Here is a 72,089-nt window from a genome sequence, read left to right on the forward strand (position 1 = left end):
GACGGAGAGGTATCTCGGGGCCCACTCGGTAATACAACATCACACACAAGCCTTGCAAGCAATGTGACTTAGTGTAAGTTGCGGGATCTTGTATTACGGAACGAGTAAAGAGACTTGCCGGTAAACGAGATTGAAATAGGTATGCGGATACTGACGATCGAATCTCGGGCAAGTAACATACCGAAGGACAAAGGGAATGACATACGGGATTATATGAATCCTTGGCACTGAGGTTCAAACGATAAGATCTTCGTAGAATATGTAGGATCCAATATGGGCATCCAGGTCCCGCTATTGGATATTGACCGAGGAGTCTCTCGGGTCATGTCTACATAGTTCTCGAACCCGCAGGGTCTGCACACTTAAGGTTCGACGTTGTTTTATGCGTATTTGAGTTATATGGTTGGTTACCGAATGTTGTTCGGAGTCCCGGATGAGATCACGGACGTCACGAGGGTTTCCAAAATGGTCCGGAAACGAAGATTGATATATAGGATGACCTCATTTGATTACCGGAAGGTTTTCGGAGTTACCGGGAATGTACCGGGAATGACGAATGGGTTCCGGGAGTTCACCGGGGGTGCAACCCACTCCGGGGAAGCCCATAGGCCTTAAGGGTGGCGCACCAGCCCTTAGAGGGCTGGTGGGACAGCCCAGAAGGGCCCTATGCGCATTGGAAGAAAAATCAAAGAGAAAAGAAAAAAAAGGAGGAGGTGGGAAAGGAAAGAAGGACTCCACCCACCAAACCAAGTAGGACTCGGTTTGGGGGGGAGTCCTTCCCCCCTTTTGGCTCGGCCGACCCCCTTGGGGCTCCTTGAGCCCCAAGGCAAGGTCCCCCCTCTCCCACCTATATATACGGAGGTTTTAGGGCTGATTTGAGACGACTTTTCCACGGCAGCCCAACCACATACCTCCACGGTTTTTCCTCTAGATCGCGTTTCTGCGGAGCTCGGGCGGAGCCCTGCTGAGACGAGATCATCACCAACCTCCGGAGCGTCATCACGCTGCCGGAGAACTCTTCTACCTCTCCGTCTCTCTTGCTGGATCAAGAAGACCGAGATCATCGTCGAGTTGTACGTGTGCTGAACGCGGAGGTGCCGTCCGTTCGGCACTAGATCGTGGGACTGATCGCGGGATAGTTCGCGGGGCGGATCGAGGGACGTGAGGACGTTCCACTACATCAACCGCGTTCACTAACGCTTCTTCTGTATGGTCTACAAGGGTACGTAGATCACTCATCCCCTCTCGTAGATGGACATCACCATGATAGGTCTTCGTGCGCGTAGGAAAATTTTTGTTTCCCATGCGACGTTCCCCAACACGTATCACCATCACATCTTTTGCTTTTACCTTTTTCTTAGTTCGATCCTTTTTGGTTTTATCTTTTTCTAGTAGAATAAAGCTCTTAGTATGTTCTTGGCTTGAGTTTTGCTTTGTGTCACCCCCGATGTAATCGAGTTCGTGAGTCATATAATAAAGAGTGTTTTAGTTAAGGGCCTTGCCTCATGCCATGATCTAAAGAAAAGAATAATAAAATAACAAAAGCATGAAAGATCATGTAATGATCCTATGGGAAGTGATGACTTCACTTATAAAAAGAATGTTGATTGAAATTTGTTGTGGGTGGACAAACATAGACCTTGGTCATTGTTGCAATTAATAGGAAGTAATAAAGAAGGAGAGGTTCACATATAAATATATCATCTTGGGCACCATCTATGATTGTGAACACTCACTAAACTATTACATCATTAGAAGTAGATGTTGGACAAGGAAGACAACATAATGAATTATGTTTGCTTGGTTCCGAAAAATGTTATATGACTAGAGATCCCTTAGCATGCGACGCTTGTTTCCACCTCACATCAGCCAAAACTTCCGCACTAAGTAGAGATACTACTTGTGCATCCATAAACCTTGAACCCAGTTTTGCCATGAGAGTCCACCATACCTACCTATGGATTGAATAAGATCCCTCAAGTAAGTTGTCATCGGTGCAAGCAATAAACATTCCTCCCTATATATGTATGATCTATTAGTGTGTGGAAAATAAGCTTTGTACGAACCTGTGATGAGGAAGACATAAAAGCGACAGACTACATAATAAAGTTCTTTGTCACAGGAGGCAATATAAAGTGACGTTCCTCCACACTAAGAGATCACACATCCAAATCTCAGAAGCGCATGACAACCTCTACTTCCCTCTGCGAAGGGCCTATCTTGTACCTTTACCTTTTATCCTTAAAAGAGTCATGGTGATCGACACCAAATCCTTATTTTGCCTTTATCTTGGCTAACGTCATGTGCTAGGGAAAGATCTATATTTATATGTCAACCTGAAAGTAAGTACTCATGAATTATTATTGTTGACATTACCCTTGAGGTAAGTAGTTGGAAGGCGAAACTATAAGCCCCTATCTTTCTCTGTGTCCAACTGAAACTTTGATCTCATAAGTACCACGTGAGTTTTAGCAATTGTAGAAGACGAAAGGATGATTGAGTATGTGGATTTGCTTTACAAGCTCTTATTTGACTCTTTTCGATGTTATGATAAATTGCAATTGCTTCAATGATTAAAGGCTATTGGTTGTTAATTCTCAATAAGGTTCTTGATCCATACTTTACTCTGTGAAGGAATTGTCACTTTAGCATAAGAGATTATATGATGATATTGCTATTCTAATTATGATCATGATGCCTGCATGTCCGTATTTTGTTTTATCGACACCTCTATCTCTAAACTTGTGGGCATATTTATTGATCTCGGCTTCCGCTTGAGGACAAGCGAGGTCTAAGCTTGGGGGAGTTGATACGTCCATTTTGCATCATGCTTTTATGTTGATATTTATCGCTTTATGGGTTGTTATTACACTTTACGGTACAATACTTATGCCTTTTCTCTCTTATTTTATAAGGTTTACATGAAGAGGGAGAATGCCGGCAGCTGGAATTCTGGTCTGAAAAGGGAGCAAGTTTGAGATACCTATTCTGCGCAACTCCATATGGAGGGTTTCGTTCCAGAAAAGATCAGAAGGAGGCTTTCGGGAGGAGTAGCCGCCGCCATGAGGCGGAACTTGAGCAGAACCAATCTAGAGCTCCGGCAGGGCCGTCCTACCGGAGAAATTTCCCTCCCGGAGGGGGAAATCGCCGCCATCGTCATCACCAACACTCCTCTCATCGGAGGGTACTCATCTCCATCAACATCTCCATCAGCACCATCTCATCTCCAAACCCTAGTTCATCTCTTGTAACCAATCTCCATCTCGCAACTCCGATTGGTACTTGTAAGGTTGCTAGTAGTGTTAATTACTCTTTGTAGTTGATGCTAGTTGGATTACTCGGTGGAAGATTATATGTTCAGATCTTTGATGCTATTCAATACCTCTCTGGTCATGAACATAATTATGCTTTGTGAGTAGTCACTTTTGTTCGTGAGGACATGGGATAAGTCTGGCTATAAGTAGTCATGTGAATTTGGTATTCGTTCGATATTTTAATGTGTTGTATGTTGTTTTTCCTCTAGTGGTGTTATGTAAACGTCGACTACATAACACTTCACCATTATTTGGGCCTAGAGGAAGGCATTAGGAAGTAATAAGTAGATGATGGGTTGCTAGAGTGACAGAAGCTTAAACCATAGTTTATGCGTTGCTTCGTAAGGGGCTGATTTGGATCCACTAGTTTAATGCTATGGTTAGACTTTGTCTTAATTCTTCTTTCATAGTTGCGGATGCTTGCGAGAGGGGTTAATCATAAGTGGGATGTTTGTGCAAGTAAGGGAAGCACCCAAGCACCGGTCCACCCACATATCAAACTATCAAAGTAGCGAACGTGAATCATATGAACATGATGAAAACTAGCTTGACAGAAATCCCCATGTGTCCTCGGGAGCGCTTTACTTCATATAAGAGTTTGTCCAGGACTGTCCCTTGCTACAAAAGGGATTGGGCCATCTTGCTGCACCTTTGTTACTATTGTTACTTGCTACTTGCTGCGAATTATCTTGTCACACAACTATCTGTTATCGATAATTTCAGTGCTTGCAGAGAATACCTTGCTGAAAACCACTTGTCAGCTCCTTCTGCTCCTCGTTGGGTTCGACACTCTTACTTATTGAAATAACTACGATAGATCCCCTACACTTGTGGGTCATCACAGGACCCCGACTAGGAGGGGGAGTCACCGCCGGTTGGACTAAGAGGAGAACGGTAATTCATCGGGTCTGTTGGCTGGTGGTAGGGATAGTGGGTGGTTGTGTCTAGGGGCAAGCAGGTAAATTTTGTGTGGTTTTTTTATACACCGGCCTCGCTCACTATCGCTAGCTATGCGAAAGAACGAAAGAAACACGTAGGGTGGTAGGTTGTTCGTGAATAGCTTATTTAGAAACTCTAGAAGGGTGCTGCAGAATAGTCTGACCCTATAAATAAACAAGTCTATTCTACTAACACTTTTGAACAGTGTGGTTAATGCAGGTGTATGACATTGTGATACAAAGAGTACCGCAATGCAAATTGAGGCAAACTCCTTGTCGTAGAAAAAGCAACACACTTTTCTGGTACTGTTTTTTACAACTTATTTTACCTTAAGTCGCAACATGGTGTGTGATACGCCATTGTAAAGCCATGGATTAGGCAGAACTTCTCCATGTTGAAGACTTTGCACGATTCCACACGATTTAAGAGCAGTTTCAAAAATGATGCGGCGTTCGATGAGTGGCATCACATGCATTTTCGAGTCTTCTTTCAGACCGCTTGTCATACAAATGCAAACGATACACCATTGGAAATACATCGGAAAGACGTAACTTATACATATAGAACACTCTCTCTAATTCCTTACGGTTCAAGGGCAATTTCAAATTTACCAAAATGCGAGAACTATTTTTCAAACTTACGTTCTTTTTGTTATGGTTTTCGCTGTAGTTTTTTACCCGTTTTCCAAAATGAGTTGTGTGATACTCCATTAGAAAGGTATGGAATGGGTGCAACTTTCATATATTGAACTATTTTTTATATTCCTCATGGTTTTAAATGATTTTTGAATATAGTGTGGTGCCCAGCAAGGGGTAGCAAGAGAATTTTCATTACGTTTTCAAAACAACTCATGAGAATGGTGAAAATGATAAGTCTTTAGAAATATATGGATGAGGTTCAAAATTTTCATGCAGAACACTCTCTCAAATTCCTTATGGTTTGAGAGCAGTTTTGAAATTACTGAAATGCGGACACTTTATTTTTCATGACACCAAAATTGACAAAGTGAACAACATCGGATAGAAAATCACACTACGTCAGACAGAAAACCACACTACATCACATGGACTACTGTACTGCATGGCTTGCTTTGTAAGACATATTTCTTTCTAAGATGACGAAGTGGAGTGCGCTTCACATCAGGTGTAAGTGAACTGCAAGCACCATCGAGAAGTGAATCACATTAATTTTTTATCGTTTCTGTAATATTTTTCTACATTTCACATTGGGAGTAAGTAAACTACGACACTACCAAAAGTGAACCACGACACTACTGAAAGCGAACCACATGAGTTTTTGTTATTTTTACAAAATGAAAAGAAATGCATAGTCCAATGGAGCGAACCTCTCTAACAAACAAACAAAAAGAACCGCATCAAGCAGAATAGCACACTCCTTGTGACTGAAAACTACACTGTAACAAAAGGACAAGCAAATTGCATGATTACTTTTATCCTTTTTAACTACTAAACGTATAAGGACTACATGATCGAGACTAGAGAACTACATTTTTTAAGTGTGTAAAAGTGAACTGTGGGCACAAACTAGTGAACTAAATCTAAAACAAATCAAACTTCTTGTGATGTATTTCATTTTTCCTATTTATACAAGTGAACCACATGACAACACTAGTTTTTTTACCCACGAACATCCTTGTTCGTCGAACCTAACTGCAGAGTCAAGAGTGCGCTACAATTACTTTTTTGTTACAATGAATTTCATATCTTTTAAGTTTTCGGTTGAGCGAACTATGTGAGTAAATAATATATTTTACAACCAAATCCAAGAAAGGGAACGAGGCATCGAGCAAAATCTAAAAACGCACTAAACTACAAGCAGCTACCACTGAAACTACATCTTGTTAAGTGAACCACAGTTGGAGAACTACACGGGCACATGCACTTTACAAACTTGCATATATACCTACAGGCACATCCAGAAACAAAAATTACTAAAGCATCCATCCACTAAACTGCAAAACCACAAATGAAAACCACACGATGCACTAAACGACACTAGGCAAGTTGCAGCCACATCGAGAATAACAGGAGATAGGATCTCCGCTCCACACTACAACACGAAGAGGGAATAGGGCGAAGGGTGAGGGAGCTTGGCGTGGAGGTGTATGAGCGGAACCACACTTCAGTTGGACCGCACGAGGCATCAAATGCCCATCCAAAATCCAACAAAATAGGTATACCTTCATGAACTACATGGGCGCCCTCGCCGCTGTTGAACATCAATGCACGCTCCTCGGATCGCTAGGATATTGTCGTATTGTTGAGGTGGAGCACAGGCACATGTCTAACCCTCACGTGCCGACACCCCGTGCTGCTGGAACTTGCATTAGATGTAAGGGGGCGAGGGGATCTATGCGACACATGAAGGAAGTGTTAGAAGGGAGATAGGATTGGTGGAATAGTTGTTGTATTGCATGAGCCTCGTGGGCATATATATAGGAGGACATGATCATCTTGGAGTACAAGTCAAGGCAGGAAGAAATCCTAGTCTATTTATGTTTCCTAAGCAACCACGATACTCAACGATAGCGATGCAGACGGTGAGACTAGAGAAGACTCCAAAGGTAAGCCGACGGACATCCCCCCACAGTCGGAACTGTCCATGCATCGCGGAAGTTGTGGCTAGAGTGGAAACCGATGAGGTTTTTGAAGCAAGGTGGTAGCCCTTTCTGTTGTTATCGAGGTAACCGACAGCATAGGGTGGTGTAGCCATGGTCGAGGGAGCCGTGCGTCGAGGTAGCCGTGTGAAGGACATCGTGGTCGATGTCGAGTCGACGTAGCCGGTGTCAAGGAAGTCGTCGGGAAGCCACGGGTGCAAGGAAGCGCTGAGTTAGTCATGGGCGTGGTGGTGTGTCGGGAAGGAGACGTAGTTGACGACGCGTCGCGCCAGGTTTGCCAAGCCTGGGGACACTTCATGGACGAAGGCACACATCGGTGTTGCCAACATCGGGCATGCATAGACGGATGAAGACGATGTTGACGATGCATCGCTCTAGTTTTGCCAGGCTCGGGAACACACCAAGGATGAAGCCACGCATCAAAGTTGTCACCACCGGGCATGCGTAGATGAGGGACCTGCACAAGTTGTATGCCATGTCGAGGAGTCAGAGGGGCCATAAGAGATGGAGACTCAACAAGGGTTGCGGTGCAAATCGGCAGGTGGCCGTTGTCGCCCGTGGTGGTCGGAGTAGATGAAGTGGTCGGGGTAGACGACGACGGTGCTAGCAATGAGCTGGTGCTGGAAGGATGATGAAGGGGGGGACGGGCAATTCGGCTAGGGTGGGCGAGCTACAGTGGTGCCGAAGACGAGGCGCAGCGTGGCTCGGGTGGAAGAGCCGCAACATTGCCGAATAGGAGCGGCAGCCACGGCGTGTCGGCGACGGTGAAGGCTAGTTAGGGGCGATGCTCGAAGTAGGCGAGGTAGAACCCGACAGTGTGACGAAGACCGACGCGGAAGGTGGCGTACCCACGCTAAGGGAGGCTGCACGGCGCATACCACGTAGAGTCGACGCGTGTGGACAGCGGAGTGGACCGCGAGCCGCAGTGCTATGTCCCGAAGGGGCGCCACAGCGACTACAGGTGGGTTGGGGCGACGATCGAAAGACCTTGAGGCGACGGCGTGGACCGCGTGTCGCGACACTATGGCCCATAGGGGTGATGCACGGGTCGGTTTAGTCACAAGGACGGACTTAGGTGGCTACGGGGACCGAGTGACACCACGCTACAACCCGAAGGGGCGGTGTAGTGGTAGATAATGTGTCAGGCCAGCCGCGGGAAGACCTCGGTGCAGCTACGTGGACCGCGTGCCGTGACGCTACGACCCGAAGAGGCGATGCAGCGGTGGTGCGCGGGTCGGTGCAGCCACATGGATGGCCTCGGGCGGCAGCGGGGATCGCGTGCCACCGCACTACATCCCTAAGGGGTAGTGTAGCGGTAGATCGCGGGTCAGGGCAGCCGCCGGGTTGGGGGCAGCCGCAGGAAGAACAACTGGCTAGAGGCAACGGACCGACGGGCGGCAACGTGGACCGCATGTCGCGCCCCGACCATCTTGAAGGGGCAACACGAAGGCGGCGATAGCTACACAGGTAGCCGTCAGGAGGATCTCGGGGCGGCAACATGGACCGCGTGCCACGATGCAATGGCCCAAAGGGGTGTGGCGGTAGCGGTGTGTAGGTCGGAGCACCCAGTGGGAGGACCTCGGGGCGGTGACACAACAATCCGAAGGGACGACACGATAGCATCCTGTAGCTCGATCGGCAGTAGGCGCATTCTCGGGGATGTGCTTGGCGAAGATAAACATGTGATCAGTGGATCAGACCGTCGATGGCGTTGTATGCACCACAGCAGGGATGACGTGCAAATCAGAGTCAATGACGACGTTGTTGGTAATGTCCCGGGCGATGACGACAAAGACGAGCCGACGGTGAAGACCATGCGGGCGAGCGGCCGGTAGCAATGCACGAAGGCGTCCCTTGGGTGACGCGTCGAGCCTTGTCGTGCGGTAGATGACAATGTGGTCGGGGAAGAGTCGATTCCAGTGTCGGAGTAGAGGCGCGAGGGTGGATGGTGGCCGCGGGTGACGCAAACCGATCTTAGATCGGAAAACCAAAAAAATTCGTCGATCAAAGGGCCAAGAAAAAGAGAGAAATATCTGAATCAAGAGATCGGGAAAAAACACTCTCTAGGACAGTCGGTCAACATGACCGATAGACAAAACCTAGGTATGGACGGCGCGGCCGCCGACGGCGGTCACAGAGGCGACGGTTAGGCCTAAGAACTAGCGGCAGATACCATGTTAGAAGGCAGAGAGGATTGATGGAATAGTTGTTATACTCATTGAACCTCATGGACATATATATAGACGTACATGGTCATCTTGGCGTACAAGGCAAGACAAAATCTTTGTTTCCAAAACAACCACGATACTCAACAGGAAGGATGGGGGGAAGAGGGGCTACCATGGTAAAAAGAAGAGGTAAAGAGAGGGACTCACCCTCCACTAATTGACGAGGGGCCATGGCAAGGTTACTCGAGGTGATAGAGGGATAGAAAAGGTTGTGGTAAAAATTTGGGCTCAAGGAGATTAGTAGAAAGGGTTAAAGAAGCAAGTTTGGTAAGTGAGGAGAAGGTGTTTGATGGGTGTTAGGGCTCGCAAATATATTCCAAATGCTATGAAACTTAACAGGATCACATGATAGGTCAAAATGGGCTTGTACCCCAAATTGGTGATTTGTTGGAGAAAGTTTCCAATGTACACTTGAAAAACCCTATAAATAGGCAGAAATAACTTTCTAAAGATAAACCCATGCAATTTAATTCCCACGAATGCACCACTTGGTGTGGTGACATTACTTGAGTATTATAGCGTGCCCAAAAGGTTTGGGATCAATTGGAGAAACTTCAGAATGTAAAGTTTCCCAATTCTAGAAATCAACAAAGAAGGTTTTGAGGGGTTTTGGACAAGTTAATCTATTCTCCTTGGTGCACCACTTGGCGTGGATGCATTATTGGAGCATAAAAACGTATCCACAAAATTTGAGCACAGTTGGAGACACTTGGCAATGTACAGTCGCTCAAATTTGGATCTGGACACATAGGGTTTTGGAATATTTAGCAGAGTCAAATCAACTTGGATTGAGATGAAACTTGGCAAGATCATAACATATATCATGTGATGAGAACATCAACACCATTGTTACACCCACAACCCCAACTGCTATACATACTGGACCAGTTATTAGAGCTCGTGCACGCCAATTGAATTACCACGTACTTTCGTTTCTTGGGAATACTTCTAATGTTCATGAACATATGATGCTGCCTAAGTTAGATACTTTTGTTGTGCTCATGAATGAAGGACCTACAACAGACAAGAAGGATATCCGTTGGAGCGGGATCAAGCACGGAGAAGAAGGTGCACGCGCGGGACAAAACAATGGAGCTTCCATTGGTGATTTTCGCACTTTAAAGCCATCATAAGGAGAGGATGAAGGCTTTGGACGAAATATTCAAGACGCCACTTTATAAATTTCGTCCATATGCTATTATAGGTGTTGCGCCACCTTATTTTTGGGCCAGGCCCATGTAATTTCGAAATACCATGATATAGGCTATTTTTAGAGTCCGTATGCGTGGGAAAACCGAGTTTGGGGCTGTTTTCCGACCCCTCCTCCAAGGGTCACGAAATTGCCTCTCTATTTCCTCGTGTATACCGCCCTTAGGGCACCGTTTAGACTTGGGTTTTGTTTAGATTACAAGTTCGCCATAGCTGCAACTTCGTGTTCTTCATTTGTGTTCCACGACCAGACAAAGGCGTCACAAAACCCCACCTTCATCCATAAAGATTTCCTCTTATATTTGCAATATCTTGGTTGCATCTTAGTTTCTTGCTTGTTCTTCGTTTGCATGCAGGAAACAGACCTTCGTGGTCAGGTTGATCATGCTCCAGCGTGGTCAATAACCTCTCGGAGTTGGTTACCGATTGCTAAGGCGCGACGTCCACACACGTTCGTAGTCTGACCGTCAAAGTCTACTCCACCAAAGCGATACCCATGATCTCATCTAAAGATAGGGACAACTTCTCCTCTATCAAGTGTGTCAGATTTCCAGGTTGCTCAGTGAGATTTTACCAGTTTTTCGTAGTTAGATCGCATCTATTCTTCATACCTATTGTCCACAAAAAAACCATAAAAATAAGGGTTAGATCATCATATGTGAACCAATCTGAGCCTTTGCATAGTCTTTTAAGTAGTTTGCTTAGTTGAATTTGCGGTTACATCATCGTGTTGAGTTGCTGGTCTTAGTGTCTAGTCCTTTAGAGTTTCGACTTCTGTTCACAGGTTGTCACGCCGCCACCGCACCGTCTTTCATTGCTGTCATATATCACCCCCACGCTACTATCATCGCTGCTGCCATATACCACTTCCACGCTACCATCATCGCTGCTGCCATATACCACCACCATGCCACCATTATCCTTGCTGCCATATACCACCACCATATATCCACCACAATCCTAATATGCATCCGTTTCATCTTAGGTTAATTTCAAGATCTGTTTGATTTTGGTTTCGCGTTTCCATACGTGAGTAGGTTTCGGAAAAAAAATTAGGCCAAAATTTTGAGGGGTGAAAAAAAATCCCTATTGTTTTGTTAGGCTTTTTAGAGAGTTTTGAGACACTCGCCATCATAGTGATTTTTGTCGCAATTTTTGGTCGTCGCAGTCCCGAATTGCTCCAGAAATAAAAAAGTTGTCAAATTTGTTTTCGTGCCAATCCTGTTTTTGGTCCTTGGGAAGAGTTTTGAGACACTCACCATTATAGTGATTTTGTGAAGAAGAAAAATGCAAAAAAAGAGCGCAAAAAAAAGAACAAAAAAACAGAGTGGCTCTTTCCTTGAATAGTACACGTCGTCGTGACTTTTGTTGGTGTTCTAGGCTCGCATCTCTAGTACGGTCTAGCCTAGGACCAGCACGGTACCGTCGTTGAGCGTCTTTTCAACTTTGCGTCTCTAAACTGACTATTGCCGATTCTTCTTGCTACCATATTATAAGCCTTCCCAGCTCCACATACATCTACATCGTGTGTTTGACACCACCTCGCAATTGCTCTATCCAAGCTTTGAGAGTTTTGACTACACCGGTTGCCGATCGCCACCTGCTGCTGGGTAAGAATTGGTAAGAAATTGAGATTTGCTTGACGGATTTGTGACACACCACCACCACCACCACTTCCTAGTAGTCTGTAGGTTCATTTTCTTCTGTGTTCCTATTGCTTCGAACCATGCCAGGATCACACGACGAGGAGATCGACTGGGAGACACTGACCAACCGGGAGCTCCATGATAAATTTCATCAAATGATATTGAACCAGGTACAGGATTTAGTGACCACCTTTGGAGAGGCCATGGACAAGCTCGAAGGTATGGAGAAGAAATTCGACACCAAGATGAACGCCAAGTTCAATGAGGTGCTTGCCCGTTTACCACCACCAGTTGTAGCTTATGTCCCTCTTCAACCACAACAACAACAACGCCTACGAGCGCGACGTGTGCCTGTCAGCCAAGTTCAGAAGTTTGGGGTTATTGCTCCTACTGCTACGCCTGCTGCTGCTGCTAATGTTGCTGCTCATCCTGCTGCTACTATCCAGGTTTCTGTGGCTGAGCAGAATGAGGATTATGATGGTGATTACGATGATGAGGGAGAGGTTTCTCTAGTTCAGCACCAGGAACAACAACCACCACGACAAGTCGCCGGTTGTCCATATGGATACAATCGCAACGGTAGGGATGACGACACCCTGAGGTACGGGATCATGACCATCTCCCTAAACTTAAATTGAATATACCTACTTTTGATGGTTGATATGTTCCTGGTATATATCTTACTTGGGAGTTAGAAACAGAGCAACATTTTACATGCTTGCAATTTCCTCAAGATAGACGTGTTGTTGTTGTTGTTTGTTCTTTCACTAGTTTTGCTTGTGTTTGGTGGTCTAAATATTGTCAAATACATCATGCTAATATTGCAACTACTTGGCCTGCTTTGAAAACTGCTATGCGCACTCGTTCGGTTCCACCATATTATCAACGTGAATTACTTAAAAACTTGCAGCGTTTAAGACAAGGAAAAAAGTCTGTAGAAGAATATTATCAGGAATTACGAACTAGCATGATTAGATGTGGTATTGTTGAGGACAATGAAGCTATGCTTGCATGTTTTATGGGTGGATTAAATAGAGATATTCAGACTATTCTAGAATATAAGGATTATAACACTATCACTCGTTTATTCCATCTTGCTTGCAAAGCTGAACATGAAGTGCAGGATCGACAGGCATTGGCGAGAACTACTTTTTCTGCAGGTCGCACTTCCTCATGGATGCCACGAACCACATCTACTTCCACACGTCCTCCTGCATCAACACCGCCTCCTTCAGCCGCCAAATCCACCAGAGATACTAGGAATCAGGCCTCTGCACCACCCTTCGCCAAGAGCACACCTTTCGGGCCCGCACAGAGCTCTTCTTCATCCATGGCAACCATAGGTCAAACACATGAGGTTATTTGTCGTCGTTGCAAGGGTGGAGGTCATTATGCGAGAGAGTGCCCATCCAAGCGCTTGATGATTATTACTGAGGATGGTGGATATGACTTCGCGAGTGATTATGAACAGGAGACCCTGGCTCTTATTGCAAGTGAAGAACGGGGTGTTGATGATACCGAACAAGAGACACAATACATGGCTGCTGACTACGCTGACAGGTATGAAAGCTTAGTTGCTCAACGTGTTTTAAGTGTGCAAGTAACACAGGCTGAGCAAAATCAGAGGCACAACTTGTTCCATACTAAGGGAGTGGTAAAGGAACGTTATGTTCGCGTAATCATTGATAGAGGGAGTTGCAACAACTTAGCTAGCATGGAGATGGTGGAGAAGCTGTCTCTCACCACCAGACCACATTCTCATCCTTATTATATCCAGTGGTTCAACAATAGTGTCAAGGTTAAGGTAACATGTATTGTTTGTGTGCATTTTAGCATTGCTACATATTCTGTTTTTGTTGATTGTGATGTGGTACCCATGCAAGCATGCTCCGTTTTACTTGGTAGACCATGGCAATTTGATAAAAAATTATGTACACCATGGTAGAACAAATCAGTATACTCTTGTTCATAAGGATCAAAATTTAGCTTTGCTTCCTATGTCTCCTAAACATATTATGAAAGATCACATTGCTAGAGCTAGTAAAGCAAAACAAGACCTACATAAGAGTGAAAATCAGATTGTAGCAAAGGAATTTGAGCAACACAATAAACCTATTAAATCATCATATAGTGTTGCCTCTGAAATAAAACTGAAGAGGGGTTGCTTACTTGCCACTAAATTTCATATTACTGATTTGGATATTACATCTGTTTGCTATGCTTTCGTATGCAAAGAGGTATTATTTTCATTCGAGGACATGCCACCCTCTTTGCCTCCTGCTGTCATTAATATTTTGCACGAGTTCACTAACGTCTTTTCACAAGATGTGCCACTGGGATTACCACCTATTAGAGGGATTGAGCATTAGATTGACTTAATTCCCGGTGCATCGCTACCCAACCGTGCACCATACCGTACCAATCCAAAGGAGACGAAGGATATTATGCGTCAAGTACAAGAGCTGCTCGACAAAGGTTATATACGTGAATCTCTTAGTCCTTGTGTTGTTCCTATTATTCTAGTGCCGAAAAAGGATGGTACATCGCGTATGTGTGTTGATTGTAGAGGCATTAATAATATTACTATTCGTTATCGTCATCCTATTCCTAGGCTAGATGATATGCTTGATGAATTAAGTGGCTCTATAATTTTCTCCAAGGTTGATTTGCGTAGTGGATACCATCAAATTCGCATGAAATGGGGAGATGAATGGAAAACGGCATTTAAAACTAAGTTTGTCCTATATGAGGGGTTAGTTATGCCTTCTGGATTGACTAATGCACCTAGCACTTTCATGAGATTAATGAATGAGGTTTTACGTGCTTTCATTGGACGATTTGTGGTAGTCTACTTTGATGATATACTGATTTATAGTAGATCTTTGGAGGAACACTTGGATCATCCGCGTGTTGTTTTTACTGCTCTACGTGATGCACGTTTGTTTGGTCACCTTGGGAAGTGCGCCTTTTGCACAGACTGAGTATCTTTTCTTGGCTATGTTGTTACTCCACAGGGAATTGAAGTTGATAAAGCCAAGATTGAAGCTATTGAGAGTTGTCCGCAGCCCAAAACAGTCACACAAGTGAGGAGTTTCCTTGGACTCGCCGGGTTTTATAGGCGTTTTGTGAGAGATTTCAGCACCATTGTTGCACCTCTCAATGAGCTTACAAAGAAGGATGTGCCTTATTATTGGGGTACCGCATAGGAAGAAGCCTTCACGGTTTTGAAAGATAATTTAACACATGCTCCTTTACTCCAACTTCCTGATTTTAATACGACTTTTGAGCTTGAATGTGATGCTAGTGGAATTGGATTAGGAGGTGTGTTACTACATGATGGTAAACGTGTTGCATACTTTTCTGAAAAATTAAGTGGGCCTAGTCTGAATTATTCTACTTATGATAAGGAATTATATGCTCTTGTTCGGACTTTGGAAACATGGCAACATTATTTATGGCCCAAAGAATTTGTCATATATTCTGATCATGAATCTTTGAAACATATTAAAAGTCAAGCAAAACTGAACCATAGACATGCTAAATGGGTTGAATTCATTGAGACTTTCCCATACATCATTGAACACAAGAAGGGTAAAGAAAATGTTATTGCTTATGCTTTGTCTCGTCATTATACTATGCTTTCACAACTTGACTTTAAAATATTTGGTTTGGAGACCATCAAATATCAATATGTACATGATGCTGATTTCAAAGATGTGTTGGAGAATTGTAAAGAAGGGAGAACATGGAACAAGTTCATCATTAATAATGGATTTGTGTTTCGTGCTAACAAGCTATGCATTCCAGCTAGCTCCGTTCGTCTTTTGTTGTTACAGGAGCCGCATGGAGGAGGATTGATGGGACACTTTGGCGTAAAGAAGATGGGGGACATACTTGCTACACATTTCTTTTGGCCAAGGATGCGACGGGATGTTGAGCGTTTTGTTGCTCGCTGCACAACATGTCAAAAAGCTAAGTCACGACTCAATCCTCATGGTTTATATATGCCTTTGCCTATACCTAGTGTTCTTTGGGAGGATATATCTATGGACTTTGTTTTAGGTTTACCTCGAACAAAGAAGGGGAGGGATAGCATATTTGTTGTCGTGGACAGATTTTCAAAAGTGACACACTTTATACCATGTCATAAAAGTGATGATGATGCTAATGTGGCTGATTTGTGTTTTCGTGAAATTATTCGCTTGCATGGTGTGCCAAATACGATTGTTTCATATCGTGATGCTAAATTTCTTAGCCACTTTTGGCGATGTTTATGGGCTAAGTTGGGGACAAAATTGCTTTTTAGTACTACATGTCACCCTCAAACTGATGGACAAACTGAAGTAGTTAATAGATCTTTGTCTACTATGCTTAGGGTTGTTTTGAATAACAATCTAAAATTGTTGGAAGAGTGCTTGCCTCATATTGAATTTGCTTATAATCGTTCGTTGCATTCTACTACAAAGATGTGTCCTTTTGAAGTTGTGTATGGTTTCCTACCTCGTGCATCTATTGATTTGTTACCTCTTCCATCTTCGGAGAAGGTTAATTTTGATGCTAAAGAACATGCGGATTTGATATTAAAGATGCATGAGTTAACTAAGGAAAACATTGAGCGCATGAATGCTAAATATAAACTTGTTAGAGATAAAGGGTGGAAAACATGTTGTCTTTGCACCTGAAGATCTTGTTTGGTTGCGTTTGCGCAAGGATAGGTTTCCTGATTTGCGCAAGCCAAAACTAATGCCGCGTGCTGATGGTCCTTTGAAAGTGTTAGAGAAAATAAATGATAATGCATATAGACTTGAGCTGCATGTAGATTTTGGGGTTAGTCCCACTTTTAACATTGTAGATTTGAAGCCATATTTGGGTGAGGAAGATGAGCTTCCGTCGAGGACGACTTCAGTTCAAGAAGGGGAGGATGATGAGGACATCAACACCATTGTTACACCCACAGCCCCAACTTCTATGCATATTGGACCAGTTACTAGAGCTCGTGCACGCCAATTGAATTACCACGTACTTTCGTTTCTTGGGAATACTTCTAATGTTCATGAACATATGATGTTGCCTAAGTTAGATACTTTTGTTGTGCTCATGAATGAAGGACCTAGAGTGGACAAGAAGGATATCCATTGGAGCGGGATCAAGCATGGAGAAGAAGGTGCACGCGCGGGAGAGAACAATGGAGCTTCCATTGGTGATTTTCGCACTTTAAAGCCACCATAAGGAGAGCATGAAGGCTTTGGACGAAATATTCAAGACGCCACTTTATAAATTTCATCCATAGGCTATTATAGGTGTTGCGCCACCTTATTTTAGGGCCAGGCCCATGTAATTACGAAATACCATAATATAGGCTATTTTTAGAGTCCGTATGTGTGGGGAAACCGAGTTTAGGGCTGTTTTCGGACCCCTCCTCCAAGGGTCACGAAATTGCCTCTCTATTTCCTCATATATACAGCCCTTAGGGCACCGTTTAGACTTGGGTTTTGTTTAGATTACAAGTTCTCCATAGCTGCAACTTCGTGTTCTTCGTTTGTGTTCCACGACCAGACAAAGGCGTCACAGAACCCCACCTTCATCAATAAAGCTGACCTCTTATATTCGCAATATCTTGATTGCATCTTAGATTCTTGCTTGTTCTTCGTTTGCGTGCAGGAAACAGACCTTCATGGTCAGGTTGATCATGCTCCGGCGTGGTCAATAACCTCTTAGAGTTGGTTTAGCGATTGCTAAGGCGCGACGTCCTCACACGTTCATAGTCGGGTCATCAAAGTTTAAGCAAGGATTCTATACTAGGATGAGTTTAAGCAAGGATTCTATACTACCCACATTCCCAGTGGGATGATGGCTATCAAGAAGCAGGAGTTTCAAGTGCTGAAGCAAGGAAGTGGCCCAGTTAAGGAGTACCTGCAAAAGTTCAACCTCTTATCAAGTTACGCACCTGATGAGGCAGCCAAGATAGAACGATGCATGGAAGGTCTTCATAAATTGCTGCAATAGCAACTTGTTGTCTATGACTGCTGAACCTTCTTCGACCTGGTGAACAAGGCCCTCATGCTTGAAGATAAGCTCCATGCCATGGAAGACACACGCAAGCGCAAGCTGATCAACATCAGTTGTTCTAGCAACTAGAAGACTTGCCCCTGGAAATCAGCCCCTACAAGGCCAAGCTATCAACCTCAACACCCTAGGACTCCTGCACCTGGATCGAGCTACGAGCCTCAGCCGTATGCCAACTCCAAGCCGGCATACAACCCTCCGGGCAACAACAATGGTGGCAAGACCAACAACTTCGGGCTTGAAGCCTACACTCCTGGACACGTCTCGAGGCAGTGCCCCAACAAGAAGCCCGATGCACCGTGCCGCAATGCACCAAACCAAGGACAAGGTCATGGAGCGCCAACCAGGAATCAAGCTCACCGCAACCCTCCCTACAACGACAAGGGTCGTGTGAATCACGTCTCCGCAGAGGAAGCCCAGGAGGACCCGGATGTCATACTGGGTACGTTCCTTGTCAACTCGAGTCCAGGAAAAGTTATGTTTGATTGTGGTGCTTAGCATTCTTTTGTCACCCAAAAGTTTGCCCTGGAGAGTGGCTTGAATCCTACACTCCTGAATGGTCACATGTCGGTACAAACCCCGGGTGTAGTATTGAGGACCAATCTAGGGTGTAGAGGAGTTGGTATCAACATCAACGGGGTATACTTCGTAGGAGCTCTCATCGTCCTTAAGTCGCAAGGCTTGGACGTGATCCTTGGTATGTATTGGTTAGCCAAGCACCAATGCATGTTGGACTGTGCTAAGAGGACTATTACGATGACCAGTGACCAAGGAGTCGAGGTCAAGTATGTTTCCAAGCCCGCCTGCGCTCAAGCCCCTCAGGTTAATTGTCTTTCGGGAATTGAGTTGGACCAGGTGCTAGTGGTATGTGAGTACCCACATGACTTTCCTAACGAACTTCCTGGGATGCCTCCTGACCAAGACATCAAGTTCATTATTGAACTAATGCGTGGATCAAGACCCATCTATAAGAAGCCCTATAGAATGGGGTTCGAGGAATTGGCTCAGTTGAAAAAACAACTGGTGGGGTAGCTGAAAAGGATCGAGATGGACCTAGAGGGGGTGAATAGGTACAAATCCAAATTTTAATAATACTTAGCAATTTTAGTAGAAGTGCGGAATATGAGTGTAGGCCTAATAATTGCTACGACAAGGAGTAAGCTATTTAGAGTGAAGTAAGACAAGCGGTAAACAATAATCAAATACAAGTACGTAATAAGGATTAACACAAGTAGAGAGTTAGGGTTAGGAATAACCGAAACTCCAAGAGAGGCAAGGATGTATCCCGATGTTCACTTCCTTGGAGGGAAGCTACGTCACTGTTAGAGCGGCGGATGTTACCACGAAGGCACACCAACGCCACGAAGGCTCACCCTATTCTCCCTTTGAGATAACTCCACGAAGGCGTTTCTCAACCACTAGTGGTAAGCCTTGAGGTGGCTTCCAAACCTTCACAAACTTTCCGGGCGAAATCACAATGGTTTGATTCCTCTCCGAAGACTCCTACCGCCTAGGAGTCTCCAACCTCCAAGAGTAACAAGATCACGGGGATTGCTCAAAACTTGCTCAAATCACAAATCACTTTGGTGGGAAGGAGGAGAGGGAGACGATCTATATTTTGATTGGAACGACACTCAAAAGGACTCACAAATGCTCTTGGGATCTAGGATTTGGTGTAGACAAGAGTGAGTGAGAGGAAAGGTGTTCTTGGATGTATTCTAGCTGTGTTGAACACTATTTCACGAGTTAGGAGAAGAGTATATATAGTGAGGAGTGAAATACAGCCGTTGGGGACACTTTAAGTCACACAGGGTCCGGACGTCCGACGGTTGTCGGAAGTCCGGGGGTCCGCGAGGGGTCGGACGTCCGACACGGGTCGGTCGTCCGAGGCCTGTAGATATGACTGAAAATACTGTGAATTGAACATCCACCGGACGTCCGAAAAGGACCAGAAATCCGAGTTATTCAACTCAACTTCTACTGGTGGGAGGTTCCGGATTTCCGAAGGGGAACGGACGTCCGGCCCTCGGACGTCCGGAGAGAGCCAGAAATCCGAGTTATAGAGCTTATGTTCTTCTGGTGTAGGGCTCCGGATTTCCGGGGCTGGTCGGAAGTCCGGACCTCGGATGTCCGGAGGGAGCCGGATTTCCGAGTTATATGACTCACAAACTTCTGATGAAGTGCTACGGATTTCCGAAGCCTGCCGGTCGTCCGGCCCTCGGATGTCCGGAGGGAGCCGGATTTCCGAGTTATATGACTCACAAACTTCTCGTGAAGGGCTACGGATTTCCGAAGCCTGCCGGTCGTCCGGCCCTCAGACGTCCGGAGGGAGCCGGATGTCCGAGGCAATAGACCTGTTTTGAGATAAGAACAGAGGGGAGAATATGTGATATTGGGTATGACAGTGAATATGTGGTACGAGCAAGTTCATCGCAAAACCTGTGATCCCCTCTTAATAGTGCGGGATCCCTATACTCAATATCAGTAAACTCAAAAGAATAGTCTACATCATCTTTTCTTAATCCCGACCCTTCTCGAAATATAAATCCCAATCTTCTCAGACAACCTTTGGCACATAATTCTGAATCTACTAAAGTACTTGCCATCCTGAGATACACTCAACAAATAGGATTAGTTTCCTATGTATGTGTTGTCATTAACACCAAAAGTCGTTTAGGGGCATAGCATGCACTTTCAATCTCCCCCTTTTTGGTAGTTGATGACAACATATACATAGGTCTCAAAAAGATTTAACATACATTATAGCCTAGGAGATATTTAGTACGGAGCTCCCCCTTAGTATATGCATGATAAAATATCGAAGCTCCAATGGATCAACATGTAAAGATAATAGATCATCATAGAAGTAGTGGAGCAAAACATAATAGTCTATGATGATATCATAGCAATCCATAGCAAATCACAATCATTCATAAGTAGCCATACATGAGTTTATCCATTACATTGAATCTCCAAAGACTAAAAACTACGATACATTACTCCCCCTTTGGCACCAAGTACCAAAAAGGGAGACACCAACAGCACCAACCACGCTCAGAGCTCATCAGCATCATCAGGCAAGCCACTGCCACCAGCCTCGTCAAAGAAATCAGCCCATTGAGGACCAGATGGGAAGCCAAAATCAGTAGGAGGAGCAGCACGAGGGGCCTCATCATCACTCACATCAAGATCGCCCGAGGCTCTCAGACGAGCCTTGAGGGCATTTTGGGAGGAGACTAAGCGAGAAACCACATCATGGGTTTGACCACACTGGAAAGAGACGGCCTTCATCAAAGCAGACTGTGCCTTGCCAAGGAATTTGGCAATGCGACCGAGAGGAGCGGAGCTAGATGAGGGTGTGGTTGACCGGGCAGCAGTGCGGCGAGTGGATGTGGAGGATGAGGGGGTTTTCTTGGGAGCATAGTTATCCGCCATGTGAGCGGGAATGACCCACTTGCGATGTGTGTGAGTGACAGCCACAGAGAAATCAGCAACATGATTAATAAGAGCCTGGATGAAGGGGGCATGAGGAAATGCTCGCTTGTACTGAAAGCTAGCAAGCCAAATCTCATGCCACAGAAAATGAGGCACATTAATTTTGCCCTTGGGGTGCTCGAACAAGTGAGACATGATGTCAATACAATAGCCACTACAAGAGACCTTATCACCCATCTTGGGATAGATGGTGCGGATGAGACACTGAAAAATGATGAAGTAAGGTGATCGCCAGATGGATACCTGGTTAAGGTCCTTCAGGCGTTCATCCGCATCAAGCTCACTTAGTGGTTTGAGAAGGTACCCACACACGTCAATGGACTTATGCGCATGGTTAGGATCATCCCTATGTATTTTGAAGCCGGAGTTGGGGAAACCAAGTGCGGCAACAAATGTATCATAAGTAGCTGTGAAGCGAACATCAGAGGTGATCCAGCTGACAGTGTGGTTTGGACCAAAGTAGCATGTGGCATAGAACTGGTGAATGGCAGCAGTATTAAAGTCGCGATGGAAGGCAAACGGGGCGGCAAGCCCCGATGCCTCAATAAGCTCAATGGCACCCGGATATTTCGTCGGGTGCGTGCGAATATGCTCAACATCAATATAGAGATGAACAGATAAACCCTTAGGAACTATGACTGTGGTAAAAATGTCCGCCTAGACGTGTGTGCGGAAACGTGAGTCCATAGAGTCACGTACGACAGCGTATGGATCAAGGTCGCGGCGGAAAGTGAGGTATGAAGCCGCGCCAAGTGTGGTGAAGTTCGTGATTGCACGACCTAAAGTGGCAGGAGGTTCTAGTGATATGCGACGAGCTTCACCTGCGGGCTGGGCAGGAGGTGGTGATGGCATGTAGGACGCCCTGCGAGTCCCGGGCTTTGGCTTGGACCTCCGATCGGCGTGCTGGTCAGCAAAGTCCTCGACGGCAAACTCCTCCTCGAAGTCGGGGTCATCACCATCAGACGACGAGGGGAGTTGTGGAGACGGAGAACACCGGGCAGTCCGTTTGAAGGGACGACGTGGCCCATCCGAATCCGACCCCGTGGTAGGAGGGGCGCGAGATGATGAGCCAGCCACGGTCTTCCGAGTGGCGTGCTTGGTCTTGTTCATGGAGCACAATATCCTACGCGGATGAAAATCCCAAGTAAGGAACGAGCATGGAGATTCATGGGAGAGAGAGAGAACCAAAACAACCGCGAAAGGAACGGAGGAGCAACCTGTAGACGGATCCCGTGAAGGAAGAGGAGGAAGAAGAGGAGGATCCGCGGAGGAGATCGGCCCGATCTCAGGTCTGGCGGCGCACGCGAGGGCTCCTCGAGCTGGCGGCGGCGGCGCTAGGGAGGAAAGGGGCGCTGAGGGTTAGGGCAAGAGCCCAGCCCCGCGCCCAGCTATTTATAGGCCCGAGGCGTCGGACGTCCGACAAGCATCGGACGTCCGGAGGTGATTGTGGCGTCGGACGACCGACACTGGTCGGACGACCGGAAGGAGATTTCCCGCCGGACGTCCGAGACATGTCGGACGTCCGAGGAGGAGGCAGAGGCTGATGCTGGATTTTGTTTGATGATTAGATGATGACTTGCATGGTTTCTCACAAAAAGTACGAACATAGTTGCCTACAAGCATAACATATACTACTTGGAGACAGAAATTGATTTATGCGTACTTTGTAAGCTTTTTAAAAAAACAGAAAATTAAGACTCACTCCCCCTAAATGCATGCCCACATCAAGACACAAACATAATGTGAGTGTGTGTATGTGTGCAAGGTTTCAAGATATGTTGTCAAGCTCCAAGATACCAAGTTCACGCCTAAGTTGACAGAACCTAGCTACGCTAAGTGGCTTAGTGAAAATGTCGGCTAACTGCATGTCGGTACCCACATGGGTAATATCAATGTCACCCTTTTGCACATGGTCTCTCAAGAAATGATACCTAATATCAATATGTTTTGTGCAAGGGTGATCAATGGGGTTCTCGGAGATCTTTATGGCACTTTCACTATCACAGAGAAGAGGAACGTGTCGATACGTGATACCATAATCCTTTAGTGTTTGCCTCATCCGTAGCAGTTGGGTTGCACAGCTTGCGGCTGCAATATATTCGGCCTCGGCCGTGGAGATAGAAACACAGTTCTGCTTTTTCGAGGACCAACTTACCAAGGAGCGCCCAAGAAACTGACATGCACCGGAAGTGGATTTCCGTCCAACTTTATCACCGGACCAATCCGCATCGGAATACCCAATAAGATGAAACTTAGCATCCTTAGGATACCATAAGCCTAACTTTGGGGTGTGAACAACGTATCTAAGAATATACTTAACCGCCGTGTGATGGCTTTCCCTAGGGGAAGCTTGAAATCTAGCACATATGCCTACACTTAACATGATGTCCGGTCTAGATGCGCAAAGATAAAGTAGCGAACCAATCATGGAGCAGTAAGTAGATGGGTCAAAAGGAATACCGTTTGTGTCTTCATTTAGAACTACATCGGTGGCCATGGGTGTCTTCATTGGTTTAGCATTTGTCATATAAATTTTTTCAAGAATGTCCTTGCGGTACTTAGTTTTAGACAAGAAAATCCCTTCTTGAAATTGTTGTATTTGAAAACCAAGAAAGAACTTCAAGTCCGTGTTGAGTGACATCTCAAAGGTCTTGGTCATGGAGGCCGCAAACTTTTTGCATAAATGGATGTTAGGAGAACCAAAAATGATGTCATCTACATAGATTTGGCATAAGATCAAATTACCATTTTCCCTCTTAGTAAAAAGAGTGGGATCGATCACCCCCACCACAAAGCCATCATCGAGTAGGAACTTCTTAAGATGATCGTACCAAGCACGGGGTGCTTGTTTGAGGCCATACAGAGTCGTGCGAAGTTTATATACATGGTCTTTGTGGTGAGGGTCAACAAACCCAGGTGGTTGTGATACATATACCTCTTCTTGTAGAGGACCGTTAAGAAAAGCACTTTTCACATCCATTTGATGCAAAGTAAAACCATTGAAAGCAGCATAGGCCAATAAAATGCGAATGGACTCAAGACGAGCAACAGGGGCGAAAGTTTCACCAAAGTCCAAACCTTCGACTTGGGAGTACCCCTGTGCTACTAACCTTGCCTTGTTGCGTAGGACAGTCCCATTTTCATCTTCCTTGTTCTTGAAAATCCATTTAGTTCCAATGACATTATGTTCCTCAGTTGGTCGTTCTACTAATGACCATACTTCGTTGCGTGTAAAACTGTTTAGCTCCTCTTGCATAGCAAGGAGCCAGTCATTGTCGCACAATGCATCCTGAACCCTGTGTGGCACAGTACTAAAGACAAACGAAAAGTGAGCACAAAAGTTTGTTAATTGTTTACGAGTCACTCTACCTTCCGACACACCGGTGAGGATTTGATCAATATCAACACGCTCGGCCACACGTGGCATGATGGAGGTCAAGGTTTCACGAGGTTCGACTTCGTTTCCATCATCAACGTCCTCAACATATGGATCATTTATGTGCGGAGGAAGATATTCCTCTTCGCGTTGCACTTGTTGAGGTTCATCATCAAACATACCCATACTTTGGTCTACCTCTTGAAGATCAACTTGTGCTTGAGTGTGATCAGGGTAGGAGACATGTTCTCCCACTTGATCCTCAACAACTGGCATGATGTGTGTGCTAGTATCTTGTGGAGGTACGGGCAGTGAACTGTCTTGAGGATGAGAAATACTCTCATCATCTTCATCATCATCATGAGGTCTTTGTTCCATGGGAAGAAGTGCACCTACACCCATGTTTAAGATATCTTGTGGGGAGTCTTCTTCACCTGCATCATTTAGATCAACTTGCTCCCCATGGGAGCGGTTAAATTCATCAAACGTCACGTCACAGGTTTCTATAACACATCCAGTGGATTTGTTGTAGACTCTGTAGGCGTGAGAGTTTGACCCATAGCCAACAAAAATCCCTTCAGTTGTTTTGGATTGAAATTTTCCTAACTGTTCCCGTTTGTTGAGGATGAAACACTTGCATCCAAACACACGAAAGTACTTAACATTTGGCTTGTTCCCAGTTAGGAGCTCATATGGAGTCTTCTCCAATATTGATCGAAGGAAGATCCGGTTTGATGCATGACATGCTGTGTTGACGGCCTCAGCCCAAAAACTATGTGGTGACTTGTATTCGTCTAACATGGACCTTGCCATTTCCACAAGTGTCCGGTTCTTCCTCTCTGCCACACCATTTTGTTGAGGGTGTAATGTGCGGAGTACTGATGTTCAATTCCCTCATCACTAAGAAATTCTTATAGGGTGTAGTTCTTGAACTCAGAGCCATTATCACTTCTTACTGCCTTTATGTCCTTGTCAAACTTCCGCTGGGCTTGTTTGGCAAAATCAATGAAGGTGATCTTCGTCTCGTCCTTGGACTTGAGAAAGAACACCCATGTATATCTTGAGTAATCATCAACAATGACTAGGCCATACTTTTTCCCTCCAAGACTTTCCCATGAAGGAGGCCCAAACAGATCCACATGAAGGAGCTCTAATGGCCTCAAAGTGGATACAATGTTCTTGGATGGATGTTGTTTCCCAGCTATGCATGCACTGCACACACGATCTTTCTTAAAAGATACATTTGTTAGTCCAAGGATGTGATTGTCGTTTAAGAGATTTTGAAGATTTTTCATGCCAACATGGGCGAGCCGGCGATGCCACAGCCATCCCATGTCAGCCTTGGCCATTAGACAAGTTGTATGGAAAGTGCTCTCTTTCGAGAAATCAACCGTGTAAAGGTTGCCATCCAACTCTCCAACAAAGGCCACTTCAAGAGTGTCTCTCTTAAAGACTTTCACATCCGTTAGTCCAAATAATGTGTCATAACCGACGGAAGCCAATTGGCGAACTGAAAGTAAATGATATTGAAGAGATTGGACAAGCATGACATTTGCAATAGACATGTCATTAGTGATTGCTACCTTGCCCAACCCAATTACCTGCCCTTTCAACCCTCCACCAAATACAATGCTCATGTATGGTCGAATGGCTTGCATGAAGTCATAGAGCAAGTTACTATCTCCGGTCATATGATTGGTGCATCCACTGTCGATCACCCATTTGGCTCCTCCGGAGAAAACAGCCTGTAAGAAATTAAGACTTGGTTTGAGGTACCCATTTTGTCATGGGGCCTTTCACATTAGTCACAAGAGTCTTAGGGACCCAAATAGCATAGAATCGGAATGCATTACGGGGACCAGCGAATTTAGCATAGACCTCTCCTTCCTTTGATTTGCGTAGTACATAGGATGGAGGCATGAATTTGGTTGTCTTGTTGTGAGTAGGCGAACCCCTAGTGGCCGATCCACTCACAACCTTACCTTTCTCCTTGTGTCCCTTTCGTACAAATATTTCTTTAAGCGGAGTGGTACACTTGAGAGGAGATGCACTTTTCTGGGCAGTGCTTGGGTTGAACCCAAGCCCTTCCTTGGCAAAGCTTCCATTGTGTCGACTTAAGATCTCATTGAGAGTCTTTTGTCCTTGTGCACATGTCATGAGACCTCTGTCTAACTATGCCTTTAGCGAACAGTTTTCCTCAAGGGTAGATGTCAGTTCACTACTAGAGTTAGTAGTGCGGGTATCAACATTAATGATAGGTGAGGAGTAGGCCTTAGCTATAATGTCAAGCTAAGTAACCTTAAGTGCCTCAAAGCTCTTTGTAAGAACAGTGAGTTTCTCTTCCTTGTCTTTGAGAGAAAAGGATAGACGCTCACAGTCCTTAGGAAGGGAAGCATGAGAGTTCACAAGTCGGTTTTTATCATTTAGTAACTCTTTGCACACAGATTCAGCCTTTTTCAGGATGGCAAGATCATTAGCATGTTTATCAAGGTTTTCACCTACTTTTGAGCATAGTGCATCATTTTGTGCTTCCTCATACAGGACTTTCTGCTCAAGGATTTCATTTATTTCCTTCTCCTCAGTGACGAGGGTTTCGAGTTCCTTGATGGTATTGGTGTGCTTACTCACCATTTCCATAAGTATGCGAAATATAGTGAGCTTCTTTCCTTTAAGAGAGCACATAAATTTGTTTATTTTAGCAAACATGGGATGATCTAAGTCATTATCCTCATAGTGATCTTCCGCATCAAGATACTCATCAGATGGAGTAGAAGCTAGACTGAAAGAGTTTCACCGTGGAGTTACCATAACCTTATCATGGGAGCTTTGGTCTTCCTCATCTCCCATGGCAGTCTTTGCCATCAAACACTTGTGAGCGTTGCCCTTGTAGTCCTTCATATAGTTGTAGTGAACAACATCACCACTTTTGTTGACTAGTCTCAAGGTGTTTTGTGTATCCTGAGCTACTCCGGCAACTCCACCAACATCTTCTGGATCTGATTCTTCTTGTGCAACCATTGCTCTTCCATCTGTCCTCTTGAACTTGGAGTTCATAGGATTTGGCAACTTCTTCTTTACAAAGGTCTTTGGAAACCTTGGTTTGTCTTCTCTCTTCTCATAAGGGCAGTCATTGGAGAAGTGGTTGGTTTCCTCACAGTTATAGCATTTCCTTACCTTCTTCTTTGGGAATCTTCCCTTGAACTTTCCTGCACTGAACTTCTTTACAAAGAGAGCAATGTCCTCATAAGATGGGCTTTCATCAGAGTCAACATCATCACCATATTCGCAATCATCATCACCCTCTTCTTCTTCACTTTCTTCTTCGTCACATTCATGCTTGGCTTTCAAAGCAAGATTGATCTTTGATGTTGAAGTGCCATGCATGGCAAGGTGCTTTGTTGCATTTGCTTTTGACTCTTCAAATAATTGGAAAGTGGATATGATGTCATCAGGAGTTATTTCTTTGAACCCATGGTGTTGCCTCATGTCCCATACCATTTGATGGTGATACGGAGCAAGAGCATGAAGTAACTTGTCCACAAGAAATCTCTTGGTCAGATTGAAACCATCTTGCGTCTTGTCACAGTCACATGACTCAATGTCTGCAGCGAGAGTCATGAGCCGTTCTAGTAGTTGCTTGGGAGATTCACCCTTTTCCATACAGAAATTCTGTAATTGCCCCTTGGCAATTTCGTATTGAGCAAGCCGAAGAGTGGAGGTACCGGTCTTGGTCCTTATAATGCTATCACATAGTTCCTTGGCACTTGTGATGTGAATGTAAGGTCTTCGTTGCTTGTCATTCATTCCTTTTCTTATGCACACGATCGCAGTGTCATTGAGATGCTTGTCATAAGTTTCTCTGGGAGTGAGGCACCTTGGATCTACAGGATTGTACCCATGCTCGAGGATGTCCAACATCTCATCATTGGCGTACCTAAGATGATCCTTCATACCAACTCTCCACAAAGCAAAATCGGAATTGTCATCAAGCAAGGGAGGTTTTCCTCCAGGATTGTACTTAGGTTTCTCAATTTGAGATCTAGCATAAAGCCATGGAACACTAGTTTGGTTCCTTTCCGGAGGTTGTTGCCCAGATGAAGTACACTGCACATGTGGCCCTGAGGCCCTCGGGGACGTGGTTGTCCCCGTGGTTAGTGATGCTAGTCTCATTTGGACCATGGTCTCAAGAGAAGCATCATGCTCCTCTTTCTGCTTGGCAAGGGCCCGTTCCAGGTCCTCAGAGGTGAAAGACTTGACTTCCGAGGAAGTCCCGTCCCTCTGCACTGGAGCTACCGTAGCTGGAACCCCGTCCATCTCGCTCTAGGGCGGTTAAGCCACAAGAATAGAGCACGAGGCTCTGATACCAATTGAAAAGGATCGAGATGGACCTAGAGGGGGGGTGAATAGGTACAAATCCAAATTTTAATAATTACTTAGAAATTTTAGGCAAAAGTGCGCAATATGAGTGCAGGCCTAATAATTGCTACGACAAGGAGTAAGCTATTTAGAGTGAAGTAAGACAAGCGGTAAACAATAATCAAATACAAGTATGTAATAAGGATTAACACAAGTAGAGAGTTAGGGTTACGAATAACCGAAACTCCAAGAGAGACAAGGATGTATCTCGATGTTCACTTCCTTGGAGGGAAGCTACGTCACCGTTAGAGGGGCGGATGTTACCACGAAGGCTCACCCTATTCTCCCTTTGAGATAACTCCACGAAGGCGTTTCTCAACCACTAGTGGTAAGCCTTGAGGTGGCTTCCAAACCTTCACAAACTTTCCGGGCGAAATCACAATGGTTTGATTCCTCTCCGAAGACTCCTACCGCCTAGGAGTCTCCAACCTCCAAGAGTAACAAGATCACGGGGATTGCTCAAATCACAAATCACTTTGGTGGGAAGGAGGAGAGGGAGACGATCTATATTTTGATTGGAACGACACTCAAAAGGACTCACAAATGCTCTTGGGATCTAGGATTTGGTGTAGACAAGAGTGAGTGAGAGGAAAGGTGTTCTTGGATCTATTCTAGCTGTGTTGAACACTATTTCACGAGTTAGGAGAAGAGTATATATAGTGAGGAGTGAAATACAGCCGTTGGGGACACTTTAAGTCACACAGGGTCCGGACGTCCGACAGTTGTCGGAAGTCCGGGGGTCCGCGAGGGGTCGGATGTCCGACACGGGTCGGTCGTCCGAGGCCTGTAGATATGACTGAAAATACTGTGAATTGAACATCCACCGGACGTCCGAAGAGGACCAGAAATCCGAGTTATTCAACTCAACTTCTACTGGTGGGAGGTTCCGGATTTCCGAAGGGGAACGGACGTCCGGCCCTCGGACGTCCGGAGAAAGCTAGAAATCCGAGTTATAGAGCTCATGTTCTTCTGGTGTAGGGCTCCGGATTTCCGGGGCTGGTCGGACGTCCGGACCTCGGATGTCCGGAGGGAGCCGGATTTCCGAGTTATATGACTCACAAACTTCCGGTGAAGTGCTACGGATTTCCGAAGCCTGCCGGTCGTCCGGCCCTCGGATGTCCGGAGGGAGCCGGATTTCCGAGTTATATGACTCACAAACTTCTGGTGAAGGGCTACGGATTTCCGAAGCGTGCCGGTCGTCCGGCCCTCGGACGTCCGGAGGGAGTCGGATGTCCGAGGCAATAGACCTGTTTTGAGATAAGAACAGAGTGGAGAATATGTGATATTGGGTATGACAGTGAAGATGTGGTACGAGCAAGTTCATCGCAAAACTTGTGATCCCCTCTTAATAGTGCGGGATCCCTATACTCAATATGAGTAAACTCAAAAGAATAGTCTACATCATCTTTTCTTAATCCCGAGCCTTCTCGAAATATAAATCCCAATCTTCTCAGACAACCTTTGGCACATAATTCTCAATCTACTAAAGTACTTGCCATCCTGAGATACACTCAACAAATAGGATTAGTTTCCTATGTATGTGTTGTCATTAACACCAAAAGTCGATTAGGGGCATAGCATGCACTTTCAATCTCCCCCTTTTTGGTAGTTGATGACAACATATACATAGGTCTCAAAAAGATTTAACATACATTATAGCCTAGGAGATATTTAGTACGGAGCTCCCCCTTAGTATATGCATGATAAAATATCGAAGCTCCAATGGATCAACATGTAAAGATAATAGATCATCATAGAAGTAGTGGAGCAAAACATAATAGTCTATGATGATATCATAGCAATCCATAGCAATCCATAGCAAATCACAATCATTCATAAGTAGCCATACATGAGTTTATCCATTACATTAAATCTCCAAAGACTAAAAACTACGATACATTACTCCCCCTTTGGCACCAAGTACCAAAAAGGGAGACACCAACAGCACCAACCACGCTCAGAGCTCATCAGCATCATCATCAGCATCATCAGGCAAGCAACTGCCACCAGCCTTGTCAAAGAAATCAGCCCACTGAGGACCAGATGGGAAGCCAAAATCAGTAGCAGGAGCAGCACGAGGGGCCTCATCATCACTCACATCAAGATCGCCCGAGGCTCTCAGACGAGCCTTGAGGGCATTCTGGGAGGAGACTAAGCGAGAAACCACATCATGGGTTTGACCACAATGGAAAGAGACGGCCTTCATCAAAGCAGACTGTGCCTTGCCAAGGAATTTGGCAATGCGACCGAGAGGAGCGGAGCTAGATGAGGGTGTGGGTGACAGGGGTCGGTCATTCGAGGCCTGTAGATATGACTCAAAATACTGTGAATTGAACAGCCACCGTACGTCCGGAGAGGACCGGAAATCCGAGTTATTCGACTCAACTTCTACTGGTGGGAGGTTCTGGATTTCCGAAGGGGAACGGACGTCCGGCCCTCGGACGTCCGGAGAGAGCCGGAAATCCAAGTTATAGAGCTCATGTTCTTCTGGTGCAGGGCTTCGGATTTCCGGGGCTGGTCAGACGTCCGGCCCTCAGATGTCCGGAGGGAGCCGGATTTCCGAGTTATATGACTCACAAACTTCTGGTGAAGGGCTACGAATTTCCGAAGCCTACCGGTCGTCCGGCCCTCGAATGTCCGGAGGGAGCCGGATTTCCGAGTTATATGTGACGCCCTCGGCTTAATCGTACGCTAATCATACACGCAAATGCGTACGATCAAACCCAAGGACTCACGGGGAGATATCACAACACAACTCTAGACACAAATAAAATAACATCAGCTTCATATTACAAGCCAGGGGCCTTGAGGGCTAGAATACGAAAGCTCGATAAGCACACGAGTCAGCGGAAGCAACAAATATCTGAGTACAGACATAAAACATGGGGTGCCTTAGAGAAGGCTAGCACAAAAGATACAACGATCGAACGAGGCGAGGCCTCCTGCCTGGGAACCTCATAACTACTCCTGATCATCAGCGGCCTCCACGTAGTAGTAGGCACCGTCGGGGTAGCAGTCGTCGGCGACGGGGACCTCCATCTCCTGGGCTTCATCATCTGGTCGCAGCAAACGGATCAAGGGGACAAGGGGGAGCAAAGCAGCGGTGAGTACTCATCCAAAGTACTCGCAAGTCTTACATCAGAACTATTCTAATAATGCACCAGTATCAAAGAAGGGGGTTATATGTGGACTGACTGCAGCAATGCGAGAATAGAGAGAGAAGGCCTAGTCCTATCGAAGACTAGCATCTTCAGGGTCTTGCAGCAATAGACGAGAGTAGAACAGGGGGGGTAACACATTAATAGTCATATTGTTGCAGCAATAATAAAGTGAGGTCACGCCTAAAGATCCTCCCTCGACTCCCTGCGAGGAAGCAATCCCGAGGCAAACTAATTCTAGTTAAGTAACAATTGTAGTTGTATAAGATCGGGGCACAACTCCAAGTCGTCCTGTAACCATGGACACGGCTATCCGAATAGTTAATTTTCATCCCTGCAGGGGTGCACCACATGTCCCGTCACGCTCGATAACACTCTGGCCGGACATACTTTTCTGGGTCCTGCCCGGCCTCGGAATATCGACACGTCGCAGCCCCACCTAAGACTAATCAGAGAGGCCAGCCCGCCGGTCTAAATCCTAAGCACAAAGGGTTCATGGGCCCAGTTCCCCTTCACGCTCCTGCACATGGCGTGGGCGGCCGACGTCAGTCCTAGCATCCCTTAATCACAAGCGCGATGCATCTCGGGACCACTCGGGCGCGCGCCGCTACACTGCTGGCATCTGAAAAGCTTCGGCTGATACCGCGACGCCGAGTACCCATAATTCTTCCCGCGTAGCCGGTTAGTGCGAAAAGGTCTCCGACCAACCCAGTTCAAATACCCAAATCCATTAGCATTTTAATTAGGCCAACAACACAGTCTCGCGGGAATCCACCCGTCTTACAACTAATCACCGAAGATCCCAGTAACATGGTCGAGTAACTGTGTGGTTGTATCATCGGGGGAATCCGAGGTATCACCCTCGTTGGATTCCGAACGATGTACCCGTCAAGGTGGGCTTAGAGGAATCACCCTCGGGGGTCCCACACTTGCGGGGTTGCACGATGGAGGCGTCATCGGGAATGGTGAAAGAGGAATCACCCTCGATAACCACGACCGACTAGCTATACTACAGAGATCTCATCAGGAGTACTTAGCGAGGTGTCACCCTCGGTACCCGATAGTACCTCTGTAGCGTTGTACAACGAAGGGGGGTGAACGTGCTGTGTCGGGTCTGGCTCGTCGATCAGAGATCGAGATTCGAAAACAAGCGGGGCAACTGATCTACGGGGTCAGAGGGGATGACTGCTCCACCTATACTAAGCAGATTAAAGGTACAGGACTGAAAGTAGCAGTTCATCAAAAACAGGCTATGCATCAGATATAGGAGCTAACTATAACAGTAGCAAAATACTAATGCAAGCAGTAGGAAGAAAGACATAGGCGATATAGGAATGATCAAGGGGGGTTTGCTTGCCTTGCTTCTCTGCGGCAAAGGACTGATCGGCAGGGTCGTAGATGTACCCGGCAGCAGCGTCAGTCTCGGGGTCTACCGGTAAGAAGAGGGGGAAGAAACAATAAATAATAGCACCGATGCAACACAAAGCATGACATGGAAATATGCAGGCTAGACATGAGCTAACGCAGCAACATCCGTCATAGACGGGTCGGAAGAATATCTGACGATATTTTCCGGGTCTCGGGCTACTACCGGTTACACTGGAAACGATGGAAAAGTTCCATGTTTGCTATGCTAGGGACGCGTGACACACGAACGGGCCGTGTATCCGGGTTCGTCTCGCTTTGCTGATCAACTTTCATGTTGAAATTATTTTGATCTGACTTACGGATTATTTAATATTAATTTTCAAAGTTTTATTAATTATTTAGGAATTAAAAACAGATTTAAAAGATTTAATAAAATTCCATTATGACATCATCGCGATGTCATGCTGACATCACATTTGACTGGTCAACTGACCAGCGGGTCCCGAACGTCATAGGCACAAGTTTTATTTAAGATTAAATATTTATTAATCAGATTAATTCAACGAGGGACCCACGTGTCATACTCTAATTATGTTAATTAATTATTTTAACTAAATATCTATTTATTTATTTATTTTAAGAAAACATTATTTTTAATTATCGCGTGGGGCCTCCCTGTCATTGACAGCGGTGCATTGGCCTCACCGGTAAGTGGCCTAAGGTTATTTTCTCATTTATTTTTATTAGATACCTATCCGTGCAAATACCGTATTCCTCTAATTATCCAAATACACAAATACATACATCACATCTCATACATACATACATACATACGCATCTAATACACCATTTATTCTTTTGCATTTTTCTTTTCTCTCACAACACTCATCTCTCTCTCTCTGTTAACACAGACACAACTTTCTCTAACACCACCTAGAAGAACCAAATACTCAAATCCTCCTACCGGAGTCCACCGTCGACGGATCGAGGCCCCGTTTGCCGGAACGGAACCGGGACGTCGAGGAGAACGACACGGTGGGAGGAGCCCGAGGAGGGGCTCACCGACGGTGACGTGACGGCCCGGTGAAGCCGGAGTTCGCACGAAGATGACGGTGGAGACGGCGTGGAGGCGGTGACGGTGACGGTGACGATGGTGGTGACGTGCCGGCGAGGGGGAGCCGGTCGGATCCGGCGAGATGATGACGTAGGGGAGGCCCGGTGGGGGACGGGCTCGCCGGCGTGGTGAGGGGGACGAGGGAGGCCGGCCGAGGTGGAGGCCGAGGGAGCCGGGGCCCCCTGCCGGCGGGGTGGAGGCCGAGGGCCGGGCGGCTCGCCGGCGGAAGGAGGGGCCGCCGGGGAGGAGGATGAGGGGAGGGGTCGCCGCGGGAGGGAGGGGGCCGTGGGGTGGGGCGGCTCGGTGGAGGAGGTGGCCGTGGGGGGGGGAAGGAGGCCGCCGGCGGGAGGAGGGTGGCCGCCGGCTGGGGAGGGAGAGGGGCGAGGTGGAGGCGACGTGGGAGGGAGAGGGGCTCGGTGGGGGGAGGCGAGATGGGGATCTCGGTTGGTGGGGGCCGAGAGAGAGGGAGTCACGGGAGGGGAGGGAGAGAGCGCGTGGGATGGGGCGAGGCCCTCGTGGGGGAGGGGCTGGCGACGTGGGAGTGTCGGTGGGGTGGGGTGGGGCCCCCCCACGAGGGGGGTGGCTGGCGGCGGCGTGGGAAAGGGAGGGAGTAGCGAGGGGAGGGGGGTCTGGTCGCCAGGGGGGTTAGGGTTTGCGGGATGGGGCGCGGGAGGTGGCCGGCTGGGCCTTTGGGTGGCCCAGCTGGGCCGGGGAGGGAGTTGCTTTCTCTTTTTTTTTGATTTGTTTTTATTTTGTTTTACCTTTTCCCTTTTCTTTTTATTAATCCTTTCTTTCAGTTTTCTGTTCTTTCTTTCATCATTATTACTTCTTTAATACTTTCCCCTTTTTTTTATTTAATATTTGCAATGAACTCATAACGTACTCTTCGTTTGTCTTCAAATTTTGAATCCGGACAAAACTCGAATCGACGCGGGTCTGAGATGGGAATCCGATGACGTGGCATCATTAGTTGTTGATCACTGTAGCTTAATTACAATAATCACTGTAGCAAAAGTCGAGGATGTCACAATTCTCCCCTACTAACAAGAATTCTCGTCCCGAGAATTAAGAGGTAGAGGGAAAGAGCCCGGGGTATTCATCACGAAGATGATCCTCGCGTTCCCAAGTGGCTTCATCTTCAGAGTGATTTGACCACTACACCTTAAGGAACTTGGTGACCTTGCGACGAGTCTTACGTTCAGCTTGGTCGAGAATGCGGACCGGATGCTCTTTATAAGAGAGGTCTTGTTGTAGTTCTAACATATCGTGATCCACTGCTCGAATAGGGTCCTTGAAGCAGCGACGGAGCTGAGAAACATGGAAGACATCGTGAACCTGAGAAAGGTTCGCCGGCAGTTCCAATCGATAAGCCACTCTTCCACGCCTTTCGAGAACAGTGAAAGGACCAATATAACGAGGAGCTAACTTGCCCTTGATTCCGAAACGGTGTGCACCTCTCATTGGTGTGACACGAAGATAAGCCTTTTCGCCAGGTTGATAGACCATATCTTGATGATGACGGTCATACTGACTCTTCTGACGAGACTGAGCAGCCTTCAGATTCTCATGAATAATGCGGACTTGATCTTCGGCATGTTGAATAATATCCGGACCGAAGAGTGATCGTTCCCCAGTTTCTGACCAATTCAGAGGAGTCCGACACCTTCGCCTATACAATACTTCGAAAGGGGCCATCTTCAGACTAGCTTGATAGCTATTGTTGTAAGAGAACTCGGCATACGGGAGAGATTCCTCCCATTTCTTACCGAAAGAAATGACACAAGCTCGAAGCATGTCCTCAAGAATTTGGTTGACTCTTTCAACTTGTCCCTGGGATTGAGGATGAAATGCAGTGTTGAAGGACAGATGAGTCCCCATAGCCTTCTGAAAACTTTCCCAGAATTTTGAAGTGAACAAGCTGCCACGGTCCGAACTGATTACCAACGGAATACCGTGAAGTGAAACAACTCTTGACATATAAAGATCTGCCAGCTGACTAGCATTAATCGTTTCTTTGACGGCCAGGAAATGTGCAACTTTGGACAGTCGATCAATGACGACAAGAATAGCATCATTACCTTTCTGAGACCTGGGAAAACCAGTGACGAAGTCCATTTCAACGTGATCCCATTTCCACTCGGGAATAGAGATAGGTTGCAGAGTTCCAGCAGGCTTTTGGTGTTCTGCTTTGATACGCCGGCATATATCACATTCCGCCACATAGCGTGCAATGTCTTGTTTCATATTGGGCCACCAGAATCTTTGCCGGATGTCTTGGTACATCTTGGTACTACCCGGGTGAATAGACAATGGTGTGTCATGAGCTTCTTCCATCACCTTCCCAGTCATCCTGAGATTTTCCTTCTTATTTGGGACGAATAGGCGACCCTTGAAATACAAGGCGCCACCTTCATCAACAGTGAAAAAGGAGGGTTTACCCTTTGCAATATAGCTCTTAATCCTGTTGACATCATCGTCATAGTTCTGTATATTCTTTATGGAGCTCACAAGATCTGGTTCAACCACTAGGTTACTGAGGGAACCCTGATTAACAACACGAAGGTTCATCTTTTGATACTCTTCAGGAGGCGGAACAAGGTAACCCTGAGGAACAATGTGGAGGTTCAGCTTACGGAATTCCTCTTGCAGTCGATCGTGAACCTGATGAACCTGGAGGTGGTTGCAGTATGGCTTGCGACTTAAGGCATCAGCCATTACGTTAGCCTTGCCAGGGGTATATGATATACTACAGTCAAAATCTGCTATACGCTCCATCCATCTTTGTTGACGCAGGTTCAGCTCCGGTTGAGTGAACAAGTACTTCAGACTTTGATGGTCGGTGTAGATTTCACAGCGATTACCGACAAGGTATTGTCGCCATTCCTTCAATGCATGAATGACTGCGGCAAGCTCGAGATCATGAACTGGGTAGTTCTCTTCATGGGCACGCAGTTGACGTGAAGCATAAGCGATCACCTTGCGATCCTGCATTAGGACACAACCTATTCCTTGACGAGAAGCATCACAGTATATGACGAAATCCCTTTTCGTATCTGGAGGAGCAAGTACTGGAGCGGACGTCAGTTTGTCCTTGAGTGCCTGAAAACTTTCCTGACATTTATCAGTCCATTCATACTTAACACCTTTGTGAAGCAGGTTGGTTAAGGGCTTCGCAATCTTGGAGAAGTTCTCGACGAATCGACGGCAATAGCTGGCGAGTCCGAGAAAACTTCTGACTTGCTTGACATTCTTCGGGGGAGTCCAGTCAAGAATAGCTTGAATTCGTTCAGGGTTGACCGCAATACCATCCTTGGAAATCACATGACCAAGGTAAGTCACTTCGTCTAGCCAGAACTCACATTTGGAATACTTCGCATAGAGTTTATGCTCCCGAAGCTTATCCAGTACAAGACGAAGATGTTCAGCATGCTCTTCTTTGTTCTTCGAAAACACCAGAATATCATCCAGATATACCACGACAAATTTGTCGAGGTAATCCATGAATATATAATTCATCAATCGAGAGAAAGTTGCCGATGCATTGGTTAAGCCGAAGGACATGACGGTGTACTCGTATGATCCATATCGAGTAACAAAGGCGGTCTTTGGAATATCCTCCTTGCGAACACGAATCTGGTGGTATCCCAATCTCAAGTCGAGCTTAGAGAAAACGGTGGAACCAGCAAGTTGATCATACAAATCATTTATCCGCGGGAGAGGATATTTGTTTTGAATAGTGGCCTGGTTGATAGGACGATAGTCTTGAACCAATCGATTTGTCCCATCCTTCTTCTTAATAAAGAGAGAAGGTGCTCCCCAAGCAGAGGAACTCGGACGGATGAAACCCAGACGGAGCGAGTTGTCAATTTCTTGCTTAAGTTCAAGGAGTTCATGTGGTGGCATTTTATAAGGGCGCTTGGCAATAGGAGTGGTACCGGGTACCAAGTCAATGACAAACTCGACAGCTCGAGCAGGGGGAATCCCCGGAAGTTCTTCTGGAAAGACATCTTGGAACTCTCGGACCACTGGAATGTTTTCAATCCCTTCAAGAGGCGACGCATTTAATGCATTCAAGGCATACAGCCGTGCCTCAGCATTACGGACGAGATGAGCATGGTAGCTTACTAGTTCATCTGAAGGGTGTAGGAGGTGGACGGTTTTGGTGGCACAAACGATCGACGCCGTATGAGCTTTCAACCAGTCCATCCCCAATATGAGATCAATGTTGGATGACTTTAGTAGGATGGGGTTGGCAAGGAATTCTAATCCTTCAATTTCAACTGGAACATGGGGGCAAACCACAGAGGTTCGGCATTCGCCCCCAGGGGTGTTTACCACTATCGGGAGGTTCATCTCTTCGCTCCTAATGTCATGCATGTATGCAAAATTTTCCGACATAAAGGAATGCGATGCTCCTGTATCAAACAATACAGAAGCAGGTACTGAGTTAACGAGAAGTGTACCCATCACGGTAGCAGGCTGTGTTGGGGAACGTCGCATGGGAAACAAAAAATTTCCTACGCGCACGAAGACCTATCATGGTGATGTCCATCTACGAGAGGGGATGAGTGATCTACGTACCCTTGTAGATCGTACAGCAGAAGCGATTAGAGATCGCGGTTGATGTAGTGGAACGTCCTCACGTCCCTCGATCCGCCCCGCGAACAATCCCGCGATCAGTCCCACGATCTAGTACCGAACGGACGGCACCTCCGCGTTCAGCACACGTACAGCTCGACGATGATCTCGGCCTTCTTGATCCAGCAAGAGAGACGGAGAGGTAGAAGAGTTCTACGGCAGCGTGACGGCGCTCCGGAGGTTGGTGATGATCTTGCCTCAGCAGGGCTCCGCCCGAGCTCCGCAGAAACACGATCTAGAGGAAAAACTATGGAGGTATGTGGTCGGGCAGCCGTGAGAAAGTCGTCTCAAATCTGCCCTAAAAGCCCCATATATATAGGAGGAGGGAGGGGGACCTTGCCTTGGGGTCCAAGGGAACCCCAAGGGGTCGGCCGAGCCAGGGGGGAGGACTCTCCCCCCCCAAACCGAGTCCTACTTGGTTTGGTGGGAGGGAGTCCTTCCCCCTTCCCACCTCTCCCTTTTTTTTTCCTTTCCTTTGATATTTTCTCTTCCTTGGCGCATAGGATTTGGTGGGCTGTCCCACCAGCCCACTAAGGGCTGGTGTGACCCCCCCAAATACCTATGGGCTTCCCCGGAGTGGGTTGCCCCCCTCCGGTGAACCCCCGGAACCCATTCGTCATTCCCGGTACATTCCCGGTAACTCCGAAAACCTTCCGGTAATCAAATGAGGTCATCCTATATATCAATCTTCGTTTCCGGACCATTCCGGAAACCCTCGTGACGTCCGTGATCTCATCCGGGACTCCGAACAACATTCGGTAACCAACCATATAACTCAAATACGCATAAAACAACGTCGAACCTTAAGTGTGCAGACCCTGCGGGTTCGAGAACTATGTAGACATGACCCGAGAGACTCCTCGGTCAATATCCAATAGCGGGACCTGGATGCCCATATTGGATCCTACATATTCTACGAAGATCTTATCGTTTGAACCTCAGTGCCAAGGATTCGTATAATCCCGTATGTCATTCCCTTTGTCCTTCGGTATGTTACTTGCCCGAGATTCGATCGTCAGTATCCGCATACCTATTTCAATCTCGTTTACCGGCAAGTCTCTTTACTCGTTCCGTAATACAAGATCCCGCAACTTACACTAAGTTACATTGCTTGCAAGGCTTATGTGTGATGTTGTATTACCGAGTGGGCCCCGAGATACCTCTCCGTCACACGGAGTGACAAATCCCAGTCTTGATCCATACTAACTCAACTAACACCTTCGGAGATACCTGTAGAGCATCTTTATAGTCACCCAGTTACGTTGCGACGTTTGATACACACAAAGCATTCCTCCGGTGTCAGTGAGTTATATGATCTCATGGTCATAGGAATAAATACTTGACACGCAGAAAACAGTAGCAACAAAATGACACGATCAACATGCTACGTCTATTAGTTTGGGTCTAGTCCATCACGTGATTCTCCCAATGACGTGATCCAGTTATCAAGCAACAACACCTTGTTCATAATCAGAAGACACTGACTATCATCGATCAACTGGCTAGCCAACTAGAGGCATGCTAGGGACGGTGTTTTGTCTATGTATCCACACATGTAAATGAGTCTTCATTCAATACAATTATAGCATGGATAATAAACTATTATCTTGATACAGGAATTATAATAATAACTATACATTTATTATTGCCTCTAGGGCATAATTCCAACAGTCTCCCACTTGCAATAGAGTCAATAATCTAGCCCTCACATCACCATGTGAATTACATTGTAATAAATCTAACACCCATACAGTTCTGGTGTCGATCATGTTTTGGCCGTGGAAGAGGTTTAGTCAGCGGGTCTGCTACATTCAGATTCGTGTGCACTTTGCATATATTTACGTCCTCCTCCTCGACGTAGTCGCGGATGAGGTTGAAGCGTCGTTTGATGTGTCTGGTCTTCTTGTGAAACCTTGGTTCCTTTGCTAAGGCAATGGCACCAGTGTTGTCACAGAACAAGGTTATTGGATCCAGTGCACTTGGCACCACTCCAAGATCCGTCATGAACTGCTTCATCCAGACACCCTCCTTAGCCGCCTCCGAGGCAGCCATGTACTCTGCTTCACATGTAGAATCTGCTACGACGCTTTGCTTGGAACTGCACCAGCTTACCGCACCCCCATTAAGAATAAATACGTATCCGGTTTGCGACTTAGAGTCGTCCGGATCTGTGTCAAAGCTTGCATCGACGTAACCTTTTACGGCGAGCTCTTCATCACCTCCATACACGAGAAACATCTCCTTAGTCCTTTTCAGGTACTTCAGGATATTCTTGACCGCCGTCCAGTGATCCACTCCTGGATTACTCTGGAACCTACCTGCCATACTTATGGCCAGGCTAACATCCGGTCTAGTGCACAGCATCGCATACATGATAGAACCTATGGCTGAAGCATAGGGGACGGAGCGCATATGCTCTCTATCTTCATCAGTTGCTGGGCACTGAGTCTTACTCAATCTCGTACCTTGTAACACTGGCAAGAACCCTTTCTTGGACTGTTCCATTTTGAACCTCTTCAAAACTTTATCAAGGTATGTGCTTTGTGAAAGTCCTATCAGGCGTTTTGATCTATCCCTATAGATCTTAATGCCTAGAATGTAAGCAGCTTCTCCTAGGTCCTTCATAGAGAAACTTTTATTCAAGTAACCTTTTATGCTCTCCAAAAGCTCTACGTTGTTTCCAATCAGTAATATGTCATCCACATATAATATTAGAAACGCCACAGAGCTCCCACTCACTTTCTTGTAAATACAAGATTCTCCAACCACTTGTATAAACCCAAATGCTTTGATCACCTCATCAAAGCGCTTGTTCCAACTCCGAGATGCTTGCACCAGTCCATAAATGGATCGCTGGAGTTTGCACACTTTGTCAGCATTTTTAGGATCGACAAAACCTTCGGGTTGCATCATATACAACTCTTCCTTAAGGAAACCGTTAAGGAACGCCGTTTTGACATCCATCTGCTAGATCTCATAATCAAAAAATGCAGCTATTGCTAACATGATTCTGACGGACTTAAGCATCGCTACGGGAGAGAAAGTCTCATCGTAGTCAATTCCTGGAACTTGTGAAAAACCCTTTGCCACAAGTCGAGCTTTATAAACGGTCACATTACCGTCAGCGTCCGTCTTCTTCTTAAAAATCCATTTGTTCTGAATAGCCTTGCGGCCCTCAGGCAGTATCTCCAAAGTCCACACTTTGTTCTCATACATGGATCCTATCTCGGATTTCATGGCTTCTAGCCATTTGTTGGAATCTGGGCCCACCATTGCTTCTTCATAATTTGCAGGTTCATTGTTGTCTAACAACATGATTGATAAGACGGGATTACCGTACCACTCTGGAGCAGCGCGTGATCTCGTCGACCTGCGTGGTTCAACAGAAACTTGAACTGGAGTTTCATGATCATCATCATTAACTTCCTCCTCAACCGGCGTCGCAATGACAGAGGTTTCCCCTTGCCCTGCGCCACCATCCAGAGGGATGAGAGGTTCGACAACCTCGTCAAGTTCTATCTTCCTCCCACTCAACTCTCTCGAGAGAAACTCCTTCTCGAGAAAAGTTCCGTTTTTAGCAACAAACACTTTGCCCTCGGATTTGAGATAGAAGGTGTACCCAACTGTCTCTTTTGGGTAACCTATGAAGACGCATTTTTCCGCTTTGGGTTCCATCTTTTCAGGCTGAAGCTTTTTGACATAAGCATCACATCCCCAAACTTTAAGAAACGACAACTTTGGCCTTTTGCCACACCATAGTTCGTATGGTGTCGTCTCAACGGATTTCGATGGTGCCCTATTTAAAGTGAATGCAGCTGTTTCTAATGCATAACCCCAAAACGATAACGGCAAATCAGTAAGAGACATCATAGATCGCACCATTTCTAATAAAGTACGATTACGACGTTCGGACACACCATTACGCTGTGGTGTTCCAGGCGGTGTTAACTGCGAAACAATTCCACATTGTCTTAAGTGAGTACCAAACTCGAAACTCAGATACTCACCCCCACGATCAGACCGTAGGAACTTGATCTTCTTGTTACGATGATTTTCCACTTCACTCTGAAATTGCTTGAACTTTTCAAATGTTTCAGACTTGTGCTTCATCAAGTAGACATAACCATATCTACTTAGATCGTCAGTGAAGGTGAGAAAATAACGATATCCGCCGCGTGCCTCCACGCTCATTGGACCACACACATCGGTATGTATGATTTCCAACAAGTCACTTGCACGCTCCATTGTTCCGGAGAATGGAGTCTTAGTCATCTTGCCCATGAGGCATGGTTCGCACGTGTCAAGTGAATCAAAGTCAAGTGACTCCAAAAGTCCATCAGCATGGAGTTTTTTCATGCGCTTTACACCAATATGACCTAAGCGGCAGTGCCACAAAAACATGGTGCTATCATTGTTTACTCTAACTCTTTTGGTCTCAATGTTATGTATATGCGTATCTCTATCAAGATTCAATATGAACAATCCTCTCACATTCGGTGCATGACCATAAAAGATGTTACTCATAGAAATAGAACAACCATTATTCTCAGACTTAAAAGAGTAACCGTCTCGCAATAAACAAGATCCAGATATAATGTTCATGCTCAACGCAGGCACTAAATAACAATGATTTAGGTTCACCACTAATCCCGACGGTAGTTGAAGTGACACGGTGCCGACGGCGATTGCATCAACCTTGGAACCGTTTCCTACGCGCATCGTCACTTCGTTTTTCGCCAGCCTCCGTCTATTCCGCAGTTCCTGTTTCGAGTTGCAAATGTGAGCAACAGAACCGGTATCGAATACCCAGGCACTACTACGAGAGCCGGTTAAGTACACATCAATAACATGTATATCAAATATACCTGATTTTTCTTTGCCCGCCTTCTTATCTGCCAGATACTTGGGGCAATTGCGCTTCCAGTGACCCATACCCTTGCAATAGAAGCACTCTGTTTGAGGCTTAGGTCCAGCCTTGGGTTTCTTCGGCGGATTGGCAACAGGCTTGCCGCTCTTCTTCGAATTGCCCTTCTTGCCTTTGCCGTTTCTCTTGAAACTAGTGGTCTTGCTCACCATCAACACTTGATGCTCTTTACGGAGTTCAGACTCTGCGACTTTCAGCATCGCAAACAACTCGCCGGGAGACTTGTTCATCCCTTGCATGTTGTAGTTCAACACAAAGCTTTTATAGCTTGGCGGCAGTGATTGGAGGATTCTGTCAGTGATAGCTTCTTGCGGGAGTTCAATCCCTAGTTCAGCTAGACGGTTTGAGTACCCAGACATCTTGAGCACATGTTCACTGACAGACGAGCTTTCCTCCATCTTGCAAGCATAGAATTTATCGGAGGTCTCATACCTCTCGATCTGGGCGTTCTTCTGAAAGATAAACTTCAACTCCTGGAACATCTCAAATGCTCCATGACGCTCAAAGCGACGTTGAAGTCCCGGCTCTAAGCCATACAAGACTGCACATTGAACTATTGAGTAGTCCTCCTTACGTGCTAGCCAAGCGTTCTTAACATCCTGATCAGCCGTAGCGGGTGGTTCATCTCCTAGCGCAGCATTAAGGACATAATCCTTCTTTCCAGTTTGTAAGATTAGCTTAAGATTACGAGCCCAGTCTACAAAGTTGCTTCCATCATCTTTCAACTTAGCTTTCTCTAGGAACGTATTAAAATTGAGGATGACACTTGCGTGAGCCATGATCTACAACACAAATATATTCAAAGTGGACTTAGACTATGTTCAAGATAATTAGAGTTCAATTTAATCAAATTATATGCTAAACTCCCACTCAAAAAGTACATCTCTCTAGTCATTTGAGTGGTTCATGATCCACTTACACTATCCCAAGTCCGATCATCACGTGAGTCGAGAGTAGTTTCAGTGGTAAGCATCCCTATGCTAATCATATCAACTATATGATTCATGATCGACCTTTCGGTCTCATGTGTTCCGAGGCCATGTCTGCACATGCTAGGCTCGTCAAGCTTAACCCGAGTGTTCCGCGTGCGCAACTGTTTTGCACCCGTTGTATGTGAACGTTGAGTCTATCACACCCGATCATCACGTGGTGTCTCGAAACGACGAACTGTAGCAACGGTGCACAGTCGGGGAGAACACAATTTCGTCTTGAAATTTTAGCGAGAGATCACCTCATAATGCTACCGTCGTTCTAAGCAAAATAAGGTGCATAAAAGGATTAACATCACATGCAATTCATAAGTGACATGATATGGCCATCATCACGTGCTTCTTGATCTCCATCACCAAAGCACCGGCACGATCTTCTTGTCACCGGCGCCACACCATGATCTCCATCATCATGATCTCCATCAACGTGTCGCCATCGGGGCTGTCGTGCTACTTATGCTATCACTACTAAAGCTACATCCTAGCAAAATAGTAAACGCATCTGCAAGCACATATGTTAGTATAAAGTCAACCCTATGGCTCCTGCCAGTTGTCATACCATCGACGTGCAAGTCGATATTTCTATTACAACATGATCATCTCATACATCCAATATATCACATCACATCATTGGCCATATCACATCACAATCATACCCTGCAAAAACAAGTTAGACGTCCTCTAATTTTGTTCTTGCATGTTTTACGTGGTGACCAAGGGTATCTAGTAGGATCGCATCTTACTTACGCAAACACCACAACGGAGATATATGAGTTGCTATTTAACCTCATCCAAGGACCTCCTCGGTCAAATCCGATTCAACTAAAGTTGGAGAAACCGTCACTTGCCAGTCATCTTTGAGCAAAGGGGGTTACTCGTAACGATGAAACCAGTCTCTCGTAAGCGTACGAGTAATGTCGGTCCAAGCCGCTTCGATCCAACAATACCGCGGAATCAAGAAAAGACTAAGGAGGGCAGCAAAACGCACATCACCGCCCACAAAACCTTTTGTGTTCTACTCGAGAAGACATCTACGCATGAACCTAGCTCATGATGCCACTGTTGGGGAACGTCGCATGGGAAACAAAAATTTTCCTACGCGCACGAAGACCTATCATGGTGATGTCCATCTACGAGAGGGGATGAGTGATCTACGTACCCTTGTAGATCGTACAGCAGAAGCGATTAGAGATCGCGGTTGATGTAGTGGAACGTCCTCACATCCCTCGATCCGCCCCGCGAACAATCCCGCGATCAGTCCCACGATCTAGTACCGAACGGACGGCACCTCCGCGTTCAGCACACGTACAGCTCGACGATGATCTCGGCCTTCTTGATCCAACAAGAGAGACGGAGAGGTAGAAGAGTTCTCCGGCAGCGTGACAGCGCTCCGGAGGTTGGTGATGATCTTGCCTCAGCAGGGCTCCGCCCGAGCTCCGCAGAAACACGATCTAGAGGAAAAACTATGGAGGTATGTGGTCGAGCAGCCGTGAGAAAGTCGTCTCAAATCTGCCCTAAAAGCCCCATATATATAGGAGGAGGGAGGGGGACCTTGCCTTGGGGTCCAAGGGAACCCCAAGGGGTCGGCCGAGCCAGGGGGGAGGACTCTCCCCCCCCCCCAAACCGAGTCCTACTTGGTTTGGTGGGAGGGAGTCCTTCCCCCTTCCCACCTCTCCCTTTTTTTCCTTTCCTTTGATATTTTCTCTTCCTTGGCGCATAGGATTTGGTGGGCTGTCCCACCAGCCCACTAAGGGCTGGTGTGACCCCCCCAAATACCTATGGGCTTCCCCGGAGTGGGTTGCCCCCCTCCGGTGAACCCCCGGAACCCATTCGTCATTCCCGGTACATTCCCGGTAACTCCGAAAACCTTCCGGTAATCAAATGAGGTCATCCTATATATCAATCTTCGTTTCCGGACCATTCCGGAAACCCTCGTGATGTCCGTGATCTCATCCGGGACTCCGAACAACATTCGGTAACCAACCATATAACTCAAATACGCATAAAACAACGTCGAACCTTAAGTGTGCAGACCCTGCGGGTTCGAGAACTATGTAGACATGACCCGAGAGACTCCTCGGTCAATATCCAATAGCGGGACCTGGATGCCCATATTGGATCCTACATATTCTACGAAGATCTTATCGTTTGAACCTCAGTGCCAAGGATTCGTATAATCCCGTATGTCATTCCCTTTGTCCTTCGGTATGTTACTTGCCCGAGATTCGATCGTCAGTATCCGCATACCTATTTCAATCTCGTTTACCGGCAAGTCTCTTTACTCGTTCCGTAATACAAGATCCCGCAACTTACACTAAGTTACATTGCTTGCAAGGCTTATGTGTGATGTTGTATTACCGAGTGGGCCCCGAGATACCTCTCCGTCACACGGAGTGACAAATCCCAGTCTTGATCCATACTAACTCAACTAACACCTTCGGAGATACCTGTAGAGCATCTTTATAGTCACCCAGTTACGTTGCGACGTTTGATACACACAAAGCATTCCTCCGGTGTCAGTGAGTTATATGATCTCATGGTCATAGGAATAAATACTTGACACGCAGAAAACAGTAGCAACAAAATGACACGATCAACATGCTACGTCTATTAGTTTGGGTCTAGTCCATCACGTGATTCTCCCAATGACGTGATCCAGTTATCAAGCAACAACACCTTGTTCATAATCAGAAGACACTGACTATCATCGATCAACTGGCTAGCCAACTAGAGGCATGCTAGGGACGGTGTTTTGTCTATGTATCCACACATGTAAATGAGTCTTCATTCAATACAATTATAGCATGGATAATAAACTATTATCTTGATACAGGAATTATAATAATAACTATACATTTATTATTGCCTCTAGGGCATAATTCCAACAGGCTGGTCTTGAGCTTGACCCATATCAATGTTGTTGGCCTGACCACGAACATAGGCAGGCTTAGCGTTGAAGTTGCGGTTCTGGTTGTTGCCACGGCTAGTTGCGGGAAGTGCCAGCTGATTCGGATTCTGCCTGCAGTCTCTAGCACGGTGACCTGGACGGCCACACTTGAAGCACAGCCCGTCCTCAGGACGGGAAGGAGGAACTCGAGGCAGTGGAGCTGGAAGCCTCGGCTGCCTAGGTGGTGGAGGAGGCAGGCGAGGTGCAGCATAGGACGGCCTCGGAGTAGGAGCAGGTGCATGGTACATGTTGTTGGGAATCCAGATCTTCCGCTTCTGTGCAGACGAGCCCGAAGATGAGCCCATGTCACGGTTGCGCTTGCTGCTATCTTTATATTCCTGCAGACCAGTCTCAACCTGAATAGCCTTGTTCACGAGGGTGGCGAAGTCAGCATAGTCCTGAACGAGGAGTGTCAGCTTGATATCAGGGTGGAGGCCTTCACGGAACTTCTCCTGCCTGCGTGCATCAGTCGCAATGTCTTCTTCAGCATAGCGAGATAATTCCAGAAATTCCCGCTGATAAGCATCCACAGTCTTGTTGCCCTGGACTAAGTTGCGGAACTCACGCTTCTTCCGGTCCATGATTCCCTGGGGAATGTATCGAGCACGGAAAGCAGCCTTGAACTCTGCCCAAGTGATGATAGTTCCATCGGGCTGAGAGAGCCTGTGGTTGTCCCACCATTGAGCAGCGGGACCCTTCAGAAAGTAGGCGGCAAAGTTGACATAGCTCGCCAGGGGCACATTGGCAGACTCTAGCTCATAAGAAATGTCACGGAGCCAGTCATCAGCATCAAGAGGCTGAGTTGAGCTGCGGTAGATCGCAGGGTTGAGACGGCAGAAGTCTTGCAGTGTCACGCCTTGTGGTTGGTTCATGTTCGGCCTTTGGAACTGATCCATGAGCCCTTGCATAAACTGACGGTTCAGCTCAAACTGTTGCATCATCCCCGCCATATACTCAGGAGGCGGGGGTGGTGCATCGTTGGCACGGCCACGAGGGCGGCCAGCTGGTCTAACCATCCTGTTAAGTATTTAGCAGGGGTAGTTTAGCTTAAAGTAATCGAAAGGCATCGCACGCATTCATGAAGTAATCAAGCATAATGAAAGGGAAATGCGATAGATACTCCATAGTAGTTGAGTTCGACATACAGACCCATACATAAGTTCGATTACAGACTAACGATTAAAAACTCGAAATTTGGCGATAGCCCGGACGCATTTGACGATACCCTGGACTCACTAAGCGGCGCGCAGGCACGCGGTGGAAGAGTACCACAACGAGATGTAGCGATAAGGCTACATCAACGTCAGAGAGGACGATCGAATCCTGGTAGCTGGCGGTGATAGAAGGTAGGGACAGGACCCTGTGTCCCATTGTGACTCTGGTGAGGGTACCGCATCCAGTCGAGCAGCTGAGGTCCAAGTGCAGGGGTTCTACCCCCAACATCAGTCCACTCGAGAGCTGATGGTAGCTCTGTCCTGCTCGGCTCGCGGATGCGCATAGGTGGAACCCTCGGACAGTGTGATGGCTGCAGCTCTGTCAACGCGTCGTAAAGACGAGCGCGCGTAGCATACAACTCCACAGTCAGAGCTCGGAAAGCACGATCCATTGCCTCAGTGTACTGCACCAGAACCCGCGCGTCATAGCGACGCGTCACGTAGGGGGCGCAGACAGCGACGTAGGAACGGTCGCTGCGCTCCCGAACGTCAGAAGCGTAGGCAGTGAGATCAGACCCAGTCTCATCCCCAGCAGGAGCATGCGGGATGTATCTGAAAGGGCTCTCCTCCAGGTGAGGGTACGCTCCACGGAGACGGGTGATGGCGATGTAGGCCGCATCATGGACGGCCATCTCGACCGACACTCCAATACCACAGAACACGTGGCGCTCGAGGGTCTCGCCGCCCCTCTGGTCGAAGATGCGAACCTCAGCCTGGTACTGGTACTGGTTGTACTCGCGGAAATCCTCGAACACAGTGTACTCGGGGTACCAGCGATATCCCAGCCTGGTCAGGAGATCGACCAAAATGGCCGGGAACCCAGTCGTCTCAGTGGCCTGTGTCAGGCGCACGTGCTGTCTTGCGGGACGCATCTGAAAATAAGATTGACGGATGTCAATGACAGTGTGTGTAATACATATTCAGGAGAAAAAGAGTAGATAGTCCAGCGCTCCGGATTGATGTGATTCGAGAACCTAATGTTAGAGTTAGTAAAATCTTTGACCCGAAAGAGAAGAGAAAGTAGAGCCCAGAGTATAGGAAAGGAGTAAAAGATACTAATACCACCCAATTGAGATGTGGGCCCGTAAGCCACAACATCAGTGTTAGTAAAGTTTTTCAAACACTAGACTCAACTTCGGCCAAGGAGTTGGAAAGGGGGCTACCTACAGGCAGTTGGCTCTGATACCAACTTGTGACGCCCTCGGCTTAATCGTACGCTAATCATACACGCAAATGCGTACGATCAAACCCAAGGACTCACGGGGAGATATCACAACACAACTCTAGACACAAATAAAATAACATCAGCTTCATATTACAAGCCAGGGGCCTCGAGGGCTAGAATACGAAAGCTCGATAAGCACACGAGTCAGCGGAAGCAACAAATATCTGAGTATAGACATAAAACATGGGGTGCCTTAGAGAAGGCTAGCACAAAAGATACAACGATCGAACGAGGCGAGGCCTCCTGCCTGGGAACCTCATAACTACTCCTGATCATCAGCGGCCTCCACGTAGTAGTAGGCACCGTCGGGGTAGCAGTCGTCGGCGACGGGGACCTCCATCTCCTAGGCTTCATCATCTGGTCGCAGCAAACGGATCAAGGGGACAAGGGGGAGCAAAGCAGCGGTGAGTACTCATCCAAAGTACTCGCAAGTCTTACATCAGAACTATTCTAATAATGCACCAGTATCAAAGAAGGGGGTTATATGTGGACTGACTGCAGCAATGCGAGAATAGAGAGAGAAGGCCTAGTCCTATCGAAGACTAGCATCTTCAGGGTCTTGCAGCAATAGACGAGAGTAGAACAGGGGGGGTAACACATTAATAGTCATATTGTTGCAGCAATAATAAAGTGAGGTCACGCCTAAAGATCCTCCCTCGACTCCCTGCGAGGAAGCAATCCCGAGGCAAACTAATTCTAGTTAAGTAACAATTGTAGTTGTATAAGATCGGGGCACAACTCCAAGTCGTCCTGTAACCATGGACACGGCTATCCGAATAGTTAATTTTCATCCCTGCAGGGGTGCACCACATGTCCCGTCACGCTCGATAACACTCTGGCCGGACATACTTTTCTGGGTCCTGCCCGGCCTCGGAATATCGACACGTCGCAGCCCCACCTAAGACTAATCAGAGAGGCCAGCCCGCCGGTCTAAATCCTAAGCACAAAGGGTTCATGGGCCCAGTTCCCCTTCACGCTCCTGCACATGGCGTGGGCGGCCGACGTCAGTCCTAGCATCCCTTAATCACAAGCGCGATGCATCTCGGGACCACTCGGGCGCGCGCCGCTACACTGCTGGCATCTGAAAAGCTTCGGCTGATACCGCGACGCCGAGTACCCATAATTCTTCCCGCGTAGCCGGTTAGTGCGAAAAGGTCTCCGACCAACCCAGTTCAAATACCCAAATCCATTAGCATTTTAATTAGGCCAACAACACAGTCTCGCGGGAATCCACCCGTCTTACAACTAATCACCGAAGATCCCAGTAACATGGTCGAGTAACTGTGTGGTTGTATCATCGGGGGAATCCGAGGTATCACCCTCGTTGGATTCCGAACGATGTACCCGTCAAGGTGGGCTTAGAGGAATCACCCTCGGGGGTCCCACACTTGCGGGGTTGCACGATGGAGGCGTCATCGGGAATGGTGAAAGAGGAATCACCCTCGATAACCACGACCGACTAGCTATACTACAGAGATCTCATCAGGAGTACTTAGCGAGGTGTCACCCTCGGTACCCGATAGTACCTCTGTAGCGTCGTACAACGAAGGGGGGTGAACGTGCTGTGTCGGGTCTGGCTCGTCGATCAGAGATCGAGATTCGAAAACAAGCGGGGCAACTGATCTACGGGGTCAGAGGGGATGACTGCTCCACCTATACTAAGCAGATTAAAGGTACAGGACTGAAAGTAGCAGTTCATCAAAAACAGGCTATGCATCAGATATAGGAGCTAACTATAACAGTAGCAAAATACTAATGCAAGCAGTAGGAAGAAAGACATAGGCGATATAGGAATGATCAAGGGGGGTTTGCTTGCCTTGCTGCTCTGCGGCAAAGGACTGATCGGCAGGGTCGTAGATGTACCCGGCAGCAGCGTCAGTCTCGGGGTCTACCGGTAAGAAGAGGGGGAAGAAACAATAAATAATAGCACCGATGCAACACAAAGCATGACATGGAAATATGCAGGCTAGACATGAGCTAACGCAGCAACATCCGTCATAGACGGGTCGGAAGAATATCTGACGATATTTTCCGGGTCTCGGGCTACTACCGGTTACACTGGAAACGATGGAAAAGTTCCATGTTTGCTATGCTAGGGACGCGTGACACACGAACGGGCCGTGTATCCGGGTTCGTCTCGCTTTGCTGATCAACTTTCATGTTGAAATTATTTTGATCTGACTTACGGATTATTTAATATTAATTTTCAAAGTTTTATTAATTATTTAGTAATTAAAAACAGATTTAAAAGATTTAATAAAATTCCATTATGACATCATCGCGATGTCATGCTGACATCACATTTGACTGGTCAACTGACCAGCGGGTCCCAAACGTCATAGGCACAAGTTTTATTTAAGATTAAATATTTATTAATCAGATTAATTCAACGAGGGACCCACGTGTCATACTCTAATTATGTTAATTAATTATTTTAACTAAATATCTATTTATTTATTTATTTTAAGAAAACATTATTTTTAATTATCGCGTGGGGCCTCCCTGTCATTGACAGCGGTGCATTGGCCCCACCGGTAAGTGGCCTAAGGTTATTTTCTCATTTATTTTTATTAGATACCTATCCGTGCAAATACCGTATTCCTCTAATTATCCAAATACACAAATACATACATCACATCTCATACATACATACATACGCATCTAATACACCATTTATTCTTTTGCATTTTTCTTTTCTCTCACAACACTCATCTCTCTCTCTCTGTTAACACAGACACAACTTTCTCTAACACCACCTAGAAGAACCAAATACTCAAATCCTCCTACCGGAGTCCACCGTCGACGGATCGAGGCCCCGTTTGCCGGAACGGAACCGGGACGTCGAGGAGAACGACACGGTGGGAGGAGCCCGAGGAGGGGCTCACCGACGGTGACGTGACGGCCCGGTGAAGCCGGAGTTCGCACAAAGATGACGGTGGAGACGGCGTGGAGGCGGTGACGGTGACGGTGACGATGGTGGTGACGTGCCGGCGAGGGGGAGCCGGTCGGATCCGGCGAGATGATGACGTAGGGGAGGCCCGGTGGGGGACGGGCTCGCCGGCATGGTGAGGGGGCCGAGGGAGGCCGGCCGAGGTGGAGGCCGAGGGAGCCGGGGCCCCCTGCCGGCGGGGTGGAGGCCGAGGGGCGGGCGGCTCGCCGGCGGAAGGAGGGGCCGCCGGGGAGGAGGATGAGGGGAGGGGTCGCCGCGGGAGGGAGGGGGGCCGTGGGATGGGGCGGCTCGGTGGAGGAGGTGGCCGTGGGGGGGGAAGGAGGCCGTCGGCGGGAGGAGGGTGGCCGCCGGCTGGGGAGGGAGAGGGGCGAGGTGGAGGCGACGTGGGAGGGAGAGGGGCTCGGTGGGGGGAGGCGAGATGGGGATCTCGGTTGGTGGGGGCCGAGAGAGAGGGGGTCACGGGAGGGGAGGGAGAGAGCGCGTGGGATGGGGCGAGGCCCTCGTGGGGGAGGGGCTGGCGACGTGGGAGTGTCGGTGGGGTGGGGTGGGCCCCCCCCCCCCACGAGGGGGGTGGCTGGCGGCGGCGTGGGAAAGGGAGGGAGTAGCGAGGGGAGGGGGGTCTGGTCGCCAGGGGGGGTTAGGGTTTGCGGGATGGGGCGCGGGAGGTGGCCGGCTGGGCCTTTGGGTGGCCCAGCTGGGCCGGGGAGGGAGTTGCTTTCTCTTTTTTTTGATTTGTTTTTATTTTGTTTTACCTTTTCCCTTTTCTTTTTATTAATCCTTTCTTTCAGTTTTCTTTTCTTTCTTTTATCATTATTACTTCTTTAATACTTTCCCCTTTTTTTCATATATATTCTTTTAATATTTGCAATGAACTCATAACATACTCTTCGTTTGTCTTCAAATTTTGAATCCGGACAAAACTCGAATCGACGCGGGTCTGAGATGGGAATCCGATGACGTGGCATCATTAGTTGTTGATCGCTGTAGCTTAATTACAATAATCACTGTAGCAAAAGTCGAGGATGTCACATTATATGACTCACAAACTTCCGGTGAAGAGCTACGGATTTCCGAAGCGTGCCGGTCGTCCGGCCCTCGGACGTCCGGAGGGAGTCGGATGTCCGAGGCAATAGACCTGTTTTGAGATAAGAACAGAGTGGAGAATATGTGATATTGGGTATGACAGTGAAGATGTGGTACGAGCAAGTTCATCGCAAAACCTGTGATCCCCTCTTAATAGTGCGGGATCCCTATACTCAATATGAGTAAACTCAAAAGAATAGTCTACATCATCTTTTCTTAATCCCGAGCCTTCTCGAAATATAAATCCCAATCTTCTCAGACAACCTTTGGCACATAATTCTCAATCTACTAAAGTACTTGCCATCCTGAGATACACTCAACAAATAGGATTAGTTTCCTATGTATGTGTTGTCATTAACACCAAAAGTCGATTAGGGGCATAGCATGCACTTTCAGCAGCTCGGGAAAGGATTTATCCGTGTCCAAGAAAACAGAACTATCAGACTCTGTGTTGACTAACGTTCCCTCAAGAAGTCACGATAAGTAACAAGTATCCACTCCCCAAGATTGAAGACATGTTCGATCAGTTGAATGGTGCCAAAGTGTTCTCGAAGATCGACCTCAGGCCTCGGTACTACCAACTAAAGATCCGACGTGAAGATATTCTGAAGACTGCATTTGTAACCAGATATGGCCTGTACAAGTGCACAGTCATGTCATTTGGGTTAACCAATGCCCCATCCTACTTCATGTACGTCATGAACAAAGTATTCATGGACTATCGGGACAAGTTTGTCATTGTCTTCATCAATAACATACTCATCTTCACCAAGTCTAAAGAAGAGCATGAGCAACACTTGAGGATGGTGCTAGAAAAACTTCGAGAGCACCAACTTTATGCCAAGTTCAGCAAATGCGAATTTTGGCTGCATGAAGTTGGGTTCTTGGGTCATGTGATGACGGCGGATGGGTTGTAAGTCGATCCCACCAAGATTGCATCAGTGAGAAAGTGGGAATCACCAACCAATGTAAAGGAAGTCAGAAGCTTCCTCTGACTCGCGGGATACTACCGCAAGTTCGTTGAAGGATTCTCCGGCATTGCCCGACCTATGACTCAACTCTTGAAGAAGGAAAAAAAGTTCGAGTGGAAATTGAAGTGCAAAGAAAGCTTCCAAGAGCTCAAGAAGAAATTGACGACAACCCCAACTCTAGTCACACCTGATATTCACAAGGAGTTTGTGATATACTGCGATGTATCGAGGACCGGGCTCGATGGTGGCCTGATGCAAAAAGGCAGGGTCGTGGCATATCTGTCCTGACAGCTGCGTCCTCATGACGTGAACTACGCCACTCACAACCTTGAGTTGGCGGAAGTGGTTCATGCCTTGAAGACATGGCGACATTAGCTTCTGGGGAAGCGATGTGAGATATACACCGACCATAAGAGTTTGAAGTATATTTTCACTCAGAAGGAATTGAACATGAGGCAATGGAGATGGTTGGAGTTGATTAAAGATTATGACCTCGGTATTCAGTACCACCCGGAAAGGCCAATGTAGTAGCGGATGCCTTGAGCAGAAATGATTGCAACCTCGAATTCTATGATCAAGGAAAGGCTACCCGCCCTATATGAGAAACTTGAGAGCTTCAGGTTGGAGCTAGTTGCACTAGGATTCCTGGCCAACCTTGAAGCGAATCCTACACTGATGGACGATATTAAGGAGGCCCAGAAGCGACACGGGAGCATTGAAGGTATCAAGAAGAAAATCAAAGATGGTGAGGCCCCAGGATTCTCCATGGACGAGTAGGGAGTCATGTGGTTTAGGAACCGCATTTGCGTACCCGACAAAGCTGGCCTCAAGAACCTGATCTTGCAAGAAGCACATGACACTCCATACTCTATTTACCCTAGGGGAACGTAGATGTACCAAGACATCAAGGCAAGGTTCTCGTGGCATGGCATGCACAGGAAAATATCTTCGTATGTCGCTAAGTGTGATATCTGCCATGGGGTCAAGGCTGAGCACCAACGACCCGTTGGCCTGCTTGAACCTCCCAAAGTGCCAGAATGGAAGTAGGACAAGGTCGGGATGGACTTCATCACCGGTCTTCCCAGCTCAAGCAAAGGACATGACTCCAATTGGGTCATTGTCGATCACCTAACCAAGGTGGCCCACTTCATTAAGGTCAACACCTCCTATGATGGGCACAAGTTAGCCAGTCTCTACATCGAGCATATCGCGAGTCTACACGGAGTTCCAAAACAGATCCTGTCAGACCGAGGCACGCAGTTCACCTCAAGGTTCTCGAAGAAGATTCAAGAATCCATGGGAACCAAGCTCTCATTCAGCACTGCCTTTCACCCTCACGCAAGCGAACAAATGGAACGAGTAAATCAGATACACGAGGATATGCTTCGCGCTTATGTTTTGGCATATGACGTCAAGTGGGAAGATTGTTTTCCCTTCGCCAAGTTCTCCTACAACAACAATTATGAGTCCAGTCTTCAGATGGCACCATTTGAGGTGTTGTATCGATGCAAGTGTCGCACTCCCCACAACTGGTCAGAGACCGGAGAAGGACTTATTTTTTGGCCAAACATCCTTCGTGAAGCGGGAGAGCAAGTCCAACTTGTCAATGAACGTCTGGAAACCACCAAGTCAAGACAGAAGAGTTACACCGACTCACACCATCAATAAGTGGATCTCAACACCAGAGACTATGTATTCCTCCATGTCACGCCTCTCAAAGGAACGAAGAGTTTCCATGCAAGGGAAAGCTCACACCAAGATACATTTGCCCCTTCAAGATCACCGCAGGGTGAGGAGAAGTTGCTTACCGGCTGGAGCTACCCTCCGAGAGCTACCCTCCGAGCTTTCGGGTGTGCACAACGTTTTCCACGTGTCTCAACTCCGGAAGTGCCTCCAAGTTCCCAACCGTCCGGATCTCTACAAGGGCATCGATCATCACGTCATGGACCTTTAGCCAGACCTCACTTATCGTGAGAGACCAATCCGCATCCTGGATGAAGCTGAGCATCGCACCCGAAGCCACACCATTAAGTACTTCAAGATCTAGTGAAGCAACCACACCGAAGCAGAAGCAACAAGGGAGCATGAACACTACCTCAAATCCAAGGTCCCTTATCTTTTTAGCGCTTAGCCTAGGAGTCTCGGGGTCGAGATTTTTGTAAGGGGGTAGGTCTATCACACCCCATGTTTGTACAACTTTGTCACATTATGTTTTACAAAATATCGAGCCAATTAAAACTTTTTGAGTGCTTGTGGTGTCTGATTTGATTGCAACTTGCTTGTATGTTTGATTGTGTTTGAATTCATCAAAACTATCTTCTCTCTAAAAAATCATGTCCTTGGCCCCAAACACTTGCCCAATGATCATGCCATGTGAAAGGACGTGGATGTCGCCTATAGGGGGGTGAATGGGCGCTTTGAAATAATTACGTTTTAGGCTTGAACAAATGCGGAATAAAACTAACGTTTAATTTGTCAAGCACAAAACCTAAAACAACTAAGCTCACATATGTGCACGAACAACTTACATTAAGCAAGATAAACAAATAAGTGATAGTAAGATATATAACAAGAATCAATATGGCTATCACAAAGTAAAGTGCATAAGTAAAGGGCTCGGGCAAAAGATAACCGAGGCACGCGGAGACAGCGATGAATCTCGAAGTTCACACCCTTGCAGATGTCAATCTCTGCTTGGAGTGGTGTGGAGACACAATGCTCCCCAAGATGCCACCAAGGCCACCGTAACCTCCTCACGCCCTCGCACAATGCAAGATGTCATGATTCCACTAAGGGACCCTTGAGGGTGGTCACCAAACCCGTACAAACAAGGTCGTGGCAATCTCCACAACTTAGTTGGAGGTTCCCAACAACACCACGAAACTTCACCACGATGGAATATGGCTTCAAGGTAACCTCGAATGCTCGGGGCAATCTCCACAACCTAATGGAGACCCCGACGCTTGCCCGAAGCTTTACACCACAATGATTGAGCTCCAAGGCACCACCAAGCTTTAGGGTACCAAGCACCCAAGAGTAATAAACTTCACAAACTTCACTTCCACGTATAACCGTGGAGAACTCAAACAAATGCACCAAATGCAATGGCAAGGGCACGCGGAGTGTTGAAGCCCTTCTCTCCCAAATCCCTCCACAACAACTAATGCTATGGAAGAGGAAGAGAAGAATAATGAAGAAGGACACGAAGAACTCCAAGATCTAGATCCAAGGGGTTCCCCTCACATAGAGGAGAAAGTGATTGGTGGAATGTGGATCTAGATCTCCTCTCTCTTTTCCCTCAAGAACTAGCAAGAAACATTGGAGGGATTGAGATTTAGCAAGCTCGAAGAAGGTCAACAATGGGTGAAAATACGAGCTCGACGGATAGAAAACCATTGGGGGAGAAGACCCCCTTTTATAGGGGGTGAAGGAATATGCCCGATAGCCACCCCCTGTCACGAGCCACATCGTCACTACCACTCCTGGGAGCGGTACTACCACTGATGGAGAGGGAGGCCGAGCCAGAGATGAGATAGGGCGGCCAGTACCTCCCGGAGCGGTAGTAACAAGCGGTATTACTGCCCACTACTACCGCAAAGTCCGACCACAAAAGTGTTCGCACTTCCGAGTAGCAGTACACGACAGCGGTACCAGCAGAGCACTACTGCTCTCAGTGGTACTACCGCCGGCCCGAGCGGTACAACCGGTGAGAAGAGGTAGTACCTCTCTTGGGAGCAGTACTACCACTTGGAACACACAACCTGCCCACAACTCCCATAACTTTCGCATACGAGCACCGAATTGAGCAAACTCAAGCTTGTTGGAAATCTTAAGAACATGCAGTTATGAAAATTCCAATGATATAGAGATGTGAGACCTATATGAATGAAGAATCGGCAAAAACTCCAACATCGAAAACATCATAGAGGATGCACGTGAACTCCATTTTTGATGAACTTGAGCTTGTCATAAAGATGATCATAAGCTCTAAAACTCACAAAGCGAACCACCAAACAAGAACCAAGAAAGATAATGCAAGGATGCAAAAGGTTTGAGCTCTCAACAAATGATACGATCAAGCTACTCACTAGAGAGCCCCCTTGATAGTACGACAATCTATCCTAAAATAGAAAAATCTATCAAGGGCAAACCTATACCTTGCACATAGTCCACTTGAGCTAGATTAAGATGATCTTGACTTCCTCAAGATGGACAACCTTTCTTGATTGTGTTGGCTTGATGAAGACTATTTTATTGCTCCCGCATACTCACTATGTATGAGTCACTCTTCAGCACATCTTCACAACTCCATTGCCACCACAATGGACGGCAAGCTTCAGGCATGATATCTTCGTGATGCTCCACTTTAACTTGCACACCGCAATCTTGATGACAATCACCACTTGATGTCATACTTCATGGGTTGAATGAGATATTCCTCTTAACGCAAGCCCATGGAAACACACCTAACCCCACATAGAACTCTCACGAAGACCATGGGTTAGTGCACAAAAGCGTAATGGACAATGCATACCATACCATGGGATCACTTGATCCCTCTCAGTACATCTTGTACGCTTTGTGTGTTGATCAACTTGATTTACTCTTTGTCTTAATATTGATCAACCTTGTGTCTTTATGACCATTCTTTGGATAATACTTTGAAGACCACCTTGGTCATCATATAAACTCCTTGAAACCAACAGATGGACTTCAAGAATTGCCTATGGACAAATCCTTCGAATATAACTTAAGGCAACCATTAGTCCATAGGAATTGTTATCAATTACAAAAACCACATATGGAGAAATATGCTCTAACAATCTCCCCCATTTTGGTAATTGATGACAATCACGACAACAGAGTTTATATAAGGAAATAAGCATAAACTGGCACACACACGGAAAGCAATAATGCATGGGTTCGATATGCAAATGCTTAAGCAACAAAAGTAAAATTCTCTAAACATCTCCAAACTAAACTCTCTAAACTTCTCCCCCATTGCAATCGATTGCCAAAATGGATGAAAAGTTTAGAAAGCCAACATAATAGGTGGTCCTCCAAAAGGTGTGTTAGGGCATATTTATGCCTAAGTGATTTTGGTGATTGATGACAGTACCTCAGTGGACAAATAGTGTGCATTGAGCATTTCATATAATACATGACAAAGGCACAAGACGATTCGGCACCTCTCTGGGGAATTGAAGCACGGTGTCTTCTACGATTTTCTTTGGTGGTTTTGAGTCGTAGGAACGTCGTACTATTAAGAGGGGATGCGTGTCACAAAGGTTTGGGTGGAATCAATCTCGCACGCACACATTTTATCTCCACCTCTTTTCCCTTGCAACTATGGAGCCCATTTCCTCCTTGCTCTTTCTCTCTCTCTCTCTCTTTGCAAAAAGGTCTCTGGCGGTAATACCGCTCGAGGTGAGCGGTAATACCGCTCGGTCCCAGCGGTAGTACTGCTAGAGATGGCGGTAGTACCGTTGGGCTGGCGGTAATACCGCCCCAGCCTGGCGGTAGTACCGCCCCTGGCCAGCGGTAGTATCGCTCCAAGATTGTAGTACCGCCATCCTTGCGGCTGTACTGCGTCGGACTTTTTGCGAAGACTTTCTTGGCGGTGGTAGGCCCGGTAGTAGTTATTGCGCTACCATGGGCCCAGCGGTAGTACCGCTAGGTCCGAGCGGTAGTACCGCTGGAGCTGGCGGTAGTACCGCTCGAGGTCCAGCGGTAGTACCACCCTGCTCGTGCTGAAAGTGAGGATAACGATTGGAATTGTTCCCTCACTATATAAAGGGTTCTTCCACTTCAAGAATCCTACCTTTGACCCTCCAAGACTCCATTTTTGCTCCCTAAGCTCATAAGTTCCCGATCTCTCTCCCTAGCCAATCAAACTTGTTGATTTTCTAGGGATTGGTGGAGAAGGCCTAGATCTACACTTCCACCAAGAGAAATTTGATTCCCTCCACTAATCCCTTGCGGATCTTCTTACTCTTGGGTGTTTGAGCACCCTAGACGATTGAGGTCACCTCGGAGCCACATTCCATCGTGGTGAAGCTCGTGGTCTTGTTGGGAGCCTCCAAGCTTTGTGTGGAGTTAGCCCCAAGCTTGTTTGTAAAGGTTCGGTCGCCGCCTTCAAGAGCACCCATAGTGGAATCACGGCACCTTGCATCGTGTGAGGGCGTGAGGAGAATACGGTGGCCCTAGTGGCTTATTGGGGAGCATTGTGCCTCCACATCGCTCCAACGGAGACGTACTTCCTGTCAAAGGGAAGTGTCGTCGGTAACACATCCTCGTCTTCATCGGTTCCACTTGTTGTGATCTCTAATCTTTACATTGTGTATGTTATTGTTGTAGACTATTTCTTACTTGCCTTAGCGATTATAGTTCGTAGCATCATATAGGTTGATCACCTAGTTGTCTTTTTAGAGAACCTTTATGTTGCTAACCCTAACTTGTTAAGAATAGTTAAAAAGTGGTAGTTGCCTATTCACCCCCCCCCCTCTAGTCAACCATATTGTTCCTTTCAATTGGTATTAGAGCCACGTCTCTTTATTAAGGGTTTCACCGCCCGAAGAGTATGGATGAGGATGAGGGAGGACCCCATGGGCAACCCGAGGCCATAGTCTTGACTTGGATCACCAGGGATGACTTGAATGCGGCTATGGCCAATCTCAGGATGTCCTTGACGAACGAAGTAAAGACCGTGCTTAAAGAATTAATTGAGGGAATTAAAAGTTCTCCTGAACCGGCTTTGGTGGCTAAACCCATCAACACGGATTCGGAGGCCAATTCCTCCAAGGAAGCGGCTAAAGGTATGCAACCTTCTTCCCCTCGCAATATTAATGGGACTGGAACCTATACATCAGTTCCACCTCCCATGGTCTATGGAGGGTCGGTTCCTACTCCGCGTATTAATCCTGTAGGTCCTCCTCCTAAGCTTGTTAAGGGTGATTTTGATAACTGGGTATTTTCCATTAAGTCTTATTTGAATCACAACTCAACAAATTTATGGAGAATCATTGAGCAAGGGTACTGTCCACATGATCCAAGCAACCTCACTCCAAGAGAAGAAGCGGACAATCAATATAATCACTTTGCATTGTTTATTCTCCAGTCTGCAGTGCCTCCTAAAGATCTTCCACACTTGCGCCCCTTCACTCTGGCTCAGGACTGTTGGGAGCACATTATGGTGCTATACAAGGGAAGCTCAAGCATTCAACGGTCTAACTATGAAGTGGTGCTTGATGAGGCCGATGAGTTTGTGATGTAGGAAGATGAGGACCCTCGTGATCTCTATCGAAGGGTGAATGCTATTGCTGCTGCTCTCAAGGATCATGGGAGCAAGGATGTGGATGACACATGGATCAAGCGCAAGTTTCTCAAGGCCATCATGCCATTTAGCAAAGCCATGTCATCCGTCATTCGCCAACGACCAGATTTCCACTCCTTGTACTCCAGTGAGGTGTTGGATGAATTCATTGCAATGTCAATCATGAACAAGACCGCTGATAATGCACTTGATTGCGTCCGGTCAAAGACAGCTTGACCCAACCTTGCTTTAAAGGCAAAGGCTGCTTCTGAAGAAGAAGAAGAGGGTGAGGAAGAGGAGAGTTGCCCTCCAGACACTAAGTATGCTTATCATGAGCACATGGTTCTTGCGCCAAGGCAATTCTGGGGCAACAAGAGGAACTCAAGGCCCAACTTCTCCAAGAATAACTCAAGTGGGTTCAAGTTCAAGCAACGTGTGAGGACATGCTATAACTGGAGCAACGTGAGTCACTTCGTGGCAGAATGTCCCTATGAGAAGAGTGAAGACAACGGGGGCAAGCTCATTCGCAAAGACAAAGCCAAGTCATTCCCAAACAAGAACAACTTTGTCAAGAAACCCCACCCAAAGGGTATGGTGGCACTTGAAGAGTACCCATCCGATGATGATGACAATGACGATATGGTGGCAACTACGACTGTAGACATTGCCACCCCTTCTCCCAATATGTCTCTCTTCAACGCCCCCAACGATAACCACATCGCCAAGTGCCTCATGGCCAAAGGTATCGATCAGGTAACACCCAGCATTAAGACCACCATCACTACTGCTCCTTCATTGTTGAATTGTGTTGATGATAGTGATGTTGTGGAACTTAATGAGCATGATTTTGACAAATTTCTGTGTAAGATCAAAGGAGAACCCAAGAAGCACTTTGTTGCTCTTTTGGAAAAACTGGGTGAGGCTAATGACCTCATCGAGTCTCATGAGGAGACTATCTCCGAGCTGCAAGGACATAGTCGTGACTATGCCGATGAGATTGTTGAATTATCTATTGCACTAGAAAAGGAGCGCACTCTTCGTTTGGCTCTTGAGGAGTCACACAACGATGACTGTGCTACATTGCAAAAGGAACTAGATCATGCTATTGTTCTTACTCGTGTGCTTCAGTATGAAAAGGCTACACTTGGGGTTGGCCATCACAGACTCAAAGCGGAGTTTGGCACACTTGACAAGGCTCACAAGGTCTTGAAAGGTGCTCATTTCTCCCTGAAAGAGTCTCATGATCAACTCCAAGCAAAGCTTACCAAGGAGATCTCTACTTGTCTTCTTTTCGTTATAATTGACAATGCTTGTACAACTAACCCTTGTTGTGAGCATGTACATCTTGTGGAGGAAAATGCCAAGTTGAAGGATCAACTTGAGAAGGGCCTTATGTCATGCACCCAAGGCGAGAAGAACCTAAACGACCTCTTGAGCAATCAAAAGGGTGTTGTAGGAAAGGAGGGACTTGGACTTACTTCCAAGTCGAAAAGAAAAAGGAAGAACAGGAACAAACGATCCCCTACCCTCTGGACATCTTTGTCAAAGAGGGCGAAGGGACTCAGAAGGAGAACATGAACAAGGTGGAGAATGGTAGCATCAAGAAGGGCAAAACCATTCCTACCAACACAGCCGGCAAACTCAATCCATCTTATGTTTTATGTCATGCTGGTGATGGGCATGTTTATGCCAGATTTGTTGGTTCTTACTATGAGTCCATTGAATGGGATATTTGGGTTCTTAAGACCCTTGTCTCTAACATTAAAGGACCCATTCAAAAATGGGTACCTAAAACCAAGCCTTGATCTATTGCAGGAGTTTGCTTCCGGTGGGGTCTCATGGTTGCTCGATAGTGGATCAACAAATCATATGATTGGAAGCAAGGACTTAGTGGTGGATGTGCATCCTTCCCCATCTATGCCTACCCATGTCCAATTCGCTGGTGCATCAACGTCAAAGGTATTGGGATTTGGTAAGGTGGTCATCTCTTAAGAGTTATCTATTGAGAAGGTCATGCTTGTTGAGTCCCTTGCTTACAATTTACTTTCGGTTCATCAACTTCCAATTATGGGTTTTTCCACATTCTTTAATCTTGATACCGTGGTCCTTTTGTGAAGCAAGACTCTTAAAGTAGCCTATGTTGGATATGTCGAAAATGGTCTCTGTGTGGTGAACTTTTCAAAGCGACCCACTAAGACTGCGACTTGTCTAATGGCTAAAGTTGATGTGGGCTGGCTTTGGCATCGCCGACTAGCTCATGTCAATATGAGATCTTTGCAAAGTCTTCTCAAAGGGGACCATGTTCGTGGACTAAAAAATGTGAGTTTTGCCAGAGATTGTGCTTGCAGTGCATGCATTGAAGGGAAGATTCATGAAACTGATCATCGTCCAACGACTCTCATTTACACTAAGAGGCCGCTGGAGCTCCTTCATATGGATCTCTTCGGTCCTCCATCATTTGATAGTCTTGGGGGCACAAAGTACTGCTTGGTGATTGTTGATGACTACTCAAGATACACCTGGGTATATTTCTTCAACAGGAAGAGTGAGACTCAACAAACCGTCATCAACTTTGCTAATGAAGCTCAATGACAACATGAATCAAGGATTTTGATGATTAGAAGTGACAACGGCACCGAGATCAAGAACTACACCTTGGATGAGTTTCTAGGTGATGAGGGAATCAAACATCAATATTCAGCACCTTACACTCCTCAACAAAATGGTGTGGCGGAAAGGAAGAACCGGATGTTGATGGATGCGGCAAGAACAGTGATGGCGGAATTCAAATCTCTGTATAACTTTTGGGCCGAAGCCATCAACACAGCATGTCATGCATCCAATCAGCTCTATATCCGCAAAGGCTTGAACAAGACCCCATATGAGATTCTCACCGGAAACAAACCCAATCTCAAGTACTTCTGGGTATTCGGGTGTAAGTGTTTCATTCTCAAGAAAGGTGCACGTTTAGCTAAATTTGATTCTAGAGCTCAAGAGGGCATCTTGTTGGTTATGCTACAAACTCTCATGCTTACCGTGTCCTCAACAAGTCTACCAGGCTCATTGAGGAAACGTGTAACATGGAGTTTGATGAAAATAATGGCTCCCAAGTGGAGCAAAGTGGTCTCTGTGATGTAGGTAATGAAATTCCTCCCCAAGCCATAAGAAGAATGGGGATTGGTCAAATACTCCCCATTGAGGAACCCCTTGTGTCCGAAGGAGAAGGACAATGCTCTACTCAAGTGGAGCAATCATCCTCACAAGCCCCACACGCTTCCGATGAACAAAGAGAAAACCCTCAACCAGCTGAACAGGTTCAAGGACAAGATCAATTGCTCAAATATGGTGATGTGCCCCATGATGTCCAAGTGCTTACACAAGGTTCCGAATCTGCTCAAGATCAAGATCAAGTGCAACTACAAGATCCAGACCAAATGGAGGCACAAGATCAAGATCAAGAGAAACCACAATATCAAGAACAAACCAGTGAGCCTGCTCAAGTAGAAAATCAAGTTGATCAGGATGTTGTCTATCAATTTCCTTCTGCAGCACCTAAGAGGGATGTTGGTGCCAAGGGAGGATCGAAATGCAAGGCCAAGCAAAGTAATCAAGTCGATGCTCCCCAGTTATCAAGTGTATCACTCTTGGAGCGTCGCCCAGCCAAGATTGCAAACAAGCTGAGAGTCAAGTCACATCTTATTAAGAACGTGTTTGGTAGTTTAAAAAGGGGAGTATCCACCCGTCAACAAATTTCGAATTATTGTGAGCATCACGCGTTTGTTTTGTATTGTGAACCTCAACAGGTACAGGAAGCGCTCGATGATGAGGATTGGCTTATGGCCATGCATGAAGAACTCAACAACTTCGAGCGTAATCAAGTCTGGAAATTAGTGCCAAGACCAAAGGAGGAACATAATGTTATCGGTACCAAATGGATCTTCAAAAACAAGCAAGATGCCAATGGGATTGTGGTTCGAAACAAGGCAAGATTGGTGGCTCAAGGCTACTCCCAAGTCAAGGGTATCCACTACGGTGAAACCTTTGCCCGTGTTGCTCGTCTAGAATCTATTCACATGTTGCTTGCATTTGCTTCTCATCATAATTTCAAATTACAACAAATGGATGTAAAAAGTGTTTTTCTTAATGGTCCTTTAAATGAATTGGTCTATGTCAAGCAACCCCCGGGATTCGAACATCCCAAGCTCCCCAATCATGTGTACAAACTTAATAAGGCACTCTATGGCCTTAAACAAGCCCCACGTGTGTGGTATGAGTACCTTACTGAGTTGTTACAAGATCGTGGGTTTGAAATTTGGAAGATAGATCCCACTCTTTTTACCAAGAAGGTCAAAGGGGATTTGTTCATATGCCAACTATATGTTGATGATATCATTTTTGGTTCCCCTAACGAATCTTTCAATGAAGAATTTGTTGCACTAATGACCGAGAAATTTGAGATGTCAATGATGGGTGAGTTGAAGTTCTTCCTCGGGTTCGAGATTAAGCAAGGTTTAGAAGGGACCTTCATAAAACAAGCCAAGTACACTCAAGACATGCTCAAGAGGTTCGAGCTAGAGGATGTCGAGCCGGTCAAGTTTCCCATGCCAACCAGATGCAAGCTTGACAGTGATCCCAATGGTAAAGCAGTGGATCAAAAGGTATATCGCTCCATGATTGGATCCCTTCTTTACCTTTGTGCATCTAGACAGGATATCATGTTGAGTGTAGGGATTTGTGCACGGTTTGAATCTGCACCAAAAGAAAGCCATTATATGGGTGTTAAGCGAATCTTTCGATATTTGGCTCATACCCCAAACTTTGGCCTATGGTATCCCAAAGGAGAAAACTTCAACCTAGTGGGCTATTCTGACTCAGATTGGGCAGGAGACTGTGTGGAGAGGAAGTCAACTTCTGGAGGATGTCAATTCCTTGGTCGTTCACTGGTAAGTTAGTCTTGAAAGAAGCATAATTGTGTCTCACTATCTTCCATCGAAGCTGAGTATGTGGCAGCTGCAAGTTGTTGTGCACAGTTGTTATGTATGAGACAAACTTTAAAGTATTACGGTGTCATTTGTGACAAAGTGCCTCTTCTATGTGACAATCAAAGTGCTATCAAGATTCCCCTCAATCCGGTGCAACATAGCAAGACCAAGCATATTGATATTCGCCATCACTTCATTCGTGAACATATCAAGCAAGTTGATATTGAGGTTCACTTCATCAACACTGAAGAGCAACTTGCAAATATTTTCACTAAGCCCCTAGATGAAGCAAGGTTTCGGGAGTTAAGGCATGAGCTAAATATCATTGATTCAAGTAATGTGGATTGAAACGAGACACTTTGCACCTCACTCTGCATTATATCTTGCTCTGGGTGTAGGAATGGACATAGGGGGAGTGTTGTTCTCTCAATGAACTTTCCCTCCCCCATTATGCATAAATCAATCAAGTCTTTCACTTTGACCATTATTAAATGGTACTTGTGCTTCAAAGACGAGCATTGGTCATGAACCCAAGGATAATTCTTCGGGGTGTCATACCTTTGTCTCAAACATAGGTGGCTCCGGCCACCGCCCACCTTTCTCTCTCGTTGAAGGAAGGTTAGAAAATGACTAGTCAACATTTTCTTCGTATGTGTCCTATTCCTCTACACTGACTAGTCGTTGCCCACATCATTTTTCCTATTATTCTATGGCCATATGTGCTTTTCTGGAGCGGTACTACCGCCAGGACCCCAGTGGTACTACCGCCAGGGGGAGCGGTACTACCGCTGTGACCCCAACGGTACTACCGCTAGGGACAGCGGTACTACCGCAATGACCAACCGATCCTATGGCATTTAGGGTTGTTTCAAGGGAGAGCGGTACTACCGACAGGGGGAGTGGTACTACCGTTATGATCCGAGCGGTACTACCGCCAGAGGGAGCGGTACTACCGCTATGACCCCAGCGGTACTACCGCCAGGGGGAGCGGTACTACCGTTGTGATCCCAGCGGTACTACCGCCCCGCGCGAGACCTAAGGGGTATATAAAGGGAGGGGGCCGGTTTTCTTGCCCCTGTTTCTTCTTCTTCGTGGTGCTCTCTCCCTCCTCTCCGAAATCCCCCCGATTGGATCTCCCTCCGTGGAGCCTCCCCTCTCCTTCCGGTTGGAGGGGTTGCTCCCCTTCTCCTTCCTCCTTCACGTGCAATGGATTCCGGTACATCTCCTCTTTTTCCTCTCTTGGAGCTTGATGTACTAGATCCATGGATATGCTATATGCTTAGTTTTTGGAGGGAACGGAGGAGAAATCTTAGGAGATTCTAGGGCTAATGTTATTTGCATTCATATAACATGCCCTAGTATTCTTCATGTTTGAATCTGATAGTTATTGTCACAAGCCTTTTGGATTTGGTTTAGATGTGGATCCCATTCACTACAGGAATCAGCTTCTTTGCCGTCTGCCATCACAGACGGCAAAGAGTAAATCCCGGACGGCAAAGAGAATACCACAGACGGCAAAGAATCTCACGTCCGGCAAAATTTCTGCGTCAGCCTACGACGACATCATACCTTCTTTGTCATCTGCCTCCCCAAAGCGGACGATAAAGAGCTTTGCCGTCAGCTTTTCATAGGAGCAGTCGGCAAAGTGCTCGAGACGGCAGCCGACAGGCGTTGCCTCCGTTAAGGGTTAACGGAGGCTTTGTCGTCTGCCTCCCCCTCTTCTTTGTCGTCTGCCTCCTCCCTCTTCTTTGTCGTCTGCCTCCCCCCTCTTATTTGCCGTCTGCCTCCTCCTCCTCCCTCCCCCTCCACTCTTTGTCGTCTGCCTCCTCCTCCCCCCCTCCTCTGTGCCCTCTTCTTTGTCGTCTGCCCACCCATGAAGCAGACGGCAAAGAGCCTATATAGACACCCCAGGATGCACAGTTGGGTGCCATGTGGCACCTTTGCCGTCGGCCAGCTGATGGCATAGGTCTTTGCCATCAGCTGGCAGACGACAAAGAGCCCATATAGTACCTTTTTTTGTTTTATATTATTTCACAGCACATATATATATATATATATATATATATATATATATATATATATATATATATATATATATATATATATTTGACAGCACATTAATATAATTCACCACACATATATGATATATAGTTCACCACACATATACTTGCCAACACATATATATAATTCACCACACATATATGATATACATATAAATCAATGTACATCCCCATATATCGAAAGAACCAACATACAAAGTATTGCACTGTTTATCCATATATACATATACATAAAGTTCGACATTGTTCATCAACTCAAATAAAAACTAGATGATATACATATAAAGTTCATCCATCGACATAGTTCAACTCCATGAATGCCAGCTTCCATGCATGTAGTATATCCAATCTGCAAAAATGTGAATAAGAAAGTCAGAAGAAGAACAAAATATGATGTTTTTGAGCTAATTATGTCATTTTAGCGGAAAACAAGCTAAGAATATAATATTCATGAGCTAACCAAGGTTCTTATGCCATTTTTAGCTTATTATGGCATTTTGGAGCTAAATGGGTTAATTATGTCATTGTTGGGGAAATTAAAGCAAGGATAATATGAAAGAGGATAAGAAAGAGGAGGAGGAGGATAAGAAGAAGAAATCAAGAAGAAGGAGGAGAAGGAGGAGAAGGAGGAGGAGGAGAAGGACTAGAAGGTCCTTGGCCTTCTCCTCCTCCTCCTCCTTCTCCTTCTTCTCTTCTTCTTCTTCTTCTTCTTTCTTTTTATTTTTCCTATTTCTTCTCCTCTTCTCCTCTTGTTGGAGCTAAATTACCTAATTATGTCTTTTTGGAGCTATATGGGCTAATTATATCATTTTATAGGAAAACAAGCTAAGAATATAATATTCATGAGCTAACCAAGGTTCTTATGCCATTTTTATCTTATTATGGCATTTTGGAGCTAAATGGGTTAATTATGTCATTGTTGGGGAAATTAAAGCAAGGATAATATGAAAAATGAGAAGAAAGAGGAGGAGGAGGAGGAGAAGAAGAAGAAGAAATCAAGAAGAAGGAGGAGAAGGAGGAGAAGGAGGAGGAGGAGAAGGACTAGAAGGTCCTTGGCCTTCTCCTCCTCCTTCTCCTTCTTCTCTTCTTCTTCTTCTTCTTCTTTCTTTTCATTTTTCCTATTTATTCTCCTCTCCTCCTCTTGTTGGAGCTAAATTACCTAATTATGTCTTTTTGGAGCTAAATGGCGTAATTATGTCATTTTAGAGGAAAACAAGCTAAGTATATAATATTCATGAGCTAACCAAGGTTCTTATGCCATTTTTAGCTTATTATGGCATTTTGGAGCTAAATGGGTTAATTATGTCATTGTTGGGGAAATTAAAGCAAGAATAATATGAAAGAGGAGAAGAAAGAGGAGGAGGAGGAGAAGAAGAAGAAATCAAGAAGGAGGAGAAGGAGGAGGAGGAGAAGGACTAGAAGGTCCTTGGCCTTCTCCTCCTCCTCCTCCTCCTCCTTCTCTTCTTCTTCTTCTTCTTCTTCTTTCTTTTCATTTTTCCTATTTCTTCTCCTCTTCTCCTCTTGTTGGAGCTAAATTACCTAATTATGTCTTTTTGGAGCTAAATGGGCTAATTATCCCATTTTAGAGGAAAACAAGCTAAGTATATAATATTCATGAGCTAACCAAGGTTCTTATGCCATTTTTAGCTTATTATGGTGTTTTGGAGCTAAATGGGCTAATTATGTCATTGTTGGGGAAATTAAAGCAAGGATAATATGAAAGAGGATAAGAAATAGGAGGAGGAGGAGAAGAAGAAGAAATCAATAAGAAGGAGGAGAAGGAGGAGAAGGAGGAGGAGGAGAAGGACTAGAAGGTCCTTGGCCTTC

This window comes from Hordeum vulgare, chromosome 2H (genome assembly GCF_904849725.1).
Source record: "Hordeum vulgare subsp. vulgare chromosome 2H, MorexV3_pseudomolecules_assembly, whole genome shotgun sequence".
NCBI classification, from domain to species: domain Eukaryota; kingdom Viridiplantae; phylum Streptophyta; class Magnoliopsida; order Poales; family Poaceae; genus Hordeum; species Hordeum vulgare.